Raw genomic sequence first — 72,089 nt, forward strand, 5'->3', positions numbered from 1 at the left:
TCTTATTCATTAATCAATAGAACCTTTGTCGTAAAGCATGTAATTCCAATTGGGGAAACAAAGGAAAGTTTCTTTATACAGTCGCTTGGGGGATGTCTATGTACTAAGGAAATGGTATACTAGGTACCCATAAACTTGGGTGGGCATATTTTTCCCACTACCATGATTATTCTCAAGGATCAAGATATAGATGTGATCTTAGGAATGAATTGGATGTATCAGCATAAGGCTGTTATAGATGTTTTGAATAGGGCATTAAGGGTGAGTTTGCCTAATAGTCATTCTCAGCTTCTTATCCAACTTCCTACCTTAAGGAGAACAGTGGAAAGAGTTTGTGCAACTTTTGTGAAGGAGATTAGGGATATCCTAGTAGTTTGTGAATTCCCTGATGTTTTTCCTAAGGATTTACCTGGTTTACCACCAGATAGGGATGTTCAGTTTAACATAGAGTTAAAGCCTGGAATAGCTCCGATCTCTCAGAGAGCTTATAGGATGCCTCCAAAGGAATTGGCTAAGTTGAAGACTTAGTTGCAAGAGTTGATTGAGAAAGGGTTTATTCAACCTAGTTCATCACCTTAGGGATGCCCTACAATTTTTGTGAAGAAGAAAGATGAAACCCTGAGGTTATGTGTTGACTATTGTCCATTGAATGAAGTGACCATTAAGAATAAGTATCCCTTACCTCGGATAGACTTGCTTTTTGATCAACTGGCCGAAGCCAAAGTTTTCTCCAAGATTGATTTAAGGTTAGACTATCACCAAATCAAGATTAAGCCTAAAGATATCCCCAAAATGGCATTTACCACAAGATATGGATTATATGAATACTTGGTAATGTCTTTTGGTTTGACAAATGCCCCAGCTCATTTCATGTATCTGATGAATTCAGTGTTCATGCCTGAGCTAGACAAGTTTGTGGTGGTATTTATTAATGATATCCTAGTTTATTCCAAGAATAAGAAGGAATATGCGGAACATCTCAGAATTGTCCTGACCCGCTTAAGAGAACATCAATTATATGCCAAGTTCAGTAAGTGTGACTTCTGGCTCAAGGAAGTACAGTTTCTTGGACATGTCTTATCAGCTGAAGGAGTTGCTATTGATCCAAGCAAAGTTAAGGATGTGCTTGATTGGAAACCACCAACCACAGTTCATCAAGTTCAGAGTTTTTTGGGATTGGCGGGGTATTACCATCGGTTTATTCCAGATTTCTCTAAAGTATCAAAGTCCATAACTGAATTGTTGAAGAACCAAGTCAAGTTTGTCTGGTCATCTGATTATGAAGAGGCTTTCCAGACCTTGAAGAGACTATTGACCACTGCACCAATATTAGCCCAACCTGATATCGAGAAGCCATTTGATGTTTATTGTGATGCTTCAGGTATTGGTATTGGATGTGTTGATGCAAGAAGGCTGAGTTATTGCCTATGCTTCTAGACAACTCAAGCAACATGAAGAACACTATTTGACTCATGATCTAGAGTTAGCAGCAGTTGTCCATGCTCTGAAGATTTGGTGGCATTACCTGCTTGGTAATACGTGCCATATTTACACAGATCACAAGAGTTTAAAGTATATCTTTACTCAATTGGATTTGAACATGCGACAAAGAAGATGGTTAGAATTGATTAAGGATTATGACTTGGAAGTATATTACCATCCTGGCAAAGCAAATGTAGTTGCAGATGCCCTCAGTCGAAAGAGTCATTGCAATTGTCTGACAGTAAGAACAATGGGTTTAACTTTATGCCAAGAGATGGAAAAGTTGAGTATAGAGGTAATTCAACAAGGAAGTTTAACCAACATAACTATTGAAGCCACTATTCGAGATTAGATTATTGCTGCTCAGAAAGAAAACAAGGGTATAGCCTATATTAAGGAAAGAGTCAGGAATGGGAAGGCGGAATGCTTCAGCATAGATGATGAAGGTGTGTTATGGTTCAAGAATCGCTTAGTGGTACCCAAGGTTCTAGGGTTGCGACAGTCAATTCTTGAAGAAGCACATGCTACCAGATTATCTATTCATCCAAAAAGTAATAAGATGTACCATGACTTGAAACAAAGGTTTTGGTGGACCAAAATGAAGATAGAAATTGCCCGGTATATAGCAAAGTGTGACACTTGTCAAAAGGTGAAAGCTATACATTTGAGGTCTGCTGGAGAGTTATAGCCATTACCTATTCTAGCTTGGAAGTGGGAGGATATTAGTATGGACTTTATTGTTGGTCTACCCAAGACATCAAAAGGTTTTGACTCAATATGGGTCATTGTAGATCGACTAACCAAGTCAGCACATTTTCTTCCAGTCAAGAGTATATATCCTACTATCCAGTATGCCAAGATGTATCTAGCAAGAATCATGAGTCTACAAGGAGTACCAAAGACCATAGTATCAGATCGGGGTACACAGTTTGTCTCTAGCTTTTGGAAACATTTGCATACTTCATTAGGTACCAAACTCCTGCATAGTATAGCTTATCATCCATAGACTGATGGTCAAATTGAAAGGGTCAATCAAGTACTTGAAGATATGTTAATGTGTTGTATCCTTAACTATTCCAAGAACTAGGATGAATGTCTGCCTTTGACTGAATTCTCATACAATAATAGTTATCAGGAGAGCATTAGAATGGCTCCATTTGAAGCACTCTATGGTCGTAGATGCAGAACATCACTGAGTTGGTCTGAGCCTAGGGAGACAAGATTCTTTGGAGTTGACCTTGTGAAAGAAACAGAAGACAAGGTTAGACAAATACAAAGTAATTTGAAGATAGCTTAGTCCCGACAAAAGAGTTACGCAGATAAACGACGTAGGCCATTGGTGTTTAACAAAGGAGATTTTGTATATCTAAAGGTATCACCGATGAAGGGAGTTACCCATTTTGGTGTTAAAGGCAAGTTGGCACCTCGATATATTGGACCATTTCAAAATTTAGAGAGGTATGGAAAAATGGCTTATCGCTTGAAGCTACCCGAACATCTCTCAGCTATGCATGATGTGTTCCATGTTTCTCAATTAAAGAAGTGTCTCTGAGTGCCTGAGCAGAATGTTGAAGTTGAAGGAGTGGAACTTGAACCGGATTTGACCTATTCCGAATATCCTATCCAAGTTCTGGATCAAAAAGACTGTGTTACATGAAGAAGGACAATCAAGTTCTACAAGATACAATGGAATCAACATACCGAAGAAGAAGCTACTCGGGAATCCGAAGATTACTTGCTAGAAAAGTTTCCAGAGTTTCTTGTGTCAATGTAGAGTAATGTTAGTTGCGCTCAGTTGTTACAACATGTGTCTTGTAAGCTTTATTTAGAAAATTTTGAATGCATTCACTAAATAAGCTTTATTTCATAAGTTGTTATTTTATGTGATGTAATGTGATCCAAAACTCTAAATAATGATCATTACCACAAGGGTCAAATTTCATGTGATCATGTGAGACCATGTGTCAATTGACTCAAATAACCCTAATGGGCCATGTAAATGGTCAAAAATCATAGTTAAGTAAAAAGGTAAACAAATTAAATTTGAATTCAAATTCAAATTATAAAAGTCCCTTTTTGCCCCTTCTGTCTATTTCAAAATCCATTTGAAATTTGGGGGTGTGACAAAAAGCAAAGTTGAAGCTTATTTTATAAGGATCAACTTTGGTATTCAAAGTTTTTAAAGTTTACATATAAAATTTGGAGTAATTTTGAAATGATTCAAATGCTCAAATGCACCCCAAATTCAAATTTCAAAATGGAGGCAGAATTTGAAAATGTTCATTTAAGCAAAGTTGTAGAACTTGAAATGTTGAGCAACTTTTATTTTTGGAGATTTTCAACTTCTTTAGAGAATTTGGGAGTAATTTGTAAAATGAACTCAGTGGCAATTCTGTAAATATTTCAAAAATCAGTTTAAAGCAGGGCGCCACCTCCTGCTCGCCACTGAGCTGCTTGCCGCCGACCGTCTTCACCACTTCCTCACGCGGTGACACGTTGCCGTCTCTATGGTGACCTCGTCAGGAGCTGGCGAAACTGGAAGCATCCTTCCTTGCTATAAAGAGGAGCACCCACCGCCGTCATTCTTCTTTTCCTCCCGTTTGCTCGCTGCCGGTGACCTTGCCGTGCCTACGAAATACATCCTCACCATAGCACCTTGTGCCAATTGTGCTTACCAGTACCTCTGCCTCGCCCTACTGCTCCTTCTAGGCCTACTTGCCTCACCTCTAGCAGTCTAGCGCCACCGCACGACGTTTTCTTCCTCGGAGCCGGCCGAAGCACCACCACCACCGACCTCACTGTGGCCAGGCGGCTCCAGTCCATCTCCGCCTTCACCAAGCACACCGTCGTGTTCGTGGTGAGCTCCTGAGCATGATGCTCTCTCCGCTTTAGTCTCTACCGCGTTGTAGCTAGAGTTGTGCCATGCGCTGCTGTGTCTGCGCCACCGTGGCCACCATGGCCAGCGTGAAGCCTTCTCCGGTGTGCCTGCTACTGTTATGAGCGTCGGGATAGGTTCACGAGGTGATGTTGATCATGATGGTGCTATCCACCTCGTCGGAGTCTCGTCGTCGGCGCATTTTGGCTGATCGGAGTCGGCAGCACCGTCGTGCGCTCTGTTTGGGTCACTGACATGCGGGGCTGGGTCGTCAGTGAGAGAGAGAGAACAGAGAGATTTCTTATTTTCTGAATTTTGAATAGTGCAGCAACTTTGGAAATTCATAGGAAAATAATTACAGCTCCAAAAATTCTAAAAATTTGTGTGTAGCTTCTGTACATGTTCTATTATGGTTTAAAATATGAAACTTGAAATTTGAATAAATTTTTAATGTTCAAAAATTTAGGCAATTAATTTATAAATGTAATTTCCATAATTTTTGTAGAGCACTGTATAACTCCAAAAATTATGAAATTTATTTTGATACACTAATTTGTCATGAGGAAGCTTGCATAAAATTTTGAGGTCATTTGGAACAAGTTCATTTTGAGCTTATTTTTCCAAATTAATTCAAAATTGAATAAAAGCAAACCCTAGATGTTAGTGTCAGTTGGTTTTGTTGGCTTGCAACTATACCGCGAAGGAAAGTTGTATTTGAATTGTTAATTTTGCATCCATCATCAAGCATCATGTTTTGGATCCCGCATCATGTTAAACATGGCATTGTTACTACGTGTAGTGAACGAAGGTGAACACGTGGTAGTTAATCAAGTTGCGGAGGAGATTAATCCGTCTGTTGAGGTCGGATCGGATAATTGTGGAACATCGTAGGAACCTAACTTTTCTATCAACAAAGGCAAGCCCCAGATGTATTTAACCCTACCTTGTGTTTTACAAATTTTATCGCATTTTGCTTTTTGTATACTGCATTAAGTGATTGGGAGTCAAGTGGAAACCTAATTGATGCATTACCAACCTTGTTTTTCCATATCTACCTTGATTACCTGTTTTATCTATAAATGATTAGTTGTGCTTAGTCATGCTTAGTCGGGTGATTACCTGTCACCTGCGAGTTTTAAATGGATCTTTGGTTACTTATGTTATCATGAGATGTGAACATGGAAGTAGTAAATCTAGACCGGGCGAACTCGGTGTGTGAGAGCCACAAGACATGGAGGTCTTGTGAGCGGCTTCTTTCTGTCTGTGTCGATTAAGGTCCATCCATTATTGAATTGCATGAGATGATACTTTATAGTACTAACCACATACTCCAATAAGCCTTAACTTGGCAATTCTATTACGAGAATGGCTAATCGCGCACTGGGAGTGGAGAGATGGCGGGAATAGCATGTACCCACGTGGCAATGGGCAGATTGGTGGAGTACTGTATTCTCGGGTGGCGCGGACCCATTCTTGTTTTAGGAGACCCGAGGGTAGGTTGATATATGTAAGTTGGGGACCTGCATATGTCGTGTGGTCTGGAATCCCCAGCTGGGTTTTAATCGGTTCGAATCGTCGTTGCTCCTCGGTTATGGAGACTCAACTCACTGTTCATCATCGTAGTTTAATAACTGGAACTTGAGAAAGGTTTGAAAAAGAGATTGATATGAAGTTCATGATCTCATTACGGATCATGGCAGATTCATATGTGGTACTTATAAAGTTTTACATGTTAAAGTAAAGAATTTTGTTAAAGAGCTTTTACGCAAAAGAACTTTGATTATTGCTAAAGCCATACCTTGAATCCCTAAGCCTACATTCCTAAGTCTTCTCAGTTTTTATTTCGGTTAAGTCTTGTTGAGTACTTTTGTACTCAGGGTTTGTTGACCCTTGTTGCAGGTGAGCCTCATGAGCAGGTCTGTTTTGGACCTTGTTGCATGACCGTTGTTTAGGTCGATGATGATAAGTAAATGTGTGATCCTTGGGCAGGATGTTTATTTTGTGTGCTATGTTTATGTTAATTATGCCACTCCACTACTACTATGGTTTGTAATAATTATCGAACTTAGTTTGTAAGGTTTGAAAAAACTAGTTTGTAAACTATGTTATCGTAAGACTTCCGCTAATTTACTCTGATGTATATATTTGAATAAATGTTGTAATACTGCAATGACTCTATAATGTGATCCTGCTCAGAAATTATGGATGATTCGGGGTTCCCCAAGGACACCCGACAGACTTTTTAAGTTACCAGGAACATATGCATAGTTGTCAATGGTCGTTGGACAGTGACAGGTGCATGTGGATCCTATAACTTAGGAGGTTCTACCATAGAATGGTATCAGAGCAATCGTAATAAAGTTTTGTTGTATTGTTTTACAAAAACTTCAAAATGATTTGGGATGACTAAATATAACTTGATAATTTGGTCCAAATTACTTTTGGCTTATCTTATTTCATTCTCACCATTCCTTAATTGATTAAAAAGGCTTTGTGTGGTGGAGTAGTAATCTTATTATGCCCTATATATAAATAACTGTGGTTATGTACCTTATAAGCTTTGATGTTTTTGTTCGTAAGAACGATTCATGCATCATGATTAATTCACTTGTTACTTCCTTCACCCTGAGTCTGGGTTGGGTAGTGAGTCTAGGTTGAGTTATGTAATCCATCCTGGCTTCTCTTTAGATTTTGATCTGATGGTCTTAATTCGATTAATCTTGCTTCCTACAGTATGGCTCGCACCAAGGTAATGCCCCATAAGTCTACTGGACCTAAAGGAGTTCCTCGTCACCAGCTTGCCCCTAGAAATGATGGTGCTAGCAGTAGCAGCTCTAGGCCTAATCCCTAGGTAGAGATACAAAGGCTTTCAACAGAGTTAGCATAGGCTACTAGGGATAGAGCCTTGGATACCATCTGGCTGGGCAAGTTAAAGGAGCAATTGAAGTGTTGCACCACTGCTCACAAGAACTGCAAATGTATGTTAGTTTGTATGGTGGAGGGTAGAAATGAGGCTTGGCATAGGGAAGATGTAGCTAGAGCTAGAACGCATGAGCTAGAATTTTATGTAGAAGATTTAGAAGAACATAATACTACCTTGCATGAAGAAGTCCATAGGCTGAGCAACCTCCTAGATCCAAATCATGAACCTCAAGCTGATGTAATGGACCCTAGTGTCGTCATTGCTGATGATGATGAACTTGAAGAGGAGGAAGAAGAAGAAGATCTAGAAGAATTAGTGATGGTTGATGAAAGTGATGAGGAAGGCAGAAATGTTTCCAACATGGATACCGATCATGAAGGTTGACGTGGTCGAGGAGAAGAGTAGAATTGTAAATAGTGAGATCTGGTTAAGTTTAGTAGTCATATGTAGGTGTGGACTTGTACTTAAATAAGTAAACTAGGATGTTTATTTTGTGTGTTATGTTTATGTTAATTATGCCACTCCACTACTACTATGGTTTATAATAATTATTGAACTTAGTTTGTAAGGTTTGAAACAACTGGTTTGTAAACTATGTTATCATAAGACTTCTGCTAATTTACTCTGATGTATATATTTGAATAAATGTTGTAATACTACAATGGCTCTGTAATGTGATCCTGCTCGAAAATTGTGGATGATTTAGGGTTCCCCGAGGACACCCGATAGACTTTTTAAGTTACCAGGAACATATGCATAGTTGTCAATGGTCGTTGGACAGTGATAGGTGCATGTGGGTCCTATAACTTAGGAGGTTCTGCCACACACGCCCTAGGCACGGTCACTGACCGGACGACTAGAGTCCTAGCCCTAAAGGTCTGGGGCCATAGGCCTTCTACCTACGTATCCAGAGAGCATTGTTCCCACAACGCTTCCGACCGCTCACCAACATCACCAAGTACACCAGGGAGACAAACCCCGGTATTTGGCTCGAAGATTTCTGGCTCTCCTACCGAGCCAGAGGGGTGGATGATGACTGTTTCATCATTCAGTATCTCCCCATCTGTGTGGCGGAACATGTTTGAGCATGGCTTGAATTGCTCCCACATGACAGCATCCATGACTGGGCGGACCTCAAGAGGGTCTTCGTCGAAAATTTCTAGGGGATATATGTCTACCCTAGGAACTCCTAGCACCTCAAGAGTTGCTAGTAGGAGCTCAGCGAGTCCCTGTGGGACTACATCTGTAGGTTCTCCCAATGATGCAACTCCCTCCCTAATGTCATCGACGTGGACGTCATCAGCACGTTCCTCTTTGGGACGACCTGCGAGTCCCTAATCCACAAGCTTGGATGCCTGAAGCCCCGTACCACCTGTGACTTGCTCGACGTCTCCACTAACCATGCCTCTAGCGAGGAAGCAGTTGGAGCGGTCTTGAATGGAGGCTGGGACAAAGGCAAGGCCAAGCGCACGGACCAAGACTGGGGCCCCTCTACATAGAGGGGCAAGAAGAACAAAACGGACCGGCACTGATCGGACAACACCGCGTTGGTTGCCACAACTGACCGCATAGGCAAGTAGCCCCAATAGGGCCTACCTGACCACTTCAACAAACTCATGAATAGCCTATGCACCAACCATGCCTACCCCATCAAACACCTCTACAAGGACTGTGAGCTCCTCAAACGTTTCCTACGATAGGCCGGCGGGCCAAAAGAAGGAGATGGCAAAGAGGCGGTAGCCAAGAAAGGAGGCACGGCGGGCAAGGACGGAGATGGTATCCCCGATGCCAATGAATGCATCATGATCTTTGGTGGATCTGACATCATCTGGTCCAAGCGCTAGCACAAGGTACGCTATAGGGAGGCATGCGTATGTAACACCCAAAAAATTTTACTACAAATTAGCAATTAATTCTTAGCCTTTATTTACATTTTCTAGATATTTTTAACTTAGGCTAAATAATAAATACTGGATAAATAAAATACACTATGAGGATTAGAAACAATGGTTGTTGCATTCATGCTGAAGCATATGGTTTTTGGATGAGTGTAGGGCTAGTTGATTTGAAGTTGAATTCAAATCTTATTTGAATTTGGTTTAGAATTGAAAATAGAGGAAATGGAATTAGAAAAGGTTTTGTTTTTGAAAAAAATCTTCTTTATTCCATTTTGGCCCAACCCTAGGAATTAGCCCAGTCCCCTTTTCCTTTCTCTTCCTGCACTAGCCCACTGGTAGCCCTGGAGCGCCCTTCCTCCCTTCTCCTTTTCTGCCGCACCGGCCTGCTACCGCGTGCGGCCTAGCCTACCGCACCGGCCCACTCGGCAACCTACTGCATCGGCCCTCTCTCGCGTGTTTCACGCCTTCCTCCGTAGCACACCGCATGCCAGTGCACGGCCCAGCTGGGCATCGTGTCCCACAACGCCCGCGCTCGCCGCTCTCTTTCTCCTTTCACCCACTACGCCTTTGGCCCCACCTGTCAGCGCCCATTTCTTCCTTTCCTTTCTTCTTCCTCGGTTTCCTTTCTTCCCCCCTCGGCACTTTCCTTCCTCGACGCCGCCGTTGGCACTGCACAGCAGGGAATCCCACCGCCATCACCACCTATGGCAGGCGACCAATCCCGCCTGCTCTCCTTCCTATTCCCACTCACTGTCCAGCCTATAAAACTCCGAGCCAAGCCCCACCTTCTCTCCCATCCCCTGCTCTCAGTTTCTAGCAGCCGCCGCCATAGCTCTCCCTCACCCGCGCCTCAATCGCTGACGCTGACGCGACTCTAAGCTTCATCATGACCTTCCATAGTCGTAGGTATCTCGAGTTCCTCATTTTGGCCTTGATTCACTTAGATTCAACCTCACCCGCACTCTCTCTCTCTCCAGAGCACCGCCGCCGTCAACCTTGCCTCTGGAGCCATCCTAGACGCCACCGAACCTTCCCATCAACTCACGGTGAGCTCTCACCCCTTTCTGTGCCCTTTCTTCATTGTTTTGTGCACTAGAGCACCATACTAGCGAGAGCCAGTCATGTCGGTCATGGCACCGCCATGGGAGCCGTCGCCGCCGGTGATCGTCTGCCCTTCATAGCCATGCTGTTGGATTTTTTTGAACGGCCAAGATTGCATACTGGTTCAGGGTGTGTAACCGGTCCACCGTGGACCCGTGGACACGGTCCACCCTGCCGCGTCAGCGCACGCCCAAGCTGTGTGGCACACCGCACCAACCAGAGGATGCCACATGTTTGCCTAGTCAGCCACAGGTCAAACTCGCAGTCAGTCGCTTATAGATTTGCAGAAAGACCCTTCTATTTTCTTAGAATCAACCCACGGTACTCAATAGTTCAAAAATATTTCTATTCAGTCCCATTTTCTTCCAATTTAGACCCTATATTTTCTAGATTTAGTGCCCGTAGTCCTATAACCGTGGATATTCATATTTTTAATTGTTTTAATTCAAAAATAGGTTCAGTTTATTTATAGAAATGCCATTACATCTTATTTCATGCATAACTTTCGTGTTTTAAGTCTGATTTGAGTGATTCTTTCGCTCACGTGTTCATAGCAATACGTAGAATAGATTTATAAGCTTTTCAACTTATGTTTTTACTGTTTGGTGTACTATTCTAATGGAAGTCTATCTTGTATGCATGTAATGATTGGTATGATGTTTGATTGGTGATTGTATCATGATTAGAGGGTGAGCCATTTGAGGTGACTGAGGACCCACAGCAGGATCAGCAGTACTTCTAGGATGACTTTGAGGAAGGCAAGTGTACCAAAGGCCCCTTGTTACCTATGAACTATTACCTTTCATATTCATGCATGTGTTTAATTTGAAATGCCTTTAAGGTCTTTACCTAGATGATTTCTTGTACCACATATCCTTGATACCTAGGATTATTGGGTAAGCATTTTGGATAGCTGTTGTAGCGCTTAACATAAAATAATTGTTAAACATGATTAAAGGCTATATGCAATGTGATAAAATGGAGCTTTTTAGCAATAGATAGGGGGCTAGAGTACGAGGTTGAGTATTCTAGTGCCTCTCCATAAGGACTTAATCCTGAAGCGACAACCTAGGAGGGACCATACAACCCTGAGTGTCATATGGCTCTGACTTTAACCTATTAACTAGATTGTACTAGCTCATCTGTAGCTCTAGTAAGGGGTAAGAGGGTATCTTTCTTTTTTCTGCTAGGGTGTGTACCGTGCTATGATGCCCACATGTGCCATTCCTTTGTAGCTTTGACTTGTTAGTGCAACTAGCTAAGGGTTTCATAGTGAAACCTTGCCACACTTCCTAGGAAGAGGTGTAGTGGGTCTTGCGAACCCTAGCATTAGGAATAACGGCTCAGTGGGTAAAGATGTATAATTTCTACAGAAATAATCAACCTATTATAACAGCTGTGCTCACGGATACGAGTGGTCTGGATCCTTCAAGATTAGTGGTTACTAAGGATGGTGGATGGTTGGGAATTGAGATAAATATGACTATACTTTAATATCACTTGGGAATTGGGATTGTTCATTAAAATAGTGATTCAGGTTGCTAAAATTTGATCAACTAAAATTGCGAACCGTAGTCAAATAGTGTCAAACCTTTTTGAGCCTCATAGATCCCTTTGATATACTTGCTAAGCATGGTGAGCTTACACTTGCTTTACATCCAATAAAAATCCTAGATGGGTAACAGATAATGGATATGAAGAGTTTCTGAAGGACGTCCAGGACTACTAGGGAGACGTTCACCAGTTGGAGTCCCTATGGCAGTTGGGCTAGTTATTTCGCTGTGATTGTAATAATATTGCCTTTGAGCAAATTTTGTATTCATTTTATGATGAGATATGCGATGTAATAAGTACTTTACTTTGATACTATTATAATTTGTGATATATGTGTGTGTTTGGACATCCTAGGCGCACATATATGAGTACCTATTTTTGCTATACAAAATTGGGTGCGACAGCATAGCTGAGGCAGCCATCCCCTCCTTCCTTAGCTAGTTGGAATCTCCAATCACCTTCGATCAGAGGGACCATCCCTCCCATGTCATGAGACTAGGATGCTACCCGCTCGTTGTCGATCCCATCATCCACAAGAAGCGCCTCACCAAGGTGCTGATGGATAGAGGTAGCGGCCTCAACATCCTCTATGTCGACACCCTCAATGCCATGCACGTCCCCTGATCAAAGCTTTGCCTAGCAGGCTCTCCCTTCCACAGAGTGATCCCAGGAGTGTAGGCATACCCGCTCAGGCAGATCGACTTGCCCATCATGTTCGGCAGCTGAGCCAACTTCCGCTCGGAGGTTCTCACCTTCGAAGTGGTGGACTTTCCAGGATCCTACCACGCCATCTTGGGGCGGCCATGCTATGCCAAATTCATGGCAATCCCCAACTATACCTACCTCAATCTAAAGATGCTAGGACCGAACGACATCATCACCATGAGCAGTGCCTTCTTGCATGCCTTCACATGTGACCGTGAGAACTATGAGCTCGCCACTGTGGTTGTTAACTCGTTCGAGCTCCCATGGCTCGAGGAATCATCGATCCTGAGAGTCCTAGACTGCAACAAACCAACCTCCCCGATGGCCTTCCGACCGCTCGAGGAAACCAAGGTAGTGGGAATTGACCCCACCGACCCAACCAAGACGGTTCGGATCGGGACCCAGCTCCTGGCCAAATAGGAACATGAGCTCATCGACTTCCTGTGCGACAACCACAACATCTTTGCATGGTAGCCTTCTGACATGCCAGGCATACCACGGGGGGTCACCAAGCACACACTGCACCTCATCCTAGGCTCGAAGCCCACCAAGCAGCGCATGCGTCACTTCGATGATGAGTGGCGTAGGGCTATAGGCGAAGAGATCACCAAACTCCTGGCAGCTAGATTCATCAGAGACGTATTCCACTCTGACTGGCTTACCAATCCTATTCTTATTAAAAAGAATACTAAGAAGTGGAGAATGTGCGTTGACTATATTGTCCTCAACAAAGCATGTTCGAAGGATCACTTTTCTTTGCCACGCATAGACCAGATAGTCGACTCCACCTTGGGTTGTGAGATCCTCTCCTTTCTGGATGCCTACTCAGGCTATCACCAGATCATGATGAAAGAGTCTGATCAACTCGCAACCTTGTTCATCACCCTGTATGGTTCATACTGCTACATAACCATGCCATTTGGCTTGAAGAACGCTAGTGCCACCTACCAAAGGTGCATGCAACAATGCTTCACTGACCAAATTGACCCACTCGATCAGCCTAACCAAACCAAGCGGCCAAGGCCAATGATTGCTGTCTATGTTAATGACATAGTGGTCAAAACAGCTCGAGCCTATGACCTGATCACAAACTTGGCCACAACATTCATGAACCTTCGAAGGTTGAACATCAGGCTGAATCCCAAAAAATGTGTTTTCAGGGTTCCAATGGGGAAGCTGCTAGGATACATTATGTCCGAGCATGGCATCGAGGCCAACCCTAAAAAAATCATGGCCATCTCCAACATGGGTCCCATATGCAATGTCAAGGGTGTGCAAAGGCTCACTGGCTGTCTGGCTGCCCTAAGTCGATTCATCTCCTGGCTCGGTGAACAGGGGATGCCACTCTACAAGCTCCTCAAAATGATAGACACTTTCTTCTGGACTGAGGAAGCCTAGCAGGCCCTGGAGAGCCTCAAAGCGTCCCTAATGTCAGCCCCGATCCTTGTTGCTCTCGAACGAGGAGAACCCCTTCTCCTCTACATCGTGGCCAGCAACCATGTGGTAAGTGCCGCGCTAGTCATCGAAAGGGAGGAGCTGGGACACCAACTTAAGGTCCAATAGCCCATATACCTCATCGGTGAAGTACTCGCTGACCCCAAGGTCTGGTACCCCTAGGTGCAGAAACTCCTATATGCCATGCTGATGGTGACCCGGAAGCTCCTGCACTACTTCACCGACCATGAAGTCACGGTCGTCACTTCATACCCACTTAGGGACATCATCCGCAACCGCAATGCCGCAGGACAGATCTCTAAGTGGGCACTCAAACTCATGGGCCATGACATGAGGTACATCCCTATACCACCATTAAGTCTTAGGCTCTCGTGGATTTTGTTATCGAATGGACAAAGGTACAGCTATCGACCCCGGACATCACCCACGAGTACTGGACAATATACTTCGATGAGTCTGTAATGGCACCTGGCTTAGGGGCTAGAGTGGTTCTGATCTCCCCAGATGGGAGCAAGCTTTGCTACGCCATCCACCTCCACTTTTCAGCCTCAAATAATGCCATAGAGTATGAGGCCCTCATCAACGAACTATGCATCGCATCGAGCTCGGTGCTACGTGACTCTACGTTCACAATGACTTAGAGCTAGTCATTGATCAGGTCATGAAGGAGTCCTCCTGCAAAAGCCCACTCATGGCAGCATACTGCCAAGAGGTGTGCAAGCTTGAGGACAAATTCTAGGGGATCGAGCTACATCATGTCCCTCAAAGGGACAACGATGCCATTAATTTTCTTATGAAATTAGCTGCCAGGAGGGATCCATCCCCAAGCGGGGTCTTCATCAACGATGTCCACGAGCCATCACCCACATCCTAGAAGGTCTGATCTAGACACACCCCGATGCCTAGGCAGTGCTCGGGGGCGCCAACCCCAATGCTAAGCTAGCACCCAGGGTCTTCGACCCCAACGCCAAGCCAGCGCTCAGGGGCTCCGATCCCAGTACCTCCATGACGACGTCACCCACAAACATCACTGTATTGGCACTCGATCAAACCAACTGGCGAGCACTGCTACTTGCCTACCTCCTAGAGGAGGTTCTCCCACTCGAAAGGACAAAAGCCCAATGGATCGATCGACGTGCCATGACCTTCGTTGCGCTTAGTGATGAGCTCTACCAATGGAGCCCATCAGGAGTGCTCATGAAGTGTGTCCCCACCAACCAGGGCAAGCAGTTCCTCCATGAGGTCCATGCTAAGATTTGTAGACATCATGTGGCCCCAAGGTCGCTGATTGGAAAAGCCTTTCGCTAAGGTTTTTACTGGCCCACCATGCTACGAGGTGCAGAGGAGGTTGTCCGCAGGTGTGAAGGATGCCAGTTCTACGCTCGGCAAACCCATTTGCTGGCACAAGAGCTCCAAACCATCCCCATCACCTGGCCATTCATGGTCTGGGGCCTTGACATGGTGGGGCCCCTCAAAAAGGGCTCACCTACTTGTAGCAGTCGACAAGTTCACCAAGTGGATAGAGGCCAAGCCCATTACCAACATCCGCTCGGAGGAGGTATTTAAATTCTTCCTCGACATCATCTACTGGTTTGGTGTTCCTAACTGTATCATCACTGACCATGGGACTAACTTTACTAAAAAAAGTTCCTAGACTTCAGTGATGGATATGGCATCAGGATCGACTGGGCCTTGGTCGGACATCCATGAACTAATGGTCAGGTCGAACGTGCCAATGGCATGGTCCTCCAAGGACTTAAGTCATGCATCTTTGACTGACTCAACAAGTACGTTGGGCGATGGGTTGCAGAGGTCCCAATGATCCTCTAGAGCCTAAGAATGACCCCAAACCAATCAACAGGCTTCACAACTTTCTTCCTGGCCTATGGAGCTGAGGCAGTGCTGCCCTCCGACCTTGACCACAGCGCCCCAAGAGTGAAGGCTTTTGACCATGACCGAGCCATAGAGGCTCAACAAGACACGGTCAACCTACTCAAAGAGGCTCATGAGACGACCATCATCCACTCCACTTGCTACCAACAAACCCTCCATAGGACCATGAAAGGAAGATCAAAGGGAGGATACTCGAAGTCGGCGATCTTGTACTCTGGAGGACCCAATCAACGAAGGAAAAACACAAGCTCTCTCCACCATGGGAAGGGCCCTATATGGTGACCAAAGTAATCTGACCGGGCACCTACCGACTAGAGGACAACAATGACAACGTTCTCACCAACACTTGGAACTTTGAACAGCTACGTCGTTTTCGCCTAAATTTGGTCTAACCGCTTTTTAGTCAACACTTGCCACTGTAAAAGCACCCTAGCCCGAACACTTTCAGCCCGGGTCACTCGGGGGCTCCATAAGGGTACAATACTGAATACTACCTCTCATTTTTACTCTCTTTTTTACTGTCACATGGTAAACAACTTCGTCCCTGAATGGAAGCGCATTCCTTTTCCTTTGATTGCCCTACGTAACTTTTGTTCTTACTCCTAACCGAATGCACCCCGCCATGACCTACGGTTACAAGCAGCTGAGCCCCGCGAGCCATGCCCAGGCTCTTAAAAAGCTACAGCCTACAGAACTAATAGGGCAAGTATGAAAAAAGAAAGGATAAAAAACAAAAGATATGCTAGGATAAAAACAAGGAATGGATAGTGATTCTATCAAAAAAACAATACCAATGTATTCGTTGATACAAAAAACTATTCACATGGGGACTCACCCATGAACTCAACTATTACATTTTCTACTGCTACTCCAAATACTACTATGGCCACTCGACCACATCGCCTGAATGCCAAAGGAGAAACCATGGCACACGCCGCTGGACATAACCACCTCCGCTGAGGCCCCGCCAGGTTCAGATCCCTTGACTTTGGTGAGCGCAATGGGTACCTCAAGGGACTTGCCTAGTTCCACTCCCTCGACTTTAGCAAGCATAACAGGTACCTCAAGGGACCCACCTTGTTCTGCTCCCTTGACTCCGATGAGCGCAATGGGTACCTCAAGGGCGTCGCACCCATAGATGCTCAATAGAAGAGCATGGAGCTCTTGACCTTCTCATGAAGTCGAGGTAGCTCCTAGTCAAGGATGCTGCTACTGAGGTATGGCCGCCATGGCTAGAAGAGATCTCATCAAACTTTATGAACTGGCCAACCTAAGTAGCTGTAGGCACGGAACCCAACACCAGCATGATCCTGAGCAACTTCCCCTTCGACAAGGCTCGCCCGGTGAAGATCCATCAGAGAAAGTCCACACATAGCTCCATCCTAAAGAACGCGTCACAGATGAGTCTAGCACCACCTTGGGCAGCCTCCGACTCGACATCATGCTCTGAATTCATGAAAGGATCTATAAGTCCTCCCCCTCACTCACCCCCTCTCTCACTTAGGAACCGCCATGGCATACAGGCACTCTCGGTGAGAAAGAAGAAGGAGGAGAGACAATAGTTGGAGAACAGGCAAAGGACTACAAAGGAGAGCCCTCTCCCTCCCCCTATTTAAGGAAGAAATGCGGTAGCCAAAGAGGGGCAAAAGATCAAAGCGAAAAACTCTCCCCTTCCCCCATTCAATGCAGATGGGAAATGATGGGACACACCCTGACCAATGGGATGCACGCTGGCTGACGGAACGACACTGGGTCAGACAGAATGCTGCCTGGTGAGATGAAACGTGACCTAGGTATGGCCCAACACTATCGTATGATGGGCGTGAAAACCGAAATGTCACCACACATAGGTAGCTCTCCACATCCCCAGGCGGGACATGGAAAAACCCAAAATAGGATCTCCATCAGGAGAGACCATCGGGCTTCCTAAGTTGATCGAATGGCTCAGAAAAACACATTGAGAGACAGGTAGGAAGCAAAGGGATGCCCCATGTAGGCCATGCCGACTCCGTCACAAACGACGAGCATGGGTCCTGGTTGGACATTTCCGACTGAAGCTCTCCAAACCTCATCACTCAAGTCATCAAGGTGAACACTACCAACCCCCTCAATTTCTTTATAATAATTTCATACATTCATATGCGCATTCATTCCATATGCCAGTGCCTCTCGGACGATTCAGGCCTAGAACCGCCTAGGGGCTAGAGAACTAAGCATCGCATGTGCAGCAAAATGCATCACAACGCTCCATGTTGCATCACAAAGCGGCAGTTGCCTCATTCGACATGAGCAACAATAGAGCCAGGGAGAAAAACACAAATGAGCATGTGCAGTCCTCGCCTAGTCTGGCTGACAGGGTCATCTCAACCTTCTCATTCGATCCTAAACCTTTTGCCAAGCCCACAGAATCTCCATCGAGGGGAGGCCGTTAGGCTACATGAGTCGGTCTTCAAAATGACCCAGGCATCTATCAGGTTGTAGGTAAAGGAGCAGTGGAATGTCACAAGAGGGCTATGCTGACCCCATCATGAACAATGGACCCAGATTCCACTCGATCATACCCGTTAGCGAACTCACCGAGCGTGTCACTCGAGCCTGAGCAATCAGGACAAGCGACAAAACTTAGCCCCTCTGGTTGTGAGGAACCGAGGATAGGGTAACACACACAACTCACACCGACCCCTACTAAGGCCCAACAGGGCTCAGGGGCTCAAGACACAAAATGCTTGGGTCTGTGATCCCAAACTCGCCCCTTCCAACTGTGCTCCAAATACCTGGGTCTGCGACCCTAAACTCGCCCCATCCAGCTACGCTCCGACTACGCTCCAAACACCTAGGTCCGTGACCCTGAACTCGCCCCATCCGGCTATGCTCTGACTACACTCCAAACACTTGGGTCTATGACCCTAAACTCACCCCATCTAGCTACGCCCTGACTGCACTCCAAACACCTAGGTCTATGACCCCGAACTCACCCCATCCGGCTATGCTCCGACTGCACTCCAAAACACCTGGGTCTGCGACCCTGAACTCGCCCCATCAGGATCTACGAGCTTCGGCTCACCTGATCCCAAACTAACTAAACTAACTGCCTCGGTTGCACGGGCTGCACCGAGGCCAGGATCCATGACTCTGACTCGACTGATCCCATGGCATGCATCGATGCTAGGATCCACAAGCTCTGTCTCGTCCAATCCCTAAAAAACTAACTGCCTCACCCGATCCCACGGTGCACATGAACGCCAGGATCCACGGGCTCTGTCTCACCCAATCCCTAAAAACAACTAACCACCTTGGCTGCACAACGATGCCTTGGTTAAACAACTCCTTCTCAAATTGAAAAACACGCACACACGCCCACTAAACAAACACCCCCTAGATGATTCTGCCCAAACCGCCTGGGGGCTCAAAGGCTACACCCGCAGGTGTGCTCGCATGCACCCACCGATGAAACAAAAACCTCCCTCGCTGACAACATAGAAACCCCCCGATGGTTCTATCGAACCACCTAGGGGCTCAGGGGGCTACACCCTCGGGTGCACCCATGCACCAACCGTCGAGACAAAAATCTCCTAGACAATTCTGCCCGAATCGCCCGGGGGCTCGAGGGCTCTTGTTGGGTTCATAAACCTAGGGTCCCTCGTAGACTGGCTTCCCCACAAAGGCTCAGCCTAAGCAAATAGCGCACAACTCATGGACTGGCCCAAGAGTCTAAAACAACAGGCCAAAAGGGCAGTCCAGTCACCGACCGGAAGGTCTAGCCAAGGAGGAATAGCGCCCATTTGTCAACTCCGGCCCACCTCTTCGACCAGAGCACTCACTTCGGTCTCTAGCCACCTCTGGAAGATCTCTTAGACTAGAAGGCTTGGCAAAGCACTACCTCTGACTCTGAACCCACGTCTCTGACTGGGGTATGCAAAGACCTTGCTCACTACTCTTCTCTGACTAGCACAACCAGAGCCAACTAGGACCAACCGACCGGGGATGCCCACCTAGAAAGGACCAAGGAACAAATGGAGAAAGCAAGGCAAGGTGCTCAAGTCAAACCATGATACCAGGGACCATACCCCATCACCCATAGGAATAGTACTCTACAACCGCCCTAACACAAACAGTATTGTAGGCGCCGATATTTTCCTCTACAGTATTATGGGCGTCGTTAAACTCCCAAATGGTAAGGCCCCCCACATGCCTCTGGGCATCGATAGTATTGTGGGTGCTGGGATTTACTATACTGAGTAAACATGGTGAAACTCCTCACATGCCTCTAGGCATCAACAGTATATGCAGGTGTCGACATCTGCCATACCCAAAACAAGACGACATAACCTCCCACATACAACCGACATCCAATAGTGTTGTGGGTGCCTACCATCCTCCTGTACCCACTGGTGTGGGCAACAAGACTTAGAAGCATACGAACTCTCTCCCTCTAACTTGTAAGGCCATCCTCTTCAACTATAAAAGGGGATGTGCTCTCTCCCAACATTTAGTTGATTCAAGTTCATACAAGTTAATCTAGATCGATCAAGTTCACTAGCTCAAGCACACACTTGAACACTTAGCTCATAGAGGAGCTCCTATCGCTCTCGGCCCTTCCGACCGGAGCCGACCGGACCTCTCATGCACCCCATTTTTCTCCTTCTCATTTGTAACCCCACTGCAAACTTCGAGCACCTAGGCTTAGGAATAAAGTCATTGACTGACTCAAATTGGACGTATGGCATGTTGCCTGAACTAGTATAAACCCTATGTCATTGAGTGCTAGTCCACCTCCGATCACAACGTACGACAAAACTACAAATATTTATTTGTTGGTCACTTTCGACACCGACACAAGCCATTGAGTCCCATAGATCGAATGGAGATGGAGAAAGGCCCCATAGGTACACGTGACACATAAGCCATCAGGTCCCATAGGTTGGCTGGCGAAGGGTCCCACAAGTACACGTCGCATGAAGAAAGGATCGAGCAGAGACTTTTATGATGAATTGCAAGCGTGACGGATAAGTAACTGCAGGTCCCACCGGTACACGTCAAATGGAGAAAGTACCATGTGGAGATCTTTGACAAAGCACCATCATTATAGATCGAATATTGTTCATCATAGACTAGTAATTAGTTCAATGACGAAGCCCTGTTCGTCAAGTTCTAAATAAGATTGTCACAGATGAGTAGGAACAGTCGTGCGAGTGATCTGTGATGAAACCATGTGCTGTTTTGTGACATTTTTATGACAATACCCAATTTCATCATAGATAAGGGGGGTTCGAGGATCATCATCGATGATCTATGATGAAACTAAAATTTTCATCATAAAAAGCGATCTTTTATGATGGTTTCAAATCCGTCATTAGCATTTTCATCATAGAAGTGGATATTTCTAGTAGTGTTGAGAATACACTAGCTATTCATATGTTTGTACTTGTTCTTATCTTGGTTTAATGCTAGTATGTTCTCATGATCATTGGCTGATTAAGATCTATATACTTAAATATCTGATAGTTGCTGACATGCTAATTTTATTCGTTTTGCATCATGAACATGTAGGATATCGACTCTTTAGTTGATAGCCTTATATCATCGACTACTTAGCCACACATTTGGAACTATCTGGAGCAATACCGACATGTTCCACCTTAAATTACTGATCAAACCTTTCCTCCTTGTCAATTGTAGGGTCAAATTGACTGGCACGCCCTAGGTCACGACCATCTTGTCTGATGTTTCCTTAAGCCTGAGGAGAGCTCGAGATCTGCTCCATGCGGTTTCTCATGGCTTGCTCCATGTGTTGGCAGTGAGGCTCGGCCCATCATGCTTTCACCATCAACACAAATTGGGTACGCCTGGTGGGACCACAATCTTCAACATGAACAATGATGCCATCCTCAAGGTCAACCTTGAAGACTTGCCTAATGATCAGAGGGTGCTCGTCGACAAGGTGGTGAAGGAGTTCTGAGAGAAGTGTTTGCTGTCTTACAGTAGGACGCTCAATTCAGTCGTTTAGAAGACTCCACTACAAAGAGTCCTCTTGCATGGATAAAGCAATCCAAATGAGGAAGCTAAAGCTAGAGTTGCTGCCTAGATGGTCCATTCCTAAAGCCTTTACAAATCACAATCAAGTACTAGCTAATACAATTGGCAATGTTATGAAAGAAGTTTTCTTTGGAGCGCTAATTGTTCAAGTGGGACCATCATATTTCAATGGCTTTAATCCTTAGGCTATGGGAAGTAGTGCGCCTAGTTCTAGTCAGTAGCCAAATGGAGGGCAGTTTCAACAACCACTCATGCAACAGCTTCCAGGTGGACAAGTTCAAGATCCTTAAGTTCAACTAATAGTAGGGGGCAAGCTCAAGCTTAGCCAATAGTAGGGGGCATGGTCAAGCCCTTCAAATAGCATGGGGCAAGGTCAAATGGTAGGGGGCCAACTACCACCACAGTAGTCACCAAATGCCCCTATCACATAGACGACTCAACCCCCTACTAGACAAAATCAAGCGTATTCAGTTCAGCAACCAACCTCACCAGCTACTCAACAAGTTGTGCAATGGCCAGCTCAAGCAAAATTCAATTCTTCATATTAGACACCTTAGTCAACCCATAAAATTGCTCCATCAGTGCAAAGGATCATTAAGGATGTTGATCCAAATTACAATAGTCGATTGTAGGAGTATATAGCTCATAATGCTCAGATCGACTACCTAGAAGGATATCATCTAGTTTTCGATGCCAATATATATGAGCTTTTGCCACATCCTGGGTATCAGAATCCTTATAATTATAATGCACAACAGCATCAGTAGCTTCAGGCCCAGGGATAGCAATCTCAGGTTCAGGGACAGTAGTCTTAGGCTTAGGGTCAACAACTTCAAGTAGAAGGCTCTCAAGCTCAGATCCAAGGTCAGCCAAGACAACAAGTTGCTAGCATGAAAACTAATGAGTTAGTCAATAGAATAATCGCTATGATGCAAAGCCAGTTTGGTCTAAAGCCTAAAGGTTAGGTTGGCTCCTACCAGCATCCATACCCAGCGTGGTATGATATTGTGTAGCTCCCTCCATGCTACAAAGTCCTCGATTTCTCCAAGTTCACTAGGATAGATGAGATATCAACTATGGAGTATATCAGTCGCTATCTCATTTAGCTCGGAGATGCATCTATTGAGGAGGCACAGAAAGTTTGATTCCTCCCCTTGTCCCTGTTTGGACCGGCCATCAGTTGGTTTTGATCGCTTGAACCGAACTCGATTACTAGATGGACTGATCTAGAGAACAAGTTCCATGCATACTTCTATAGTGGGATAGGAGAGAAGAAGATCATAGATTTAACAAACATGAGGTAGAGGAGTAATGAGTCATGTTCTGAGTTCATTTAGAGATTCATAGAAGTAAGGAGTTGTTGCTACTCATTAAATCTGTCTGATGGCCAGTCGGCTAAATTGGCCCTTCAGAGGATGTCCCCAATACTCAGAGAGAAGTTCAATGGCCAAAAATTTGAGAATTTGGCTCATCTGGTTCAAAGAGTGTCTACTTTTGAAGGCCAGTTTTAGGCCATGCACAAAGAGAAATATTTAAAGGGTACTACAGCTATGTCTGATCCATACGATATAGACTCTGATGAAGTTGATCCAGAGGTTGCAACTACTGACTGGACATGGGGCAAAGCTCCTATATCTTGTCCTTTGGTGAAAGAGAAGGAGAGCGCCTATGGTTTTGATATCAAGAAGGCCAGTAAGATCTTTGATTTGATGCTAGGGAAGTAGTTGAGGTTACCTATAGATCATGTGATCCCTTCGGCTAGAGAGCTCAAAGGGAAGAAATACTGCAAGTTCCATAATGCTACTAATCATAACACTAATGAGTGGAGAATCTTTTGCCTGCATATTCAAAAGGCCATTGAACAAGGGAAAATTAAGTTTAAGCCAACAAAGAAACCAACAATGGACATAGATGGACATCCTTTTTCAAGAGTGCATATGGTAGAGTTCTAGTTGCCTAAAGGAAATACAAAGGTCTTAACATCAGCTAAAGCTAAAGAAGGTGGGTCAATTGACCCCAATGTTCATATATCGGTTAAAAAATATAAGAAGGCTAGGCAACAATGCGATCAGCAAAAGAGCCGATATAAATAAGGTGAAACCTCCAAAGCTAGTGCTATGCATCCTCATGTGACTTCCATGATTCTGTTGAACAAGTGGCAATGCAAGAAGGAGAAGGACTACCAGCGTTGACTCAAAGAAGAAAAATATGAGCATTGATGTGATGAAGAAAGGTATGAAAGAGAGCAAGCTGAGTTACATTGGAACTATCCTTTCTTCGAACACTATTGGAATGGAGGTATGAAATTATCTAAAAGATGTAACTGCCCTGAGTGCAGTAATCAGTATTTAGAGTTCAAGCAATCTCAAGCCAACCATCGTCTATCCATGAGCGTTTGAGTTATCAATCTAACGACATGGACCGGTGTGTAAAAAATGAAGGAGTTCACAATCGGCTAGGCAAGCGTGGGTATGATCAGAACTGGGCTGGTCATGATGAAGGAGAAAAAGAGTATGTTTGGAAAGAGGGCCAATGGTGTCTTGGAGGTCTGACAAGAAGTTAGAAAAGAAGAGTTCAGTGCTTAAGGAATAGAGAGTTAGAAACTCATAAATCTAGCAGACCTCGAGCGTGGCACGTCAAACAAAACAAGGGTAAAACATCAGCTGATATTAATATGATTTTTGCTCGACCTACAAACTCGAGACCCCCTCAGAGTATGAGCAAAAGAAGCACAAGTGCCCCTGTAGTGAAATTATAAAAGGAGACATCATGAAGATGAATGATGAGCATCAACAGCCGATCCAAGCAGTCGGCTTTGGAAATCTGTTTTAATGGATTCCCTTATTGATGATACAAAGGGAAGTTGGGACAGGGATTTACGTCGGCCGATTTGTTAGAGGAAGTTGATATTGGAACTGGTGATAGGCCTAGGCTAATGTATGTAAGTGCTAAATTGGATCCTAAGTATAAACAAGAACTGATAAATCTTTTAAAAGAATATCAAGATTGTTTTGTTTGGGAATATTATGAAATGCCCGGTCTTAGCTGATCAATTGTAGAACATCGACTGTCTACTAAAGATGGATATTGACCGTTTAAACAAGCCCCAAGGAGATTTAAACCTGAATTACTTGAAGATATTAAAAAGGAGATTAAAGGTTGTATGAGGCTAAGTTTATTCGATAGTGTCATTATGCAGAATAGATTTCAAACATAGTCCCTATGCTCAAGAAGAATGGAAAACTAAGAGTTTGCATTGACTTCGGAGATTTGAACAAAACTACACCAATGGATGGTTATCCAATGCCGATAGCTAACCTCTTAAAGGATGCAGCTTCGGGACACAAAGGTTATTAGTTTTATAGATGGCAATGTGGGCTATAATCAAATCTTCACAGCCAAGGAAGATGTTCCTAAGACTGCTTTTAGATTCCCTAGGGCTATAGGTTTATATGAATGGGTAGTCATGACTTTTGGCCTAAAGAATGCTAGTGCAACTTATCAGCGAGTCATGAATTATATGTTTTGCAAGTTGATCGGTAGAATAGTTGAAATTTACATCGATGATGTGGTTGTGAAATCTAGAAGTTATAAAGAACATCTAGCTGATCTATGGGATACTTTGGAGTGCACAATAAAGCATGGCTTAAGGATGAACCTGAGCAAGTGTGCTTTTGGGGCATCAGTTGGAGAATTCCTAGCTTTCATGGTCCATGAAAGGGGGATTGAAGTTGGAAAAGAGTATGAAAGCTATTGATGCAGTGGTCTCGCCAACAAATAAAACCCAACTCCAATCTTTGATCGATGTTGACAATCACTAACATCAATTATAAACCATCAACATATCCTACATATATACTTAATTCCATCACTAAACATAGGTCTAGGGGTTTAAACTAATAAATTCCATGAGTTTTCATGAATCTATGTTTGCAGGAGGATTTAATCAAAAAACCATCAAGGTGGACCTAGATGTCAGACTTAATCGTGCTTATCCATAGCGAAACACAACCCTAGAAGGTTTCAGAAGACTCAAGAGGACACCACACCGAACCGAAGGGCGAGATGCCACCAGGTGGGGCCAGACAGCCCCACCTATAGGCCAACTAGCCCCTGGGGCCTGCCTATCAGCCCCTGTTGCTATGTCGGTTCTCCACCGCCTCCTAGATTGCATCTATGTCATCCTTTTAAGTTGGTTTGATCCGAGGGTCTAGAATTGATGCTACCCCCTATATCTATAGCCCTGTACCCCCTCCAGGAGAGCCATCCCTAAAACCCTAATTCATATCTTTAGGATTAGAGCTAGAAATCAAGAGAGGATTAGTCCTCCATAGGATCTAGTCTTATGAAAAGAAATAGTGAGATAAAGAGTGAGGGAAGAGTTTGGAGGAGGCGTCAGCCTGTCGGTGCTCTCTCTATGGCTTATACCTTGGTGGAATCAAGTTCTACTTGAGCTTCCTTCTAAGACTTCTCTGGTAATCAACTTCTGATTCAAGTAAGCATCTTGTTTATATTGTTCATCAGGATCATGACTCTTTTGAGTGCTTTATTCTCTTCCTAGGGGGAGTAAAGTATTAATCACAAGTGTACATGTGTTGCTTAGACTTGGGTTAATCGTGGATGCACCCTACATTTCATATTAGTGGTAGATTGTGAAGTAGTGTTAGAACACAAGTGTGACACATTCATTGAGTCCTTTGTAGTCCACCTCCCATTTGTAGGCCAAGTAGGACCCAATTACGAAGGAAAGCATCCTTTGCTGGTGTCTTTCCCTAGTAATGTCCCCAGTTGAATAGTAGAAGACATAGCTTACCGAAGTCAGAACAAGAGAACCTTAGTTATCCTCTCTACGCTCCTGTTTATTCTAACCTTGTTGCTACCCTTAGTTAAGTTAGACCATAGTTAGTCTCATATGTTTCCCTATGGATACAATACTTCGAATACTTCTGGGTGAAAGCTATAGCGGTATTCGTACGCTTGTGGATTTATCTGTGTGCATTAATAAATACCAACAATTGGCAAGATTAATTTTATCAGAAGATTCATCTCAAATTTGTTGAAAAGGATGTTGCCGTTCTCCCCTTTATTGAAGCTAAAAGCTGATCAATCAACATTTAAAAAGTTCTTCCTTAATTCTGGTAGGTACACAGATAAGAAACAAACATGTTTGAGTTACAGTTCTACTTGATCTAACCTGATTAACTCAACATGTTTAGTTTGTTCCCATCACCACTTTCTTGATCTCATAGTTTTAACCAAATGAGTTAAAAAGTGCACATCTTATCTCTGAAAGATGATAGTCATAATCATGTAAAGATTGATACATTATGCACAGATTGACAATCCTTTCATGGGTTAAGCAATTCAACCCTTTCGGCCAAATGTACTTAAATGTTACATTCATACTCAATCTTTTGATCTTATCACCATGTTATAATTGAACAAAACACATAACATCAACTTCATCTTGTTTGATGTGCCTAAGGTTAGAGATGAATGAATAAAATTTTGGTTCTGTTGGTGTTTTCCCCCCAACAGAGCCCATGCACTTGATCTCTACCTTGTCTTATGAGCAGAGCACACTTCAACAAGGTGTGGGAGAGTCAATTATTTCCCAATTTCCACAAGTAAAAGTTCTGAACCTGTCAACCCGAAATCAAACTCAAAATCAAGATAGGTTTGGTGAAAGAAGGTGGCATCACCATTAGAGGCGCCACCTCAAGAATCCTCATCTTCACAACGAACCGAGGTACTTGATCAATGAACTTCACAAAAGAGAAGTCCGGTTCAAAGAACTTACAACACTGAACCCTCACCGAAAGAGCTAGCTTGGGGGAGAAGCACTCCCGTGTATCCAGGTAAGTATTCTTTCCCTTTATTTTAGTTTTTAGTTTCTTTTTAATAGTTAAAAAATGACAAATGAAAAACAAAATAAAAAAATTATCTTTGCTTTAGTCATAATGTGTGATCTAGTAAAATTAAAAACAAAATAAAAGGTGTGTCTAGTTTGCTTTAAATTGTTTTTAAGAGCTGAATAAATTAAAGAGGACCCAGAATAATCCCTTAAATGGAAATGATGAATAGTTGCTCTATTGTAATTCTTTTCAAGTACCTAGTTTTCAGCCTTGAATTCTCCTGAGTTTTGGATAAAATTGTTTTGATATAAGGATTTACTCTAAACTTGAAACTCGTGGGTAGCATATGCTTGATCTAAGTCTAGGTAATTGATGGATATGATATAAGAAGGTCTGAGCTGCCGTTTATCTTGTTCCTAGTGACACTAAAGTTCTAGAGATTTACTTTTAAAAAAACACAAAAATGTTACATGATGAGTTCATGTATGACAAAGCTTGAATTCCCACTAGAGCCATACATGTTATTTAGGCTAGTAAAACTTCCACATATATGCTGCTTACTTTTGCATTGAGTTTTGTCAAGCTTTGTTGACCCTTATGAGAGGTTTGTCATGCTCTTAAAATTAAGATCACATACACACCACCCAAATATGCACTACTCCTACACTGGGGGTCAGCGCAAAAACATGCCTTCCATCTAGATCCACCCAAAAATATTTTACTCATGCACTGGGAGTAAACACAAAAACATGCTTGATAGGTTTTCCATTCATCAAAATAAATGCTCCAAAGTTCTTGATGGTATCTCTCTCAAAGTTTTGTTGCAGCAAAAGAGACATGGGCTATGCAAAAGTTATTCATAAAAAAAGAGAAAAAAGAGTTGAGAAAAAAATAGACAAGTGTTCGAGATATCTAAAACAATGGGTAATTAGATGCCCACCTGAAAAAAAGATGAATAAGATAGCCCCTGTTCTCTAGCAAATGTTTCCAAGTTTCAAAAAGAGAGATAAGTTTTCAAGGAGCAAAGTAGAAGTAGGTTAGCCACTACATATATATCCACCATATATCCACACACATGCACATCTTGATTTAATTGTATGACTCAACTCTCTTTAGATCTGTTGTTTGACTTTACAATATATGCATTGCAAGTATGCTCTAGTTTTTTCCCTACCTATGAACTCCACATAAGCTTTAGTTGTAGGAAGAGAAAAAAAGGCATAACATCATTATTGCCTTGGTGAGGATCCACAAATACCACATATATTGAGAGACTTGAGAGTGTCATACAATGGATCTCTGAGTTTTATTTCGAAAACTTATAAAAAACTCTAGAACAATGGTAGAACAAAGAACTTGGGACATAGTGCTTGACTTGATCGTTCTATCTTTCAATTGCTCAAGACCCAACTGAAGGCTAAGAAGCCCCATGGTTGAAGGTAATATGGGTGAGTTTGAAAGTCAGATTGGTTTATTCTAATTCAAAGGAGATTTTTTATTGAACGCATGTGTACATTTGAGGAGTGAAAACATTATAGCAACTCCTGATCTAGTGTTGAGTTTAGCTTTGCTCAGGGACTGGCAAAGGGTAAGCTTGGGGAAGCTTGTTGATGGTCACTAACATCAATTATAAACCATCAACATATCATATATACTTAATTCCATCACCAAACATAGGTCTAGTGGTTTAAACTAATAAATTTCATGAGTTTTTGTGAATCTGTGTTTGCAGGAGTATTTAATCAAAAAACCATCAAGGTGGACTTGGATGTCAAACTTAATCGCACTTATCCACAGTGAAAACAACCCCCCAAAAGGTTCCAGAAGACTTGAGAGGACACCACACCAAAGCAGAGGGTGAGGCGCTGCTAGGTAGGGTCGCCCAGCCCCACCTACAGGTTGTTCGGCCCCTGGGGCCCACCTGTTAGCCCCCTATTGCTATGTCGGTTCTCCACCTCCTAGATTGCATCTATCCCATCCTTTTAAGTCGGTTTGATCTAAGGGTCCAGAATTGATGCTACCCCTATATATACAGCCATTTACCCCTCTAGGAGAGCCATCATTGAAACCCTAATTCATATCTTCAGGATTAGAGCCAATAATCAAGAGAAGATTAGTCCTCCATAGGATCTAGTCTTATGAATACAAATAGTGAGATAGAGAGTGAGGGAAGAGTTTGGAGGAGGTGTTGGCCTGTCGATGCTCTCTCTACAGCTTGTACCTTGGTGGAATTAAGTTCTACTTGAGCTTGCTTCTGAGACTTCTTTGGTAATCAACTTCTGATTTAAGTAAGCATCTTGTTTATATTGTTCATCAGGATCATGACTCTTTCGAGTGTTTTATTCTCTTCCTTGGGGAGTAAAGTATTAATCATAAGTGTAAGCATGGTGCTTAGACTTGGGTTAATCGTGGATACACCCTGCATTTTGGATCGGTGGTAGATTGCGAAGTAGCGTTAGAACGCAAGTGTGACACTTTCGTTGAGTCCTCTGTAGTCCACCTCCAATTTGTAGGCCAAGTAGGACCCAATTATGAAGGAAAGCATCCTCTACTGGTGTCTTTCCCTAGTAATGTCCCTAGTTAAATAGTAGAAGACATAGCTTACCGAAGTCAGAACAAGAGAACCTTAGTTATCATCTCTACGCTCATGTTGATCCTAACCTTGTTGCTACCCTTAGTTAAGTTAGACCGTAGTTAGTCTTACATGTTTCCCTATGGATATGACAGTTGGAATACTTTCGGGTGAAAGCTACAGCGGTATTCATGCGCTTGCAGATTTATCTGTGCGCATTAATAAATACCAACAATCGGCAAGATTAATTTTATCAGAAGATTCATCTCAAATTTGTTAGAAAGGATGTTGTCGTTCTCCCCTTTATTGAAGTTAAAAGCTGATCAAGAATTTAGATGGGGCGATGTACAACATAAGGCATTTGATGTAATTATGGAATATATGAAGTCTGCGCCAATGTTAATCCCTCCACAACATGGTAAGCCTTTTAAATTGTACGTGTTAGCCAATAGCCATACGATTGGGTCAGCCTTGATGTAAGAATTTAAAGGAAAAGAATGGGTGATTTTCTATCAAAGCAGAAGGCTGTTGGATCCAGAGACAAGATATTCTCCTGTTGAAAAGTTATGCTTGTGCCTATACTCCACATGCACTAAAATGTGGCATTATTTGCTATCGGCTGAATGAACTGTGGTGTCTAAAGCCAACATGATCAAGCATATGTTATCAATGCCAATTCTGAATTGGAGAGTAGGAAAATGGATTCTATCATTGTCTGAATTTGGCTTGAGATACAAGTCGGCCAAAGCAGTTAAAGGACAAGTAATGGCTGACTTCATGACTCATCATCATGGACCTAGTATCAATTATGTAGACCAATGCCCTGGACTTTGTTCTTTGATGGTTCATCATGCAAACAGGGTGGTAGTATTGGTATCATTATTATCTCACCCTAAGGGTCAAGTTTCGAATTCGCTTATCCCATCAAGCCAATGTCCACCGATAATCAAGCTAAATATGAAGCTATCCTTAAAGGACTTCAACTTCTTCAAGAAGTAAAGGCCAATGCCATTGAGATATTTGGAGATTCTCAATTAATAATTAATCAATTGATCGGCCAATATAAGTGTAAAGATGATATCCTAAGGGACTACTATGAGAAATGTCGAGGTTTGATTGATGAATTCCCCATGGTCACCATAAAGCATATTCCAAGGGGTCAAAATCAAGAAGCTAATCGGCTAGCTCAAAGTGCTTCTATTTATCAGCAAATTCAAGAAATCTTCAACAGCAAAATTGTTGCTGACAATTGGAGAAGTGAAATAATAGACTATCTTAGAAATCCATTGTAGAAAGTCTCTAGAAAGCTCAGGTATAAGTCAATCAAATATGTGCTGCTCGATCATCAGCTATATTATAAAATAGTCGATGGAGTGTTGTTCAAGTGCTTAAATCAAGAAGATGCTAGAGTTCTCATGGGCCAAGTCCATGAAAGAGTTTGTGGATCTCATCAATCGGCTTATAAGATGAAATAGATTATTAGGAGATTAGGCTATTTTTGGACGACGATGTTGGAAGATTATTTTGGATATTATAAAGGGTGTCAAGACTGCCAGCGATTCAGGAATGTTCAAAGGTCACCAGCATCAGTTATGAATCCTATAATCAAGCCGTGGCTGTTTAGAGGTTGGAGAATCAATTTGATTGGCCAAATTTATCCACCATCTAGCAAAGGTCATAATTTCATAGTGGAGGCGATAGATTATTTCACCAAGTGGGTTGAGGCAATTCCGCTGAAGACAGTGATGTCCTAGAGCATAATTGACTTTGTCTAGGAACATATCATTTATCAATTTGGGGTTCCTCAAACTATCACAACTAATTAAGGGACAATGTTCATATATGAGGAATTCAAGATTTTGCTGCTAACATGGGATTTAAGCTGTTGAATTCTTCTTCTTACTATGCTTAGGCTAATGGACAAGTTAAGGCGTCTAATCAGATACTGATCAAGCTAATCAAGAAGAAAATAATCGACCGACCAAGGAAGTGGCACTTAACGTTGAATGAGTCACTGTGGGCTTACCGGATGGCATGTCACAGATCAACTAAGTGCTCTCCATACGAGCTAGTTTATGGGCATACAACCATTCTTCCTTAGGAGATCAAGACTGGATCGCGATGTGTTGAATGTCAAGAAAACCTAATAGCCGATGATTACAAAGTCCTGATGAATGGATGATCTAGAAGATTTAAATTGCCATCGGGCTTTGGAGAACATCGAAGCTCACAAATTAAGGATTGCCAAGCATTATAACAAGAAGGTTAAATCTAAGTTGTTCCACAAAGGCGAATTGGTTTGGAAGCTAATTTTGCTGATTAGGATTAAAGACTGCATATGGTAAGTGGTCACTTGATTGGGAGGGGCCATATCGTATTACTCGATGCGTGCCTGGCAATGCTTACTTTTATGAAACACTAGAAGGCGAAGAGTTCAATAGAGCACTCAATGGGAAATATTTTAAGAAATATTATCCTAATATTTGGGTTGATGCATGAGGTAGCCGGTTGAGTTTTCATCGGCTTTTATAGCCGATATAAGAGGATATCGCCTTTAGAAAAGAAAGAAAGCAGTTCTGATTCATCTAAGGGCGAAAAGCCAATGTGGCATGCATCACCTTTAGAGCAAAAAATAGAAACAAAACAAAATCCACCATACACAAGGAAACATAAAGGAAAGATCGGTTTAGACACAAGAAGTTTATTCATCGGTTTCCTGCTATAATCTAAGGACCGAGAAACACTTTGTTCATAATGTCTTCGGCCGAAGAAGAAAAAACTATGGTATTGGCGGCATTTGAGAAGTCCTCAACCAAGTTCTCATGATCTTCAGGATGATCGGTCACTAGAAAACCATGGGGAAGAAGTTGAAGCTCATATCCAGAGCAGACTTGTGCCACAGCCAGCGCGACGGTAGCACCATGACGAACACCATGAAAGGCGATCTCCTTGGCACAATTTGGAATATCATGTAGGCGAACCACCGGTGCGACACCTCTAGCATTGACCGATTGTGCAGCATAGTCTGTAGCCAATTGAAGACTTTCCTGCTATGCTGACAAGGTTGGTAAATTTGAAGGAGGAACAGTTAGAAGTCTGTAAAGTTAGGATTACGAGGATAAGAGTTGCCGTAAGAGATCTCACCTGTGATCCTAGCCTCATCCTCTACCAACCACTACTAGAAATATGCACTTCTATGATGAATAGATTTAGTTATTGAAGGAGCCAAATTCATCATAATTTCTGTTTTATGATGAATTTATGATGAAAACATGTTCATCATAGAAGTCGCGTCACTCTTGCAATTCTATAATGATTCTAGAAAATCATCATAGAATTGGATAGATCTATGACAAAAATTGATTGTCATAGAACTGCTTTGGCATGCATGGTAGGAGGGCAACCACGCTGGTGGTTGCTTCCATTAGAGATGCTTTCCATGTGCACCTGCTATAGCCGGTTGCATTGGAGATGTTTTGGGTATGTGTCACCTTGTTATTGGACAATGTGGCCACCTCTTTTTCTTGCACATTTTAGGTTCTTATTGGACCACATGTCGGGCCCCTGTTGTTCCACATATCTATTTTCTATTGGCACACATGTCGTGTTGTGGTTGGGTCACGTGTTATTTCTTCATTGGACCATGTGTCGTATTTTTATTGGTCCACGTGGTTGTTTCTTATTTGACCATGTGTCATGGTGCAATCCATCCATGTTTTGTTTTTTATTCATCCATGTGACTTGATGGCTTCCTTCCACATGCCGGATTTTTATTAGCCCATGTGCCGTGCCATGGCTATTTCATGTGTCATGCACTGGTTCGTCCATGTGTCGCATTTTTATTTGATCACGTGGCCTACCCAGGTTCTACCACATGCCCAACAATCAATTCGTCATAAAAGTAATTCAAGATCATCACTGCTGCACAGATTGACTATATAATTATTCAATGATGTCTACATAATTATTCAGCATGACAATCAAACACAACAAATTACTATTTACACATCAGCAGCAACCCACTGATAGTTTCACCACATCAACCAGCACATGAGTATACACATCAAACCACAAATGTTCACTACATCAAGCCAACATAGTTGATGACTAAGAGTTACTAGAAGAAGAGTTAAAGCGCATGATATCCTCACGTAGCTTATTGTACTCCTCCTATTGCTATATCTTGATGTCCTCACACTCCCTTTCAATCTTTTCTATCTTCCTCTTTAGTTCATCCACATGTTTGATGAGGTTAGCGAAACTTTCCTATTCAGTAATAAGCTATTCCTGAAGCATTCTCTCCGCTGATGTCTCGGTTCTGGAGGAGCTTGTTGGGATACCAGCGTTCTTCAAAAAAAGGGTGTTGCCACTAACCTAGGAGTGGACTTGGCCATGGGACAGGCAAAGGACCATGGGAACAACATCAGCACTTGTCATTGGTTCATGCCCATCAGCAACAGGTTCTGCTCGAATAGTTTCCATAGCTTCCTATGAAATTCAAGCAGTAAACATTAGGTTATAGATAGTGGAAGAGGACTTTAATTGAAAATCCAAGAGATTAGTTCATAACAAGTAACGTAGGTTTCATATTGATATGAATTACGGGGTTGTTTGGATCTTGGCCACACATAGCCACGTTGTGGTGAGTTGTGGCGGTGGTGGGGTTTTCATCTGCCACACTCTTGTGTCTCATTCTCTATTGAGTAAAGCTATGGCAGCCTCATTTAAGTCAGCAACCAAACAACTGCTTCGGTTCCTGTGGTGAGCCATAGTTTGTGGCATGGTGGCCAGTGGCCCTCAACCAAACACCCTCTACATAAGCACAATGCATAGGTACTGGTATGGATTACATACTACAAAATTCAAGCAGTAAACAATAGGTTATAGATATGGATTACATAAGCACAATGCACAGGTATTGCAACTTCAAAATTAAATGATGATGCCAGATTTAGGGCCCCTTTGGTTCCTTGGATTTCTAAAGAAAAAATGTAGGAATCAGTAATCCTATGGAATCAACACCATAGAGGCCTTGGGTTCATAGGAAGAAATGGGGGAAGGAAAACCATAGGAAAGTTTCCTATCCTTCAACTTTCATAGGGAAAACAAAGGAAAAAACATCTAGTGAAACCTCATTGTATTGGTTTCTGATGTTTTTTCAGTACAAAACCAAACACCCCTTCTAACAAAATTCCTCTATTCTTCATTGCTCTATTTTTCACATGCATTCCAATCATATTGCTATATTTTTCCTATTCCTATGTTTTTCCGATCCTACGTTCCAAAGGGGGCCTTAGGCTCCTACCACTATTGCTTGTTTTAATAGTGCACATGAGTTTCTATTTGTACAAAGGCTAGAGTAACAATAAAACACAACCATCACTTACAAATGATTGTAGATGTACAACATAGGAGCGAGATCCTATAGCCTGGTGGCACTTCACTTTTGCACGATTTTGCTTGTTCTTCCTAGAACCATGAGTCAACTCTATAGGTCATGTTGACTTCACTCTCTTAGACTGCCTTCCTCTAGGACTGATATCAACATTGCCTTTTTTCCTACTAGTGGAGCCTCCTCTATGGCTTCTTCGAACCGGACGTTGAAATTAGAGAAACAAATTTAAGCAGGAAGCATGTACAAATTGCATTGCTATCTAGATAGCATAGCATTGCATTGCTATCTGCACCCCCCAGGCCCTCTCGCCTGAACATAATACAAGGTAGAACAAGAACCTCAACTATAAGGTCCACTGGCTCATCTGTAAATCTGAATATGTTTCATCTGTATCACCAAATCCCTCAACAACCGCCCCCGGTTCTTCCATCTTCCTATGATTCTTTGTGACTTGTGCCTCCTACTCTCGTTGAAAAGCAGTTAGTGGTTGTTTATCTAGATTACAAAGGTATTTATTAACTAAAGCATCTAGTGAATGTCAACATAACAAAGAGCAAGAGTATGCAAATAAGCGCCTAACTAGTAACTACAACTTATACGGAAGTCATTAATCCAATAAAGCACATGTCAGCTACACTCAACTATAGGAAATATGCAACCCCATCGCTTTCTACATATCCTAGGTTGAACCACTACAATACAACACACATCATAAAAGGAATTTGGGTACCTCTTCCTCCGCATACCCTAGCTACTCTTTGTCGTTGGCACAACCATCTTGTCATCGTGGTCGCAAACTAGTGTGGCTAGCATTGATAAAGGGGTACTAGATCTAGCTTTGACTAGGGTTTGGATCTGGCTGGTCATGATAGGTGCTAAAGTAGGGGATCCAAATCTAGCCTATACCATCATTGAGGTGGTCCTTCCACCGTCAGCTGACCTGCTATCGATAAATCGAAGGGATCTGACTCTGGCTAGGGTTTGGAAAGCTATGAGAGAGGGTGTGGCTAGAGAGTGGAGATTGATGAGTCAAGCTGCTGTGCCAATGGTGCCTAGGGTACAAAGAGGGGTGGCAGAGGGGGCAGCTAGAGATTGGAGAAAATCAAATTTTAGCGTAGGTAGATCTCCTCGTCTGTTCGGGGCCCACCAACACTGCAAAATGGAATCCCAAGAAATGGACAAAAGAAACTCAAAAACTTATGACTCCTTTGGAATGGAGGAGAAATAGGAATTTCAAAGGATCCAAGTCCTATGAAGCCCTTTGGACTGACAGCTCTGGCGGGAACCCCTTCTCCACTACATGCAAGTCCACGTCTGAATGGAGGTGGGTGGTGGCTAAGGCTAACACAGCCCCACGGTGAAGGCCATGTGTCACTACCTCCCAAATCCACGCCGATAGAGCATGGATGTGCTCAAGGAAGTTCAGCCTCACCGACAGCATGAACACGGCATTTAGCTGCTCTATGATGGCTAAAAGAGCAAGAATGAAAAAAATGTACCAATTAATAAGGTGTGGTGCCACACAAAACAAGAAGATACAGTAATGACAATGCCTTACCAATGAGCTGTGCCTGTGCTTAACCAACTACGGCTTCAGCCGTGGCTGTCTCCCTATCGGTTGTGGTGAGTGCCATCTCCACAGTGAAGAGGCATGACCGTAGCCGCTCTGCCTCCTGGTTCTCCATGTGGAGAGCCTTCCTAGTCATGTCTAGGTCTCACACCATCATCTCCTCCCTTGGACGCTTCTCCACCGACATGGTTCAAGATTGAGGAATGAGGTCCTAGGGAGGAGGCAGTGAGCAGAAAAGGTGAGTTCGCAAGGTTATAAGGCAACTGTACTAGCTCCCTTGTTTTTCCTCTATTTTTTATAGCAGGGGATGCGCATGGCCGATGGACCCAAATTCCAATAGATGCCGAGTGATAGCAGGAGGTAAGGCAAGGCCACATCTCCACGATCTCTAAGGAGCATGCCTTCTGAGAAATACGCATCGAGAAATGAGCCACCAAAATGAAGCAGCCAGATAGTTGTTCATATTTTACTGCACTCGCAAGAAATTCTAGATGTGGCACATTTGATCTTGTTGGACACTATATAGTATGGAGCTATGAGTAAAACTATTGCCAATTGAGTGCACTCGATCACAACATTTGTATCAGTATTAGTAGTAGTCATGAGTGACTTTGATCTGTGTTGAACCCAACTTGTCTTATTTTTGTTTATTTGATAAAATTTGTTGAACTTGCAAGAACCATGCAACAAAGACAATTTTATTTAGAATTTGGTTTTTATAATCTGTGCATGCCTCTGCAAACCAAGAGAAATTGAAACAAGTCCTCATAGTCTGCCCCTCGACTATCATGACTACTTGGATTAGACCGCACTGTCTATAATTCACAGGATCACATAAGGTCTGGCCGTCTAAAATCTTGACTACCCGAACGACGTGCTCCCGCATTCCCACGCAGGCACACACACGTGGGTGGCATCAACAGCCTATTATAGAAAGGGATATCACCTCCTGGCCCATCACATTGACAAGATAGGGCGAAGCCCCACCGCCCACCCACGCAAATGTCTCGGTCGTGGGGTGGTCGATGGCCCCCAAACTATAGCAACAGAGACAAGGGCATGAGAGGGAAGGTTATCTCTGCTGCCTTCTCTCTTTAGAGCTCCTAATTCTATCCCAAAGCTTTTGCCTTCCACTCTACTGCATCACCAACGCCACCTGCCAGGACCATGGCATAGTGGATGAGGTCGTCTATCGACCGGGCTAAGTTCGACCAGTTGCGAGAGAGGGAGGTGATCCTAGAGGCTACCGAGGAGCTCGGGTGGAGAGTCCTAGCGAGAAGCGAAGTGGAGCTAAGGCCAAAGGAAAATGAGGTCATCTCTTTATCCCTTTCCACCTTATTGGGTTTGAGCTACTAGCACACCCCTTATTGAGGTGGTTGCTCACTACTATGGGCTCCACCTCCATGACTTAACCCTAGAGGGGATCCTCTACCTCTCGGTCTTCATCATGTTGTGCGAGGGCTTCCTAGGAATACCTGCCCATTATGATCTATGGCGGTTTCTATTTTGGATGGTTCCATCAGCGTCCTCTTGGCACCATCGTTGTCCGATGGGGGGGTGCCTCGATCGAAGTTCATCCTAGATTGGAGGAGCGCTACCTGAGCCTTGACTGCCACTATGTCGTAGACCTAGATTGGGAGCATAGGTGACTCTATGTCCCCCAACAATGAGCGGCCGATGCTACCAACTTTTTTCTCACGACCAGCTATGTCCTGACACGCTGGAATTGTGGTTGAGGCCGCCAACCCTATCGGAACCATAGCATTTGTGCTTATTGCTAGATGCGATTGAGGATCTAAAGGACTAGGGACTGATAGCACCGAGGGTGATCCGTACCTTCTTTAGCCATCAGGTCCTCCCCTTGAAGATGAGGGGCCACCCCTAGTGGGAGTTCCAAGGCATGACAGACCCTACAATCAAGTTGAGTGTCCCCATCTGCTTAGATGAGGTAGATGATCTGATGATGACAACTATTGGAGTGTCCACACAGGATCGTGGTGATGGGGAGGCCCTAGATGCCTTCCATACCAGCAATCCTCCTCCGACAGATGGACCTCTCATTAGCATGGTCTCTGACCGACCACCAGTTCCCCCTTCGAGGGTCGATCATCGCCATACCACTATTCATGTTGTTTATCTTCATTTAACTAGAATATGCAAGCAATGCTCACACTAGCTAGTATGTGTTCATGCTATTTAATTTAACTAGTATTTTGAATGTGCCTACTTTCTCAACATGTGAATGTGGGCGTGACAGTGTCCCAAGCCTCATTGGCCTTGGATCTCAGTTCTTCATCCACGGTCATGCTTGGAAAGCATCCTCACAAGGCATCCACCGATGGGGGTAGCCACCCATGATTCCGTGCCATGTTGTGCCAGTCAGTTTGGTATAAATCGTTTGCATTCTCAATCTGAACGCTCTCCCACTTATCATATATGGGCTTGAACTTGGCTTGCATTGTGCAGCGCTTTCTCCATGATGGTGCCATCCTCAGTCATGCGGCTTCCCCCTAGTGTTGCCGGAGAGTCATCCCGTTGCCACTCGCCACCACCGAGCCTATGTGTCCCCGCACAACCCTCTGGTTCTGAAGTTGGTAAATTATTCGAAGAGCATGAATACTCAGACGACGCAGACTACCATTAATTATTGAAGGATTACCGCAAGGTCCGAGCATTGTTGTCATCATCCAGGTAGAACACCGAGATGCTATGTGGTGAGCTGGACGCCATGCGTGATGCACTTTAAGTTTCTAAGAATGACGCCTCCCAGGCACAAGCCAACTGGGCGATGGTCAAGGAGCAGGCCCATAACATGATGAACCTTCTAATGGAACTGAGGACGTGAATCTAGACCATGTAGCTATGCGTGCAAGCTGACCGTGATGTGACCTTCCCTGTGGAAACATCGGACAATCCGGTTGTCACAAAGGAGCGCCTTCGAGCTCTGTCGGTCTGCCTTCGAGCCATGGTGACCGAAGCCATTCGTTATGGGGCTACCACTGTGCTAGCTGCTACCCAGCTTTAGATTGGCGCAGCGGTGAACATCCAGGTGGTGGAGCAGGGCTTTTCATTAGGATCGAAGGACGATGACATTGTTGATCTGGTTGAGAGTACAAGCCGGCTACCAACACCGTCTTAGTGAAGGTGGACATGGAGCTGATCCTGCATGCCAGCCTCGACCCTATCTGTGGGATGTATTAGTAGTATTAGTAGTCATGAATAGGTATGATCTGTGGGATGCCCTTGCAAATATGTGAACTCTTATTTGTGTGTTGGTGTTAACTTTTGTTGAACTTTGTATTAGGTGGGTTAAACTCTATTGAGCGTGGTGTAGCTCAGGTCCTTTAGTCATTTTGTAGCTGGTTTGTAGCCCTTGTTGATTGCTTTTCACTATAGAATTCTTTCTAGTTGTCTTTGATCTAATCTATAATATGCTAAACATTCATGAGTGCCTATGATCTCTGTTGAGGCCAACTCATGTCTTTGATAAAATTTGTTGACCTTAAAACAACCATGGAGCGAGGAGTTCAACTAAACAAGTCTCGCCTCGATCTAATGCAGAACGAAGGAGCCATAACTATTGACTTTTACTGCGATGCAAGAAAGTGTGCTCGCTAAGTATTTGATCTCGTAGCACAGAATAAAGTGTCATACGGAGTAGCAATCAGTCTGCTCCTCGATTGATGTGACTGCTTGGATTGGAGTGAAATAAGTACAAAAAAGACCTATCACAACTGCACCAGGCATTTAGGTGTCAAGCATGTCATGGTGGTCAAAAGCTCTTTCTCTCAATTCACTTCTTATGTCCAGCTTTCCTGCCGCATTCACTTCACTCTCGTCCCCTTCCCTCATCTGATAGCATTGCATCAATCGCCTACCTTTTGGCTCCCCACTTCCCTCACCCATTTGCATTTTTCCAACGTTCTCACTCACAACTTTTCCCCCCAACCATGTCCCTCTATGATATTAGACAAAATAACATTTACCTATTTCTTGTAAACCATATGTTCGCCTGATAGTCCAAGCAACATAAATTTGAATAGGCTGGACATGTAACTCTTGTACTCAACTATGAGTAGAACTTTTGCCTGATCGGCTGGGCTACAAATAGAGCTACACCATCTATGGCTGCATGCATGAAGTAGTACGGTATTGTATTCCTAAAGCGACAGCTTCTCGCTAGCTGCTTCCCCTCGGTTGCCATGAGCCTACGACTGCTTAGAATGGACTACACTATATACTTCACCAGATGATAGAAGGTCCACCCATCTAAAATATTCACTACTAAAATAAACCTAGTAATGATGAACATCATGCGGTCATGTCAGAAGCCCATTCCAACCCTTGCCTCCCTATGTGTACAAAGCCTAGCCTCGCTCCACCCTTGCATTGCCAAAAGCCCTAGCCTCGCACTGCCTCACAAAGTCCCCACCTCTACCTCTCTATCGGTTCCCATGAAGCACTCTAGGTCCTCCTCGAGGAACCATGGTCGGCCTTAGGTCCATGCTTCCTCCAATGCGCTGGCACATCCTGCTTTGATGCCTATTTGCACCATTCTTGACTGCTGGTACCCATCGTGCTCCCACATGCCATCTCCTAGGCTGCCATTTGTCTCCTAGTCGCCCATGATGACAATGTTGATGCCACCGGCACCAGTGGTTCTCTCGCCACCACTGCTCTTGATGCGGTCCACATCACCGTCATTGCAAGCACCGTTGTGGTCCCACATGCCATCCCCTAGGTTGGCATTGGTCTCCCTGTCGCCCATAATGATGATGCTGACGTCACCGGCACTGGTGGTTCGCTCGCCATCGCTGCTCCCAGTGCGGTCTACCTCGCCATCATCGGTGGCACCATCATGGTTGAGCTCACCATCACCGGATCTGCTCTTGGCACCCCAAGGCGGGAGCGGGTCTCCTACAACATCACGGTCCCACTCGCCATTCACCAAGGACATGTCCAAGGGCTCTACAGAGGTGGCCCCATCATGGTCTAGCTTGCCTTCACTGGATTGGCTCCTAGTGCCCCACGGTAGGAGCGGGTGAAGTGATCCTCCGATTCGATGTGGCAGAGAGGTTTGCTAGTTTTAACCTAGGTAGGTTTACCTTATAGGTGTTGGATTTTGATCGTGCCTGTTGGTACCCTTGTTGCTTAGAGCTGTGGGATGGCACCGCTCATTGAATTAATTAGTAGTATCAAGTCATGTAAACATTTGTAGTTAGGACGAGTATGCTGCCTGGTACTCATTACAACTATGAAGTCATGTTAATCATATATAGTTAGAACTAGTTTGTTTATGTAGTAGTTGTATGACTAGTGTGGCATGTTTCTCCTCTTATTATGGTCGATGAAGGCATGGTTATGTAGTCTGAACTCATATCGTTGCTGTACTCCACATATATATATGAAGTTTGGTTTGATGTTATGTTATCTTTCTAGTAGCATTGCTCTCCTCTTATTATGCATGTAGCCATGCCTAGTTCTACAAAACTAACCAAGAATAGGTGCCTAATCTTTTATGTCACCAAAGCACAATCTGGCCATGTTGTATTAGACGAGGCCAGACCATATATTAGGTGTCCGACCAGCTCTTTTATCTTGGACATGCAAAATCAACAACCAAAGGATAGTCCACCCCCTCGTTTTGCCATAGGCTGGACATGCAAAAATGGTGTGGAAGCGGAAGGGCAACAAGATGAGTTAGGTGACGGTTTGAACTTAGTTAATTGTGGTATCTATCTAGATGCCAATAATGTTGATGTATCTCCTAGTAACCACTGCCCCCACCGTTGTTGTTGTTGCTGCCCTCCTCGTCGTCCTACTCTAACGAGGAGTCATCCTCATCCTTCATGCTCGTGTTGTGGGATGGAGGGTTGAGCCTACACTTCTTGTTGTGTGGCATGGCACCAAACTCTGGTGGAATGCTCTCGGTGATGTTGTCCACCTTCTCCGCTGGTGCCTCCTCCTCCTTCTCCTCCTCCTCCTCATCCTCTACCATCTGCGGTGCCTCCTCCTCTTGGTCGTCGGTGGGTGCCTCCTCACGCTCGGGGCTCGGCGTCGGTTGATTCACCTCCTCGCCATCCTTGTCTTTGTAGTTAGTGGAAAACTTGTCCGATGACTAGTGCCCCATTGCTCTCTCTATGCACCACCGATGAGAAGGGATCGGCTGGTGAGTAGGGATCAGAGGAGGTGATGTGATGTGTACTAGTACATATGTATGAGAGAATACCCTAGTCGGTGGTGCTCTCTATAGTCGAACAGTTGCTCTCCCACATGACGTGACGATGGTTAAAGAGGAGAGCCGAACAGTTGATCTCCCACAGGACACGATGATGGAGGCTTTGTGGTTGGTTGGCATCCCCTGTTTCATGTTTTGACTGCTGGGATTGGAAATAGTGTACACTCAATGCATCCGGTCTCCTGCCACCTAGTAATCTGAACCGTGTCATCATTGTGAGTTCCCACGCCAGTTCGTAGAGGGTATTTAGAGAACTCCTACTATAATGGCTGCTCAGCCACCTCCCCCGCTTCCCCCTCAATCAATGCATGTCATGCCACTTTGCCTCTCCAGCCCTCTAGCTAGCCACCATCCACATGCCATAGCTCCATCCATGCTGGCAATCATGTCGCTGACAGCGCTCCCTACGACCTCAAATCAGCACATGGACAACCTCTGTAGCCTATAGGCGACCTGCTCATCCATGCACCACATCTGCGGTGACCCCACCATCAGTCAGCGTCTAGCACTAGATCAAGTCAGACGTGGGAGAATGGGGGTCCACCTCATCAACTACTACGCCCTCCTTGATAGCCTGACCCAAGTCAGCAACCCAGAGGCTTACTTCCTCACTAGGATACAAACTGTATTCATGGAAAACATAGCCCCTAGCCATGCCTCGACGATCCCACCTACGCCGCCGATGGGGGGCACAATCTAGAGGCCTATCTGGTCACCATATTGCCCTATAGGCACAATGGCGGTGTCGGTGATGACGACACTGCGAGGCGGTGCATGAGACGAGTCAAGGGCGAGGAAGAATCAAGGGCGGTAGCAGCAGGCGGTGGCGGTGGACCAACGAGTAGGTGGCTAAGCAACAAGGGGTGTGTGTTGTGCCACCACTCGGTCATCAAGGTGATCTACAATACAACGTGGGGATAGTTGTCGCTACCGCCACTGATGCAGGTGTGCGGCGGTCTTCCTTGCGTAGGCGACGCTTGTGGTGATGCAGACAGATGGGAAGGAAGGTCTATGTATTATAGCGAGGACTATAGGCTTCATCAAGAAATCCATTTTTTGAATGGGAATTTGCAATAAGAGACTAGTCCTTTCACTCTCTGAAATGTAGTGTATTCTGGCATTTGAAATTTGTCCTCAAATATAGTGTATTCTATAGCTTTTGATTTCCTGTTGCCTTTGCTTTTCTATTGTTTTATTTCAATTATATTTGTTTCCTTATTCAACGAAAGTACTAGTACAAAATAGGTTTCCTAGTATAATGTGAGATGTGTCCGGCCTGGTCAGATTTACAATGTTCGAACTTTCTTGCATGTGCAGTAAAATTTGAATAGCTATGTGGCTCCTCCGTTGAGCATTAGATCAACATGAGATAGGATCGGATGAATTCTGTGTGCATGTTTACCACACTACAGATCAAAAATAGAACCAGGAAGAAACCTGTAGGCAAAACCAACCAATAGGGGCTAGAATCTAGCTACTAAATGACCCTTGGTTCAGTAGTAGTAGTAGTCATGAGTGGCTTCGATCTGTGTTGAACCCAACTCGTCTTATTTTTGTGGCTGCTTTAGTCTTTAGTTTGTAACTCATCAGTCTTCATCCTTCCATCTACCCCTCAACTATCATGACTGCTTGCGTGCTCCTGCATTCCCCCATAGACGCGCGCACATGGGTGGTGTCAGTAGCCTATTATAGCAGGGACACTCGCATTGACATGACACAGCCAAGTTGCACTGCCAAACCATGCAAACATCTCATTGCTCCATGGTCATGGGGAGGTACTTTGTATTAGGTGGGTTGAACTGTGTTGAGCGTGGTGTAGCTCAGGTCATTTGGTTTTTGTTTGTTTTTTTTTGCTACCTTGGTGTCTTTGTCAATCTTTGTTGAACATACAAGAACCTTGCAGCGAGGAGCAAGTCGTACCTTGGTCTAATCTAGAGCTGAGTAGTCACTAGTGTTGAGATTTTATTACACATGTAAGAAAGTCCAACCTCTGTACATTTGGTCACATCTGACAGTTTCCTCCATAGTTTTTTCCTCGTTTGGACACGTCTGACATGTAAGAAACTCCCAACTCCCAACATAAGGAAGATACATCAAATGCAACGTGACATAACATTAAATGGAACTTTATTTACTCCTCTGCTAATGACTTTGAGAACAAGGGAACATAGGACTAAAGTTTAACAGCAAAGATCCTAGGGTGTTTTGTTTCGGCAACTTAAAGAGACTAAAGCAGTTAAAAAAGACCAGAACACACATATTAGCCTAGGATCTTTGCTGCTGTCGTAGTATTGAGGGGCAGTGGTGTCTTTTTTGGCCCTCTGCATGTCTGTGTTTACTTTTGTTCAACTTTGTATTAGGTGGGTTAAACTCTATTGAACATGGTGTAGATCAGGTCCTTTGGTCATTTGGTAGCCGGTTTCTAGCCCCTGTTGGTTGGTTTTGCCTGTAGGTTTCTTTCTGGTTCTCTTTCTGATCTATAGTATGGTAAACATACATAATAGAATTCATCCGATCAAGTCTTGTGTCAATCTAATGCCTAAAGGAGGAGCCACATAGCTATTCAAATTTTACTGCACACGCAAGAAAGTCCGAGCATAATAAATTAGACTGGACCAGATGTTGGTATTTATTAACATGTCACTTGTTTTAAGTAGTCACCCTATGTTGTTTACATTCCTTAGCATCTTTTATGAAGTTGTCATCCCTAGTGTTGGTACTAGAAATGCTTGTTGGTACTACCTAGTGCCACTTCTAGAATGACACTAAGAAGTACTTTAATATTTCATGTGACTAGAAAAAATATATATAAATGAAAGGAATCTGCAAGCGCATAGATACTATACCATTATAGCACTTTACCCAAGAGTATTCTGGGTATCATTATTTATATTTTACCACAGGGAAGGTCTAGCATGGACATGTATTGATAACTTATACTATTGATGGAGAAGTAAACCATAACCAATATTCTACTCACAATAGGGATAAGTCATAGGATAAATTATGTATATGATAAGTATGGATCAATGATAAATCACTCAGAGTACTCCTTTCTATGGCATTAGCATGGTTAAGTAGAATATTAGAGGAATAATTCCTAAGTCATTCTTAATTACAAGTCGAAGCATACATTGATTAGTGCAATTACACCTAGTAGTCATGGCTAAAGTCATCTTTATATCTACACATAAGGGACATTACTAAGGAAGATTAAGAACATAGCTTATTCTTCCTTCGTAACTGGACCCTACTTGCACCTATATTCGGGGAGTGGACTACAAAGGACTCAACGGGAGTGTCACATCAGCGATCTACCACATGACCTAGAATATAGGGTATATCCATAGGTAAACAACATATAAGCACCATGCTTACACAATGTTGACCACTCACCCTATGTACACCAGAGCGAGCACTATACGAACTTATGCATAAACATAATGATAAACTAGCTATACTAAGTATATAATCAAAGTAGATGATGAACATCATAACTAAGAACATGAGTATTGTGAATACCAATGTTGTCATAACAATTGTAGCAAACATAAAAAAGTAATGGGGATACAAAAGAGAGGGGGTACAAAGATTATACCAAACCACGCTCTTGACAAAATCAGGAATCCAAGCGAAGCCTGCTTGCCTCCCTCTAGACCTAGCCTAACTAGCTATGCCCCAGACTATGGTGGAGCCCTGAGGATGATTAGGGTTTCTATCTTCTCAAATGACTTATGCAATGCCTGAGGGAGGGGGTAGGGGCTGGTATATATAAGGCCGAGCCATTAATCCTAAGCCCTCATATCAAACCGACTTGAATAAAGGGCGTAGATGCAATCTAGGAGGTGGTGGAGAACTAACATAACAACAGGAGGCTGACAGGTGGGCCCTAAGGGCTGGCCGGCCTGCAAGTGGGGCCACCTAGCGACGTCTCACCCTCTGCTTTGGTGTGGAGTCCTCTTGAGTCTTCTAGAACCTTCTGGGGTTGTTTTCACTGTGGATAAGCAAGATTAAATCTGACATCTTGGTCCACCTTGATGGTTTTCTGAATAAACCCTATAGAAAATATAGATTCACCAAAACTCATGGAATTTATTAGTTTAAACCCCTAGACCTTCGTTGGTGATTATATTTATGCCCTTTTGCATGTTATATTGACGGTTTATAATGGTTGTTAACTACCGTCAACACTGGACACATCTCACGTTATACAGGGAAACTTGTTTCGTACGAGTACTTTCGTTCAATCCCCAAAGGAAACAAATAAAATTGATACAAAACAACAAAAAAATCAAAACCTATAGAATACACTATATTTGAGGAGCTTGAACTACTTTAGCATTACTTTTCAGCGAACACACAATGTTTTCCTCTCACAACAAATCAGCATAAGCATCAACATAAGCCAAATTTCAGTGAAACAAGGCCGTTTCGCTCAAATTTGGCTTATGCTAATTTGTGGTGAGAGGAAAACACTGTGCGTTCACTAAAAAGTACTACTAAAGCTAGAATACAATATATTTTAGGATGGAGGGAGTAATTCACTCTCGCATGTAAAAGTGAACTACTAGTTTCTTATTCCAAGTTCCTATGCGAACAACTCGAATTCACGGTGAAGCCTATAGTTCTCGCTGCAATACACAGCCCTTCCTTTCCATCCGTCTGCATCACCATAAGCGTCACCTACACACGGAAGATTGTTGTGCACCTGTGCTAGAGCTAGTAGCGACAACTTGCCCTAGGCCCACCTCATTTCATGGATCACCTCAGCGGCCGCCTCGCGGTGGCATGGCACACACCTCTTGTTGCATAGCCACCTACTCGTTGGTCCACCACCACCATCACTCATGATTATTCCTTGCCCTCGACCCATCTCATGTACTACCTCGCAGAGTCATCGTTGTGGGCATTGCCATTGTGCCTATAGAGCAATATGGCAACTAGATAGGCCACCAGATTGTGCTCGCCATCGGCGGCGCGGGCAAGATCATTGAGGCATGGCCGGGGCCTATGGGTTTCCTTGAATACCATTGTTATCCTAGTGAGGAAGCAAGCCTCTGGGTTAAGGAGTTGGGTCAGGCTAGAAAGCAGGTCATAGTAGTTGCCGACATCGTCCCACCCCAGCCCACGTCTATAGTAGTCTAGTGCCACACGCCGACCGATGACGGGGTTGCCACAGATGCAGCGCATGGACGAGGAGGTCACTCGTAGGCTGTAGAGGTCATCCATGGGCTGCTCCGAGGTCACAGCAAGGTGGCCAATGATCTCTATGGCTAGCTCATCAGGGAGCACCAACAAACATGATGTGGGGTGCCGCCTCATCACCATGATTGCCGACGTCGATGTCGCATGTTGTGGAGCACGAGGAGGCCAACCGAGGGCTCACATGGTGATGTGGATGGAGCTACAGCATGTGCGTGGATGGAGCTACAGTGTGTGGACGCGTGGAGAGATAGAGCACTAAAGAGGCGATGCGGTGCGATCGACTTACGTTGATCGAGGAGGAGGTGGGGGAGGTGACCAAGCAGGGGTTATAGTAGGAGGTTTAAATACCCTTTGTGAACTGGCATGGGAATTCCAACGATGACATGGTTTAGATTACCGAGTGGGTAGGCGACCAGGTGAACGAGATGGTTAGATTACCGAGAAATGTGGAGTTTTCTGGTTCTCTTTATGATCTACATGTTTCTTTCTGTTCACATTTTTTACTGCACACGTAAGAAAGTCTGTCCGCTATACATTTCAACTCGTAGGACAGTATATAGTGTCATTTGTACATTTGAAAGTCATAGCAAATTGAGTGCATTAGTTCATACTGCCTGCAGGCCGGTTTATTAGGCTCACAGGATGAAATTGCAGATACCAAGGAATGGAGGAAGACTGTGAAATTACATTAATTAAAAATATCATGTCCAAGCCTCTATTGGAGCCATCTCCCTGGCTTTCATGCATGTATGCATGTAGCCTTTAATTGGAATGAACCAGAGATGAGCTCGGCTTCCATCGGGAGTTAATTGTAGCCTCGTTTCTAGGATACGCCTAATAATACGAACTTTTCTAAAACCCACGGGCGCCTAATAAAGCGGCAACATCAACCACAGCCCATGGAGTGCAATTGATCAGAACCTATGAAACCATGTAGCCATCTCAAGCTAGCTACTACCCCTTGGCTGCTGCGAGCCTATGACTACTTGGATTAGAGTGCACTATATACCTGTATACTTCGCCGAATGACAGAAGTTCTGACCATCTAAAATATTCACTACTCGGATACTAGCAATGATGTACCTTGTGCGGTCACCTCAGAAGCCTACTCCAGCCCTGGCATCCCTATGTGTACAAAACCTAGCCTCACTCCCAATGTATAGCCATCCCTAGCTTGCTAACTGCCTTACTACCCCTTGACTGTTGTGAGTCCTTATTGACGGTAGTTAATGTTCATCATAAATCGTCAATATAACTTATATAAATGCATAAAAAGGATCAACAACATAGGTCTAGGGATTTAAACTAATAAATTCCACAAGTTTTGGTGAATCTATGTTTATAGGAGGATTTACTCAGAAAACTGCCCTGGCCCCTGGGGCCCACTATCAGCCTCCGTGTCACAATGTCGGTTCTCCACAACCTCCTAGGATGCATCTACGCAGTCCTTTAAGTCAGTTTGATCCAAGGGCTCAGGATGGATGCTTAGGCCTATATATATTAGCCCCTACTTCCCTCCCTTAGGCCATCCCTAAAACCCTAATTCATATCTCTCATTCAGAGATCAAGATACACCAGGAGGATTAGGTTTAGACTGTCTAATGTAGTAGGTTAGTAGCTCGGGAGTGAGGGTCGAGTTGGGCTCATTCTCAAGTTTTGGATCTAGTCTTGGAGGCTCAGCGAAGCCTTGTATCTTCACTTCTACATCTTGTAAGACTTATTATTAATTCATTATATTCCTATTTACATGGCTATGCTTACCTTGAATATATATCTTGCTTAGTAAAGATTATCATTGCTTTTGTGTGTGGGTTCATAGAGCGCTTAGCTTGCTATAGTTTATCGATTGGGCTAAGTAGCCGAGCCTTGTGTAAGCATGGTGCTTATACGATGCTCTACCTATGAGTACACCCTGTTCTCTGGTTGGGTGGTAGCAGTAGGAGGTGACAGCCCTGTCTATCCTTTGTAATCCACTTCGAATTGAGTAGGTTCTTAAATTATAGGACTGTAGTCGCGTCGGTAGAGTTATCTATTGTGGGTACTCTACCGTCTAAGCGGCATCCCGAAGTGCACAAGAGTAGAGTTAGTCTTAGCTATAGTTGAATGTATATATACTTTGACCATATAATAGGAATATCATAGGAATCTACTTTACCTGTTGTTCTCCCGAGTTGACTAGTTTACATTATCTTATAGATCTACCCCCTGAGTATCATTATCCTTAATTCCTATCATTACCTTCACCCCTACTCTAGCCATGCTGGTATGTTGATAGATAGATACTCCTTTAATATTCAATAAGAATTTACTCCATTGTTTTCCTGTGGTAAAATATAAATAACGATACCTAGAATTCTCCCGGTAAAATGCTACAATGGTATTCTGTGCGCTTGCGGAATCCTTCATATTATATTTGAACTTATAAATACCAACAAGCATTTTTGGCACCATTGCTGAGGAAACAATTGGCGTAAGGATTTAGATCATTAATATACCACTAGGTTTAGTAGGATTACCCTAGTTCTATTGAATTGTGGAATAAGACAGGATAGCAAACGTCGTTTCAACCTTCCGGCAAGCTTCCAAAAGAAAAGCAGAAACATTGAAGAACCCTAGGGTGCCTAAACATTCAAGATCCATCAACACTAGAACCCTACCATCTCACAGGTTTATATAGACATATATATATTCTCTAACCATGTGTAGATTGGAGAAAAAGGTCGATGTCACAAGAATTCATATCACATCTCAAGTGACGAATACAGATGCTGCACTACTCACAAATTCCATCATGTGAGTCATGGTAAGTATTGTCGGTATTTTGAGTAAACACCAACGAGTAAATTTGTATTATTGTGCGTTGGACCTGGATGGTGTGCTAAAAGACACAAGGTTTATACTGGTTCAGGCAAAATGTTCCTACATCTAGTTTGCGGCTGTTGTTCATGTTATTAGCACTAAAAGGTTCGTAGTAGGGGTTACAAATGGGCAAGAGAGGGACAGGTCCCAAGTCTCTAATGGAAAGGTTGAAAGGATGCTAAGAGCTTGGTTGTTGCTTAGCTATGTGTTATGTGATGCGTGGTGTGTTCTATTCATCTCCCCCCTAGTGGGGTGCCCTACCTTCCTTTTTATAGACCAAGGGGAAGCAAGGATTATAGATGGGACAAAGAAGAAAAACTAGAGGCAAAGAAGGTCCTTCGAAGGTGTTGGGTCTTCCTTTTCCTCTGAGCGAGCCCTGCTAACATGTCAGACGGTGCCAGGGATAGCTCCATGTTGGGCGTCTATCTACTGATGATGCCATGCTCTGGCTTGACGAGCAAGTGGTCACGTCTCATCTTGCCCTGGCGGGCAGCGTGATGGACCAGGATGTTGATCCGCGACCCTATGGGGAGCGAACGGTGCAGCGACTGCACGCCTATCACTGTAGAGGATGTGAGTCTCCTCCTAGACCATAGTTGTTGTATGCCTCCATCAGGATCCATGCCCGAGGGCAAATGCTGGTGCCCATAACACTATAAGACAAATATCGGCACCCACAATATTGTTCGGGCTTCTAACATGCCTGGAAGGGCATAAAGTGCACATCTTGTCATATCCTGATGGTACTTTCCTATAGGCGTGTAGGGTATGGTCCTTGGTATTATGGTTGACTTGAGTGCCCCTTCTTATCTGTGCACATAGTTATGAAGGAGCAGCGCGTAATCGTTAGTCAAGGTAGAGTATGCCCTCGGACGTTAGGCGAGGCGGAGCCAGCCGTCGAGCGTCGAGCAAAGCAGAGCTAGCCCCTAGATGCCGGGTGAGGCAGAGTCTGCCCCTCAGACATCGAGCAAAGCAGAGCCAGCCCCTAGACGTCGGGCGAGGTGCAGTCTACCCCTTAGACATCAAGTGAGGCAGAGCCAGCCTCTAGGGGTCGGGCGAGGCGGAGTCTGCCCTCAAACGTTGGGTGAAGCAGAGCTAGCCCTAGATGTTGGGTGAGACAGAGCCAGCCCCTAGGGGTTAGGTGAGGCAGAGTCTGCCCTCAGGTGTCGGGCAAGGCAGAGCTAGCCCCCGAGGGTCAAGCGAGGCAGAGCCAACCCTCGGGGGTCAGGCAAGGTGGAGTCAACCTTTGGGGGTCAGATGAGACAAAGTTTAACCCTCGGTCATTGGGCAAGAGGTGTAGTCACATTCTTGCCTATTCGGAAGCATCAATGTTTGATAGTTATCAGCTCGTCCTCTTTGGGTACCCTAGTATTTGGTCCCTGACAGTAGCCCCCGAGCCCCAAGGTGATTTGGATAGAATCGCCTAGGGGTGATTTGTCTTGCCAGAGGATGTGCATGAGCGCACCCGATGGGTGTAGCCCCCGGGTGATTTGGATAGAATCGCCTGGGGGTGATTCGTCTTGCTAGAGGGTGCGCACGAGCGCACTCATCGGGTGTAGCACCTGAGCCCTAGGTGATTTGGATAGAGTCACCTAGGGGTGATTTGGACCCTTCATGAGTATGGCTATGAAGTTTGGTTGTTGTTTAGCTAGATAGCTCAATTGGGATCCTGGTATCCCATTCGTAGGGATCTAGCCCGGCTAAGATTCAATCATGGGCCAAGATACCCATGGCGCTCGTGTGCCTGGGTGCAAGCCATTTTTGTAGCCTAGCTCTTTCCACCCTTTGTCATAGGGGTGTTTGAAGCGGCTGTTGAACCCACTGATGGGCCAACCATCAGACTCCTAGGCCTAGACGAGGCATAGAGGCATTTTTTATTTGTTTTCCTCATACTCGTAATGAGTCCCAGACCATCCAGGGAGGCAAAACGTTCGACGGGTTTTTTGAAGGAAAGGATAGGGATTGCGTGCCATAATCTCGCAACATGATGTTGTGATGGATCATGGCAGACGTGGAGATCTAGGCAGACTGAAAGGATCAAGATGCCCAAGAGGGGGGGGTGAATTGGGCTAATTCTAAATTCTCTTGCAATAATCAAATCCTACGGATAGCCCAATTAAACCCTTGTGCCTAGAAAAGTGTTTATATCAAACTAATGCACAACAACCTCGCAACCTAAGTTCCAAACTTACTATAGCAAGCAATTCTATGGATGTAAAACAAGTATTGAATTGCTCAAGGTAAATGCTCAAAGTAAGTGCTCAAAGTAAATAGAGAGAGAAAAAGGAATGCGGCAATGTTTTGCCGAGGTATCAGAGAGTCGCCACTCCCCACTAGTCCTCGTTGGAGCACCCGCGCAAGGGTGTAGCTCCCCCTTGATCCGCACAAGGATCAAGTGCTCTCTACGGGTTGATTCTTCGACACTCCGTCGCGGCGAATCACCCAAAGCCGCTCACAACTTGAGTTGGGTCACCCACAAGCTCCGCTGGGTGAACACCAAACTCTCGATCACCACCAAGCCGTCTAGGTGATGGCGATCACCAAGAGTAACAAGCATGAACTCTCACTTGACCACGCGAAGCCTAATGAGAAGATGGATGCACACTTTGCTACTCTTGATTTGCTAGTGAGGCTACTCTCTTGGATTCTCAAATCACAAACACCTCACTAGGACCTTGCTCTTCTTGGCACTCACAAACGTGTTTCTCAGCTGTTGGAATGAGCAAAAGTTGCTCCACTCATGAGTGGAGCCTCTATTTATAAGGTAGCCTAAAAAACGAACCGTTATGAGCTTCTGCGGGATGACCGGATGCTCCGATCATTTTGATCGGACGCTCCGGTCAGTTCAACCCACGAACAGTTTTCAAATGATGACCAGACACTGTCAAGGTCCGGTCAGTACCGACCAGACGTGTCTGATCGCTCTTGGATGCTTACTGTAAACGACCGAATGCTAGATACTCAGGGTCTGGTCACCACTGACCGGACGCGTCCGGTCACTCTTTCCCAAGTCTGGACCCTTACTGGAGTCGACCGGATGCTAGCCCTCAGCGTCCGGTCACACGACCTTCCAGCGTCCGGTCACTCCAGACTTGTTCTTCACAGTCAAATGAACTGACCGGACCCTGCGGCTAGCGTCCGGTCGCACCGGAGCCAGCGTCCGGTCAGTGTTTGACCCTCCATTCACTTCCAACATTCGAACATATGTGAATGAAGTTTGCTCCATAGGGTCTTAGGCATTCATAGGAGCTACCTAGAGCTAGTTTACACAAGTGTGCACCACACCTAACTCACTAGACTCAACTAGGTCAAGCTACCCGTTCATACCCCCCTTCATAGTACGGCCAAAGGAAAAACAAAGTCCTAAACTACTCTAAGTGTCTCTCCAACTCCAATCGACACTTAGAACTAGTTATCCTTAACCTTGTCATCCATCCTTTGAAAACCGAAACGATTTCCATCGTAGGGGCATGACAACCTTGATTGCCTAATCGATCTCTATTACCATGACCTAACTTAATTGCCTCTGCAAAACACATGTTAGTCATAGTAATCTTGTATTGACATTAATCACCGAAATCCAACTAGGGGCCTAGATGCTTTTAATCTCCCGCTTTTTGGTGATTGATGACAATACTACCTCGAGTATGTTGTGGAGTGAGGTTTTTGACGGGCTTGGTTCATATAAGCTTTTGTCAATAAGAACAAAAGAGTTAGTCAAGCTTATATGACCCAAGCCAACACAATGTACTCAAAGGATATGAATTAAGCATGAGTACAAATAACAAAGCTCATTTGCTTCGAAGTATAAACGCGGAAGCAAAAGGCAAATGAGCATTACACAAGTGATATGACATATAGATAATGCAAAGTAGAAATCACACATGTCGAATATCACAATCACGTAGATAGCACTATCACATATATATATATATAATAGTATGCATGAAAGTAAACACACGAATGCATAAGTAATAGTGTATCACACAAATAAAACTCCAAATGTATATAATAAGCTAATACTAGATAACTAGCTCCCCCTAAAACTCGCTCCCCCTAAGTCTACATACTCAAACCCTCTCCCCCTTTGGCGTCAAACACCAAAACCTAAGGGTCGGTCGACGGGGCTGCAGTGGACGAGTCGGGCGCTGAAGTACATGGAGCAAGATGGAACTGGGCGCCATCATCATCGGACCCTGAGCTCTGAACTGACTGACCCTCTGAAGCAGGAAGTGTCGCTAAAGCGGTCTGGGTCTGAGCTGGGGCTGGTGCTGCCTGTGAAGCTACAAGTATGTCTGTCGTAGGATCTGATGAGGCGACAGACAAGGGGAGCCTCTGAGTAGTCATGATAGCTAGAGCTGCTGCAGACGGACCGGCAGTATGCATGTGAGGCGGAGTAGGCATGCCGGTCAACTCGCTGAAAGATGCTCCAAGACTCCTGGAGACTGACGTGTCAGGCACGAATAGTGAGGAAGACTGCTCTGGTGAGAAACCCATGTGATAAGGAGTGAACTGTGGGGCTACACCAGGTGAGGCTAACCACTGGGACACCTGTACAGGAGGTGAAGTAAACTGAGCTGGAGGCTGTCCCTGACTCTAGAGCCCAATGGGCTGTACTACTGGAGTCATCGAAGTGGTAGGAGGCTGTGCAAGCTGGGGTGAAGTCTGTGGCAGTGGGATCCCAAAGGCTGTCACTACATGCTGCATGAATCCCATAAGCTGCTGCTGCATAAGTAACTGCTGGTGCTGAAGGAGCTGCTGCTGCCACTGAAACTCATCCTGACGAGCCTGAAACTGTGCGAAGTTGGTAGCTATCTCCTGTGCCTGTCGTGTCTAATCCTGCTGCATCCGCTCAAGAATAGCTATGAGAGCGGGGTCTGTCTGCGGAGCAGGTGGTGCAGAACTGGAGCTACCGGCCTCTGCATCATGTCTGCGTGGAGGCATCTGAGGTATAGGCTGGTAGTCGTCGTCGGAGCTGTCACTATACTCGCTCACCTCCTGCTGTGCCTCTAGCTCCTCCTCCTTAGTGGCTGCAATCCCTCTGATGATCTCATCCTGCTGAGCTGTGGACTCTGGCACATCGGGACAACGGCTAGGCTGTCTGGGTGCCTAAGGAGTGGTGTGTCTGATCCTCTATGACAGGTTGTAGGCTAGGAACTCTGTAGTGGCACCTGTATACTCATCCATCATGCCAGGGGGCTTATCAAGCACAACTCTACGGATGAGGAACGTGATCTAGTGAGCATAGGGAAGCTGCCTGCGACCCATGAACCCCTCAGCTATAGTATCCTCCATCTCTAAAAGAAGGAGGTCCCAGATGTCAAATACTATCATCTACATGATGGCATTGAGAAGCCAGAGCTGTAAGCGAGTCAGGCCCTCCCTGTATCCCAACCTGGGAAATAGTGTCCTCCTGATGATGGCCTCTAGTATTCTCGCTGTAGGAGTCAAGTCACTGGGGTTCCTACTCAACCCCTCTCCAAAAGGCTCCTTGAAGCAATGCCACACTAAATCTGTAGGGGGCACCTGCCCTCCATGAGAACACCTGGGAGGCTCCTGATGTCCATAGCAAACCTCATGCATCTTTATAGGCTGCTCCTGTAGTCTCAGTATCTCCCTGGCTCTGCCACTAGTCACTCTGTAGTCTTTGCCTTTGAAAGCAAAGTGAATGAATCTGTGATGAGGATCGATGTAGAGCGAGGCATAAAACTGACGGACCCAAGAAGGTACATATATGCCCGTCCGTCCAATCAAATCTGTCAGTCCTGGCAAATATGACAAGTATTGCCGAATGCTCTCTCCGGCTGCTGCCACAATAGACTCTATCTGACAGACCCTCTGAGATCTGAACACTGCCCCACTGTTAAGATATGCATTATAGAAATCCTCCTGCAGTGGCGTGTAGAACCCCTCAGCTGCTCTCTCATCCCTCCTCGGAGGAAACCAAACCTCAAACTCAACAAACCGCAGTTGCTGAACCTACCTGGCTATAGCGGCCCTCAAGTCGAGGTGAACCACTGGAGGCGGACCCTGTGGTCTGGGCGGAGGGTGTGAACCCCTGCGCTGTGTAACTGGCCTCGGTGGAACTATAGCACTGGTACGACTCGAGCGGTGTAGCTGAGGTGCCAGCTCGGTCTCTTGACCCTTCTGAGTCTCCTGAGCTAGCTGAGGCTCTACTGGTGGGGGCTACTGCTGTGCTGACGGACCCTCCTCAATGGCAACCCGTCGTCCTGCAAGAGTGGCAGTCCCAGCTAGACTACCGTGACGACGCTCAACATCCTCGATCGCAGCTCTGACTGCGGGTGAAACTGGCTGATCTGCAATGACAACTTTGCTGCAGGTACCACCTCTCTCGGCACGCTCTACGGCCTCTGCAACAGCTGCTGCTCTCGCTGTCTCTGCGTCGGGGTACTTCTGCTTCTTGGATGTTACCTGCTTGGTTGACTTGCCTTTAGATCCGGCTGGCTGGCGAGGCGGGGGCCTTCGATCATCATCACCTGGGCCACCACCAACATTCTTAGTGCGAGCCATCTGAACTGACAAGATGGTGAACTGTCACTGATGAAGATCAACTGTCAAACTGCCACTTTCGAGGCTTGGCCTCGATCCTTACTCGCGAGCTTGGCTCCGAGTTGACTGCCAACTGCTAGACAAAACACAATGGAACCGACTCGCTGCACGATAGAATAGATGGAGATACAAATAAATACCATATGTCTAATAGATGTGAAACCCTAATAGAGAAAGCAATGTAGATGTGAATTTGAATCGTATGGCTTTCTACCTGATGATCCGCGAACCGAGAATAGATAAGATGTCACGCGGGGGATCCTCGGAACCGGGCTAGGGTTAGGGTAAATGTCCTGAATGTAATGGAGAATCAGAGACTGCAAATCGATCTAGGTCACCATTGAAGATCAAGATTGAAAAATAAAGCTTGCCTTACCAATCAAGGGGATGGTAGGGCTAGGGCACTTCGGCGTGAAGACAGACAGCCTTGGCGACGGTGGAGCGGCGAGCTAGGGTGCGAGGAGGCTGGAGCACGACGTGGTGCTGAGCAGGCACGGTGGCGAGCGGGACGGCGGCGCATGGCTGCGACGGGCCGGTGGAGGCGCGCGAGGACGGGGCTCGTAGCTCAGCTGCGGGCTCGGCTGGAGCACGGCTGGCGAGCGGGGGCCGAGCGTGGTTGCGTGGCAAGGCGAGGGCACGGCGGCGCGGGCATGAGGTGACGGGCGCAGGTGGCGCGTGGCTAGGCTGCGGCGGCGGCTTGGGCTAGGTCACAGCGGGTGACAGAGGACGCAGGTAGGTTAAGTAATCCCCCAAATCGTGACAGAAAAGGAAACGGGGAAAAGAGTCCTTAAGACGCGCGAGATCCACTAACCGGACACTCCGGTGGTAGCGACCGGACGCTACCACCCAGCGTCCGGTCGATTCCAGAGAGGTCCAAATCCTCTGGAATCGGGACCGGACGCGTCCGGTGGTCCATGACTAGATGGAGGCAGGGTCCGGTTAGTACAACTTGATCATCCTTCGATCAACCGGACGCTGAACCCTTCCTGACTGGACGCACAGACGCAGTGTCCGGTCACTCCTTCAATAGCAGTTCACCTCCTGTGAACTGACCGGACGCTGGACAGCAGCGTCCGGTGCAGTGTCCGGTGCACCTTTTCCAGCAAACCTTCAACCTTCCTTCGCGCTGCCTATTCTCAATCAAGTCCCAACTTGAATAAGATCCAAATAAACACCAATTGGGACTGATGTGAGTGACCTCTCTCAAACCCTCATATTTTTCAAAATATTTTGCCTTAGGCTATAATTCTTTTTAAGAAAATAGGCAACAAGAGGGCAAATGGAACAAAATGACAAAACAACATTCATGCATATGTAGTACTTGTAAGTAAATCTAGTTGCTTGTCAAGTTTGATCCAAGGTTAAGCTTCTTCACACGCTTTTCGGCGGTTATCTTAACCATGTTAGACAAGCCCTATATGCATTGCCACAAATTAAACATGTTCTATATTACAATGAATGCAAGGGACAACACAAGCTCAATTTTTAGTGAAGTTACTAAAATCAAGTACATTGAGCTCATTCCGCAATCTACAAAAAGTAGCCTCATCTAGCGGTTTAGTGAAGATATCCGCTAATTGATCTTCGGATCTTACACCTTCTAGTGATATATCATTTTTAGCTACATGATCTCTTAGAAAGTGATGGCGGATATCTATATGCTTGGTGCGAGAGTGTTGAACTGGATTATTTGCAAGTTTTACCGCACTTTCATTATCACACAAAAGAGGTACTTTCTCTAGAACTACTCCATAGTCTAGTAAAGTTTGTTTCATGTATAATATTTGTGCACAACAAGCGCCCACGGCAATGTATTCCGCTTCGGCGGTGGACAAAGCCACACTATTTTGTTTCTTGGAGGACCAAGACACAAGTGATCTACCAAGCAAATGGCACCCTCCGGATGTGCTCTTTCTATCAACTTTGCATCCGGCGTAATCCGAATCGGAATAGCCAATTAATTCAAATAAAGCTCCTTTGGGATACCAAAGGCCAATGCTTGGTGTGTGCTTAAGATACCTAAGGATTCTTTTTACGGCAATTAAATGTGTTTCCTTAGGACTAGCTTGAAATCTAGCACACATACACACACTAAACATGATGTCGGGCCTAGATGCGATTAAATATAACAAGCTACCAATCATAGCACGGTAGAGAGTTTGATCAACCGAGTTACCTCCCTCATCTAGGTCGAGATGTCCATTGGTAGGCATTGGGGTCTTGATTGGCTTACATTCATCCATCTTGAATCTCTTGAGAAGATCTTTTGTGTATTTCTCTTGAGAGATGAAGATGCCTTCTTTCATTTGCTTGACTTGAAAACCAAGAAAGAATGTAAGCTCACCAATCATTGACATCTCGAACTCCTTAGACATCAATTCACCAAATTCTTTGCATGAGTCTTCATTTGATGATCCAAAGATGATATCATCAACATATACTTGACAAATGAAGATATGCCCATCAAGCTTCTTAGTGAATAGTGTGGTGTCGACCTTCCCAATGGTGAAGCCCTTCTCAATAAGGAAATCCCGAAGGCGCTCATACCAAGCTCTTGGGGCTTGCTTAAGCCCATATAGTGCCTTGGACAACCTATAAACATGATTAGGATATCTAGGGTCTTCAAACCCGGGAGGTTGATCAACATAGACTAGTTCATTAATAAAGCCATTTAAGAATGCACTTTTCACATCCATTTGATATAGTTTCATTTCATGATGTGATGCATATGCAAGAAGGATACAGATGGCTTCTAATCTTGCAACTGGTGCAAAGGTTTCTCCAAAATCTAATCCTTCAACTTGAGAGAATCCCTTTGCAACTAGTCTTGCCTTGTTCCTCACAACAACACCTTGATCATCTTGCTTGTTGCGGAACACCCACTTTGTTCCAATGACTCTTGCACCTTTTGGTCGCTCTTCAAGATTCCAAACTTCATTGCGAGTGAAGTTGTTCAACTCTTCATGCATGGCATTGATCCAATCCGGATCTTTAAGAGCTTCTTCTACCTTGGTAGGCTCATAGCAAGAGACAAAAGAGTGATGAGCGATAAATGAAGTAAGTTTTTGAGATCGAGTCATTACACCCTTTGATGGACTCCCTATGATGAGATCTTGTGGATGATCTTGTAGGAGAGGTGTATTTCTTCTTTTGACCACTTGAGGAGGAGGTTGTGGAGCATCAACATCTTGTGCTTGTACCACCATTTGCTCATGGGAGATATGAGTATCTTCATTTTCTACTCTCCCATCTTTTTCACCATCTTATGGTACATTTGATGAAGAAGGTTGGTTAATGACTTGTACATCATCTTCATCATCTTTTGGCTTGATGTCTCCCACCAGGATATTCTTCATAGCCTCCCTCAATGGTTCATCACCTACATCATCAAGATTCTCATGTGCTCCTTGGGAGCCGTTAGATTCATCAAATTCCACATCATATGTTTCTTCAACCAAGCCGGTGGCATGATTGAATACTCTATATGCTTTGGACTTCAATGAGTAGCCAACAAGAAAACCTATATCACAACATCTTTGAAACTTCCCTAGGTGTTGCCGCTTCTTGTAGATGTAGCACTTGCAACCAAACACCCTAAAGAAGGAGACGTCTGGCTTCTTCCCATTGAGCAACTCGTACGGTGTCTTGACAAGGAACTTTTAAAGAAATAGGCGGTTGGATGCATAACATGCGGTGTTGATTGCTTCCGCCCATAGAGCTTCGGGGGTGTTGTACTCATCTAGCATTGTCCTTGCAAGAGTGATCAAAGTCCGGTTCTTCCTCTCAACTACACCATTTTGTTGAGGAGTATAGGTTGCGGAGACTTCATGTTTGATTCCAACTTCATCACAATAAGCTTCTATGTTTGTGTTGTCAAACTCTTTGCCATTGTCACTTCTTATCTTCTTGAGCTTCACTTCAAATTCATTTTGAGCTCTTTGGCAAACTTCTTGAAATAAGATGCAACTTTGGATTTGTCATGAAGGAAAAACACCCATGTATATCTTGAATAGTCATCCACAATCACAAGGCAATAGAGATTTCCTCCCAAACTCTTGTATGTTGTTGGTCCAAATAAATCCATATGTAAGAGTTCTAGCACTCTTGTGGTTGACATAAAAGCTTTGGTTGGATGAGTGTTTGCAACTTGCTTGTCGGCTTGACATGCACTACAAAGCTTGTCCTTCTCAAACTTCACATCCTTCAACCCTCTCACCAAATCATTCTTCATAAGCTTCTTGAGTGAGCTCATCTCAACATGAGCAAGTCTTCTATGCCATAGCCACCCAAGTGTTGTTTTGGTGAATAGGCAAGTCTTCAAGTTTGCATCTTTGGAGGTGAAGTCAACTAGATATAAGTTGTTGTATCTAAATCCATTGAATATCACTTGATTGTCATCTATTTTGGATACAACAACCTCCTTCTCGGTGAATAAGCATTGAAAGCCAAGATCACACAATTGCCCAACGGATAGCAAGTTGAAGCTCAATGAAGCAACATAGAGCACATTGGAGATGGAATGATCATTTGAGATTGCCACTTTGCCCAATCCTTTAACCTTGCCCTTTGAATTATCTCCAAATGTTATTTTCTCTTGTCCATCTACCTCTTCATCTAGTGAGGTGAACATACGGGGATCACCGGTCATATGTTGAGTGCAACCACTATCAATAACCCAATGACTTCCACCAGTCTTGTAGTTCACCTACACATAAGAGATTCAAGCTTTAGGGATCCAAGCTTGTTGAGGGCCCTTCACCTTCTCAACAAGTGACTTAGCCACCCAAATTTTCTTAGGCCTACTCTTGTTGGGGGGACCTAAGAACATGACTTTCATCTTTCCACTCGAATCTTTTCTAAGCATGTAGTGAGCATTGAAAGCAAAGGGTCTAGCATGCTTGGGCAAGGGTTGTGGTGGTGGAGTTTGACACTCATGAGCAAAGTGGCCTTCTTGTCCACACTCAAAACATCTCTTTGGCTTTGGCTTTGGCTTTGATTGTTGGTGTTGAGCTTGAGCCTTCTTCTCTACACTTGCCATATATCCAATGCCACTTCTATCCATCTTCATGACGGTATTCATGAGTAGCTCACTTTGGAGATGCTTGCCCCTAGCAAACTTGCTCAATCCCACCTTGAGATGCTCTTTCTCCATCTTGAGCTTCTTGTTCTCTTCCTTGAGAATATCATTGTTCTTCTCCTCCTTGAGTTTCTTGTTTTCTTCTTTTAGCTTCTCATTCTCAAGGATCACCTCTTTGTCATGATCAAGAGTTTCTAGCACGATGGTGTTGTGACTTTTCATCTCTTCAAGATCTTTCATGAGCTTCTCATTGTCACTCTTGAGCTTGACATACTCATCATAGTCATTGCACTCAACCACTTGCTTGCCTTTGCTACTAGATCCATGCTCAATGCTTTCATCAATTAAATCGTCACATGAGGTAGCTATATCAATCTTAACAACATGGTTAGTAGCATCATGTGACTCATTTGGTAAGAATTCTTGTGCAATAATAAGGGTATCATAATCGATCTTTAGAGTTGTATATTCATCTTTTAGCTTGTTGTGACTAGTGATAAGCTCATTGTGCACCCACTCAAGTTTATCATTTTTATCTTTAAGCTCTTTCTTAGAAGATTTTAGCTCCTTGAGTTTGGATGATATAGAATCATTTATTTCTTTGAGCTCATCATTAGCCTTTTCTAATGTATCACACTTAGCTAAGAGTGAGTCATTTTTAGCATCAAGTTTTTCATTTGTAGCTCTACTCTTTCTAATGATCTTAGTATATTTTCTTAGTATTTTGACAAGATCATCATATGTAGGTGAGTCATCATCATCGCTATCACTATCATCATCACTAGCATGTTCATCATCACTACTATCATCACTCTTAGTTACCTTGCATTCACCTTTGGCCATAAGACATAGGTGTGTAGAGGATGATGGCGATGGTGGCGGTGAAGATGCAAGATCAATAGCAATGGTGGCCACCTTTTCATCGTCACTATCATCATTGGATGATCCACTTGATGAATCAATGTCCGTGAGCCAATCACCGACAATGTAGGCCTTGCCACTCTTCTTCTTGTAGAAGTCCCTCTTTTTTCCATCTCTCTTCTTGTATGGCTTGTTCTTTTTCTTTTCATCTTCATCACTTGAATCATCTTTCTTGCCCTTGTTCTTGAACTTGTCTTTCTTGGGCTTCGTGCATTGATGAGCTAGATGGCCAAGTTCGCCACAATTGTAGCAATCCATCTCGGAGATTGGCTTTCTTCTTGAGCTAGTGAAGAACTTCTTCTTCTTGCCATCAAACTTGATGCCACTCTTGTTTAGCCTTTTTAGCATCTTGGTGGTCTTCTTCACCATGAGGGCAAGGCTTTCTTCATCATCTTCATCACTTGAGCTCTCATACTCAAGTCTTGCTTTGCCCTTGTCTTGGCTAGCTTTGAATGCTAAGTCCTTCTCTTTCTTCTTTGTAGAGGATGAGCCATCTTGTGGTGTGATGTGCATGTACATCTCATGAGCATTGATCTTTCCCAAGATTTGTGTCGGTGTAGTGGCGGAAAGATCACCTTGATGCAGCACGGTCACAATGTGCCCATATTTGTCAATGGGGAGGACACTCAAGATTTTTCTCATAACATCGGATGGTGACATTTGAGTGAGTCCAAGCCCATTGACTTCCTCTACAAGAACATTTAATCGAGAATACATTTCATTAGCACTTTCTTTGGGAAACATCTCAAAAGAATTTAGCTTTTTAATCACAAGATGATAGCGTTCCTCACGCTCACTCTTGGTTCCCTCATGGAGCGCACAAATGTCCAACCATAGTGCATGGGCGTCTTTGTGGTTCCTTACACGATTGAACACATCTTTGCAAAGGCCTCGAAAGATGGTGTTGCGAGCCTTTGCATTCCATTTTTCATAATTCACTTCATCACCTTGAAGTTGTGCAGCATTCCTAGGTGCTGGGAACCCTTGAGAGGCAGCTCTTAGAATTCCAACATCTAGAGCTTCTAAGTATGCCTCCATGCGGATTTTCCAATATGGAAAATCATCTCCCTCAAAGATAGGAGGAGGTCCATCCCTGTGAGACATCTTGCTCTAAGCGATTAAGCTTAAAAACATGAGCACGAGGCTCTGATACCAATTGAAAGGATCAAGATGCCCAAGAGGGGGGGTGAATTGGGCTAATTCTAAATTCTCTTGCAATAATCAAATCCTACGGATAGCCCAATTAACCCCTTGTGCCTAGAAAAGTGTTTATATCAAACTAATGCACAACAACCTCGCAACCTAAGTTCCAAACTTACTATAGCAAGCAATTCTATGGATGTAAAACAAGTATTGAATTGCTCAAGGTAAATGCTCAAAGTAAGTGCTCAAAGTAAATAGAGAGAGAAAAAGGAACGCGGCGATGTTTTGCCGAGGTATCGGAGAGTCGCCACTCCCCACTAGTCCTCGTTGGAGCACCCACGCAAGGGTGTAGCTCCCCCTTGATCCGCGCAAGGATCAAGTGCTCTCTACGGGTTGATTCTTCAACACTCCGTCGCGGCGAATCACCCAAAGCCGCTCACAACTTGAGTTGGGTCACCCACAAGCTCCACCGGGTGAACACCAAACTCCCGATCACCACCAAGCCGTCTAGGTGATGGCGATCACCAAGAGTAACAAGCACGAACTCTCACTTGACCACGCGAAGCCTAATGAGAAGATGGATGCACACTTTGCTACTCTTGATTTGCTAGTGAGGCTACTCTCTTAGATTCTCAAATCACAAACACCTCACTAGGACCTTGCTCTTCTTGGCACTCACAAACGTGTTTCTTAGTTGTTGGAATGAGCAAAAGTTGCTCCACTCATGAGTGGAGCCTCTATTTATAAGGCAGCCTAAAAAACAAACCGTTATGAGCTTCTGCGGGATGACCGGACGCTCCGATCGTTTTGACCGGACGCTCCGGTCAGTTCAACCCGTGAACAGTTTTCAAATGATGACCGGACGCTGTCAGGGTCTGGTCAGTACCGACCGGATGCGTCTGGTCGCTCTTGGATGCTTACTGTAAATGACCGGACGCTAGATACTCAGGGTCCGGTCACCACTAACCAGACGTGTCCGGTCACTCTTTCCCAAGTCTAGACCCTTACTGGAGTCGACCGGACGCTAGCCCTCAGCGTCCGGTCACATGACCTTCTAGCGTCCGGTCACTCCAGACTTGTTCTTCACGGTCAAATGAACTGACCGGACCCTGCGGCCAGCGTCTAGTCGCACCGGAGCCAGTGTCCGGTCAGTGTTTGACCCTCCATTCACTTCCAACATTCGAACATATGTGAATGAAGTTTGCTCCATAGGATCTTAGGCATTCATAGGAGCTACCTAGAGCTAGTTTACACAAGTGTGCGCCACACCTAACTCACTAGACTCAACTAGGTCAAGCTACCCATTCATACCCCCCTTCATAGTACGGCCAAAGGAAAAACAAAGTCCTAAACTACTCTAAGTGTCTCTCCAACTCCAATCGACACTTAGAACTAGTTATCCTTAACCTTGTCGTCCATCCTTTGAAAACCAAAACGATTTCCATCGTAGGGGCATGACAACCTCGATTGCCTAATCGATCTCTATTACCATGACCTAACTTAATTGCCTCTACAAAACACACGTTAGTCATAGTAATCTTGTATTGACATTAATCACCAAAATCCAACTCGGGGCCTAGATGCTTTCACAGACGATTGCCTTCCTCACATCTGTTGCCCCTATAAAACCAAAGGGTTCACCCCCAGGGTTTCATACTTTGCCTCCTTGCCTTTGCATCTACAACCACCACCGCCAATCACCTAAGCCTCCTGCATCCATGTTTTTGTCGTCGTCGAATTCACATCCACCACTCTAATCCCCCAATGAAGCTGTGGTGTTGCTCTAACATCACCCTCCAGCACCTAGAGGGCCTCATTTGCCATGGTCTTCTTTGCGCATGGACTACCACTATGGAGTGGCGGCTGCCTGGCGATGAGGACACGCCATCACCGCCTAAGGGATATGTCGTGTCCTTCACTCACTTCCACGAGTGGGGATTCGCCACCCCTGCCCACAAGTTTCTTTGGGGATTGTTGCACTACTACAAGGTAGAGCTACAACATCTTAATCCCAATGAAATCCAACACATTGCGGCATTCATCACCCTATATGAGGGGTTCCTGGGGATTAGTCCCCACTTTGACCTATGGCGGCACTTCTTCGCCATCACCCTCCTAAAGAAGCGGGAGAAGAAGCAGGAGCTAAATGTGCCAATGGCATGCACCAGCATTCAGCTCCACAACAACCGGGTCAATGAGTACCTATCGATGCGTTTGTCGACATCCAATAAGGGGTGGCATTTGCATTGGTTCTACATCAGGAATGATGCAGTCGCCCTCTTATCAGAGTTCACCGAGCGCCTCATCAAAGAGGTCCTAGAATCATGGAGGAGGTGGGGGTCCTAGAGAAAGACAAGAAGAAAATCCAAGACCATCTCACCGCCATCCATATCCTGAAGGAGAGGGGTGTGAAGGGGTCGAGGATCATCGGTGCCTACCACACGTGGAGGGTGGCACCACTGATGAGGCGTGCACTTCTCCTACATATGATGGCACCTGGGGTGTCCCTCGATGGGATGGCGCTCACTGAGGGAGCACTCCCCCCTCCAAAGTGGCACAATGCATGAAGGAGGCAATGGAGCCTCCATGGGATAGCACCGATGCTATCCTCGATTTCGTGTATCTGGTGCCGGGATAGCCCCTGTTGCGACCGGAACCTGGGTATATCATTTTTGTAAGTGTTCTTTCCTTATGCCTCCTTTTCGATTGAACACATGATGTCTTTGATGCAGATATTGAGATACAAGGACCAGCCAAAGAAACTCACCCTTATGGATCACCCAGCCCCGCTATCGAAGGACCTAGTCATGGCGGTGGCCAATTGCGCCATGGCTGAGTGGCAGTAGAAAGCAAAGGAGGACGAGAGGAGGAAGAAGCAGTAGAAGCTACATGCGCAGGAGCATGGGGAGGAAACCGACAGTGATGATGATGATGACGAGGAAGAAGATGATGAGGTAGTTGCCGACACTGAGTAGGGCGACCTAGAGAGCGAGGATACGCTGACAGGTATCCACTCATCCGTGCAGGGACCCTTCTCATTTCATGTGGGGGGAAGTGAGCCTGTGAGGCTGGTGGAGATAGGCTAGACTGTTAGCCCATCCTTAGAACCAGCTGGGGTGGGTGGATCTACCACTGCACCCAAGGTGCCAGCAGAGGGGAGTGGCCCTGCCGCCATGCCTCAAGAGCCAGTAGGGGCGAACGGATCTACCACCGCCCCTGAGGTGCCTAGGGAGGGGGATGGCTCTGTCACCATGCCTCTAGGTGTGAGGGTAGCCAGCCCCTCTATCCAGGAGCAGGGGGTGGGCTCAAAATGGCCCTGCCCTGATGAGGTGGAGCAAGGACCTAGGAGTTCATCCTCCAAACGTATCCTCCGCCCGACAGCACCGATGTAAGTCATTTGACTCCTTTGTTTTCTCTGTTTTCCTCTGTTCTCAGTGTGACTCACGCTTTTTGTTTCTTGCAGCATCCTAAGGTGGGGCCACTCTTTGGTGCTGGCGCCCAAGAAGAGTGTCTCCATTCAGGCAAGACATCGGCCATCGCCCGACATGTAACACCCTAAAATTTGCCTCTTTTGAAATAGAGTTAAAATGATTTAAGTTGAAATTTTTGTGCACATGAAATATAGGAAATAAAATTTTTCATTAAATTAAAATACATCATAAGGTAGCAACATGTTTGAGCATGCATGCCATTGTATTTGATTTTATTGGTTGAGTGGTTGAAAAGTCAAAATAGTTAAAATGCTTTTGAAATGAAATTAAAAATGGCTTTGAAATAAAAGAAAAAAAATAAAATTAGAAAAATAAAATTATTATTAAAGTTATAAAGTTTATCTTGGGAAGCCTAACAAAATTGTTCAATTTAATTTTAATAGGGAAGTATATTTGAAACAATACTTGAATTTGATTTGAATTGGGCTTAGGATTTGAAAACTAGAAAAAGAAAATAATTTGATTTGGAAAATCTTCCTTCCCATCTTTTCAGCCCAGCCAGGAACCGGCCCAGCAGCCCCTCCCTTCTCCTTTTCTGCACTGGCCTGCTTTGCTCCCCTTCTCGGCTAGCCTGTTGGTGGCCTAGTCCCACGTCCCTCCTCCTCCCGTGCAATGGCCCGCTTAGCGGCCCGCTCAGCTCGGTGTTGCAGCCGCTTTGGCCTTCAGCGCCCACATCGCACACCATCCGCTCTCCCTCACTACCCACGAGCCCCGCCCATTAGCTGGCCCCACTCCCTTCTTCTTCCCCTTCCTACTTTCCCCTGTCTTCTTTCCTTTCTTGCTCCCGTCGATGGCACTGCCATGCTTGGCAAGCCACCGCGCTGTTGCTCCTACATGGAAAGCGACCAGAATCGCCGTATTCTGCTCCCCTTCCTTCTATGTCATAGCCTCGCCCGATTATAAAGCCCCAGCCGGACCCCCTTCCTCTCCCTTTCCCATTTGCTCGAGCTCAATCTCACCATCGTCGGCAAATTCCCCACTCCCGAGCACTAACCTCGATGCCGACGTGTCCCAGAGCTCCGTCGTTGTCCCCCGCACCCGTAGGTACTGTGATTTCTCGGTTTTGGTCATGATTGAATCAAACTTCCCTTCGCCACGCATTCTCTCTCTCTCCATATCGCCACCGCCATTGACCGTGCCATCGAAGGCCTTCTAGATGCCACGATCACTTCCGTCAACCTTGCGGTGAGCTTCTCCACCTCCTTGTGCCCCCGTTTTAGTAGTTGATGCCCTGGAGCGCCGTATCGGCAAGCTCTCGCCCGTCGGCCATGGCGCCACCGTGGGATCCATGCTCCGACGCATTCCCCATTGTTGGTTTGCGTCCCATTGAGTCCGTAAGCACGTGTACTTCATTTTCGTGTAGTTTGTTTTGATCGGGATGGACCGAAACGCCGTACTGGCATTCGTCGTGGAGCACCAGTCACCGTCGGCCATGGAGGGCTCGCCGAAGGTCACTCGCACTCGCTTGTGCTGTTAGATCTTGCATGAACGACCGGGATTAGATCAAACCAGTTGGATGTGTAACTGGTCCACCGCGGCTGTGGACATGGTCCACGGTGCCGCGTCAGCACGCGCCCACACCCACATGGTGTACCACACCAACCAGTGACTACCACGTGGCTGCCCGGTCAGCAACGCGATCAACCCAGCAGTCAAGCCGCGCATGTTTTGTAAATTAGCCCCTGGATTTCCAAGTAATCAACCCGCAATCCAAATCAGTTCAAAATGATTTCTTTTAGGTCCTATTTTATTCTGTTTTAGACCCTGTGTTTTCCAAAAATAGTACCCGCAGTCCTATAACCGTGTAATCTCATATTTTAATTGTTTTAATTCAAAAATAAGTTCAGTTTATTTACTGAAATGCCATTACACCTTATTTCATGCGTAACTTTTGCATTTTACGTCCGATTTGACCCGTTCAAATTGTGTTAGGATCATATTTACATTTTCTACATGTTTATACAATTGTTAGACATGTTTTCAATATTTAAAATTTATGGGTAGATTTAATCTATTGTTTAACTAAAGTAAAACTTGTTTAAATCATAATTTATTTATTTTAACTCCGAAATAGTTCGTTCAAGTTGCGTTTGTTTCATAACGACAAGATCTATGCATTAGTAATGATGTTTACTATATTACTATTTCATAAAAATCATGGTTTAAATCATATCTTGATTAATGATTATGCAAATGGATTTTATAAATAAAATATGATTTGATTTACTTTAGTTTTATACTTTAAATCTAAAATTGACTTAATTCAATCCATATTATTTATAAAATATCTTTTATATATGAATTCATATGGTTAACATAAACGAAGCCTATAGTTTTCTTTCCATGTATTAAGCAAATCTCTAGGTAGTTGTAATTTCTCAACCATAGCTTCGATTAGCGTGCCTCTCGCGACTGTGTGTTCATAGCGATGCGTAGAATTGTGTTTCAATCTCTTTTATTTATTTTTCTATAATTGGTGTACTGTTCTGATATAAATGCAAATGTATGCTATGCATGTATGTGTATGGATGTTTGTGTGGTGTTCTACGATTACGTCCAGTCGGTGAGATACATGTGGTGATCCAAGAAGAAGAAGGACGTTGAAGATTAAAGCTTACCAAAGGATCGGTGTGTAAGGCAAGTATAGCATGGGACCATCCTTGTTACCTATTCACATTTAATCACTTAATTCATATTGCATGTGTCTACCTTGATGCCAATATGGATATCCTAGATATTTGATATCTTGTACCTTGAAACCTTTGGGACATTACATTGGGTAGTTTTGCTAGTGCTTAATCAAAACCATGACCTTGTAACTTGACTAATGGTATATGCAATAAACATTAAAACATGACTTTTTAGCAACATGGAAACAAGGGGCTGGAGTATTTAGCTACTTTCTAAATGCTTCAGATTCCTCTCCCTAAGGACTTATCTATAAGCGATCATCCGAGACTTATAGTACAGCTATGAGGGCTATATGGCTCTGGCTTTAGCTTAGTATGAGGACCTTTTCTAGCTTGTTAGTGGTTACCTTTATGGCGCATGAGGGTATGTTTCCTTTTCTGCTAGGTTGTGTGTACCGTGCTACGATGCCCATGCGTGCCACTCCTAGAGAAGGGCCACATACGCCTAGCTACCCTAACTTGTTAGACGAACCTTTAAAAGGCTTCATAGTGAACCCTGCCGACCTTCCTTGGTAGTGGGTCAAGAGGCTAATCACCTCAGGTGAAAGCATAAATCACGACTCACAGTGAAAGTGTATAAA

Source organism: Miscanthus floridulus, chromosome 6 (genome assembly GCF_019320115.1).
Source record: "Miscanthus floridulus cultivar M001 chromosome 6, ASM1932011v1, whole genome shotgun sequence".
Lineage (NCBI taxonomy): Eukaryota > Viridiplantae > Streptophyta > Magnoliopsida > Poales > Poaceae > Miscanthus > Miscanthus floridulus.